At 44.0% G+C, this 71,639-nt stretch overlaps 2 protein-coding genes across 4 annotated transcripts; both read left to right on the top strand.

Annotated features, from left to right (window-relative positions):
- The first annotated feature begins 14,626 nt into the window (after positions 1 to 14,626).
- Positions 14,627 to 41,483, top strand: ZNF180 (zinc finger protein 180). Of its 3 annotated transcripts, XM_033430774.2 has the most exons (6): positions 14,627 to 14,891; positions 15,433 to 15,695; positions 17,808 to 17,897; positions 30,604 to 30,678; positions 35,355 to 35,481; positions 36,623 to 41,483. In XM_033430774.2, exons 3-6 carry the CDS (start codon positions 17,847 to 17,849, stop codon positions 38,365 to 38,367), a joined length of 1,998 nt encoding a protein of 665 aa, XP_033286665.2. In that variant the 5' UTR covers positions 14,627 to 14,891; positions 15,433 to 15,695; positions 17,808 to 17,846; the 3' UTR covers positions 38,368 to 41,483. The 3 variants fall into 3 exon arrangements, with proteins under 3 accessions (XP_033286665.2, XP_012388920.2, XP_033286666.2); XM_012533466.3 differs by lacking the exon at positions 15,433 to 15,695; XM_033430775.2 differs by lacking the exons at positions 15,433 to 15,695; positions 30,604 to 30,678.
- Positions 41,484 to 49,940: 8,457 nt separating this feature from the next.
- On the top strand, positions 49,941 to 68,365 carry ZNF285 (zinc finger protein 285). The gene is given in 8 exon segments (XM_049703185.1): positions 49,941 to 54,572; positions 62,231 to 62,289; positions 63,682 to 63,838; positions 65,783 to 66,132; positions 66,135 to 66,604; positions 66,606 to 66,747; positions 66,749 to 66,968; positions 66,971 to 68,365. Coding segments are annotated over 6 exon segments (1,557 nt in total). The 5' UTR covers positions 49,941 to 54,572; positions 62,231 to 62,289; positions 63,682 to 63,780; the 3' UTR covers positions 67,288 to 68,365.
- The last annotated feature ends 3,274 nt before the right edge of the window (positions 68,366 to 71,639 follow it).

Genomic DNA, 71,639 nt, shown 5'->3' with positions numbered 1-71,639 from the left:
ACTGTGGTCAGCTGAGGAATGGTCCCCTAAAGATGTCCACGTCTTAGTCTCTTGAACCTGTGAATATGTCACTTCACATGGCAAAAGGGACTTTGCAGATGTAATTAGGCTAACGATCTTGAGATGGAGAGATCATCCTGACTTATGTAGATGGACCCAGTGTAATCACAAGAGTCCTCACAAGAGGGAAGCAGGGGATCTGAGTCGGAGAAGGAGGCAGGATGGTGGAAGCAGAGGTCGGAGTGATGTGGGGAAGGAGCCGTGAGCCAATCCAAGGAGTGCAGATGGCCTCTACAATAGGGGAAAGGGAAGGAAATGGATTCCGCCCTAGCACGCAGAGGAAGGCAGCACCGCCAAGCCATCGTAAATGTCTGACTTCCTGAACGGTGAAATAATACATCGATGTTTCCTTAAGCCGCTATGCTCGTGGAGTTTGTTATAGCAGCCACAGGAAGCCAATATACCGAGAGAACTAGATGGAAGCTCCATGGCCTTTTATGACCTCACCAGGAGAGTCATGCAGCATCACTTCTGTCTTACACTATCGGTTGAAAGAGTCCCAAGTTGGCCCAGATTCCAGGGGAGGGGTTGTGGTCCCCACCTCTTCGTGGGAGGAGTGACAAAGAATTAGCAGCCATTTTAATATCTTAACAACCTCATGATAAACGTATATCCGGACTTCCCCGGTGGCGCCGTGGTTAAGAATCCGCCTGCCAATGCAGGGGACACTGGTTCGAGCCCTGGTCCGGGAAGATCCCACATGCCGTGGAGCAACTAAGCCCGTGTGCCCCGACTACTGAGCCTGCGCTCTAGAGCCCCCGAGCCACAACTACTGAAGCCTGCACGCCTAGAGCCCGTGCTCCACAACAAAGAGAAGCCGCCGCAATGAGAAACCCGCGCACTGCAATGAAGAGCAGCCCACTGCTCGCCGCAGCTAGAGAAAGACCTGACGCAGCCAAAAAAAAGAAAAAAAGAAAAAGTATATAGTAACCTCTATTTATCAGATGAGGAAATGGAGGCTCAGCGAGGTCTAGTAACTTGCCCAAGATCACTCAGCTGGAAAGCAGTGAGTCAGAATTCGAACCCAGAGCCCGTACTTGGAAACATTTCCAATTTGCTTCCTAAATCAATATGTTCAGAGCCCTTTGCTTCCGGAAGCCAGGCTGTTGACACCTCTCACTTCCTTTTTTGAAAATTTATTTTAGTGAAGTGTAGTCGATTTACAATGTTGTATTGATTTCTGCTGTAGAGCAAAGTGATTCAGTTATACACACACACACACATATATATTCTTTTTCATGTTCTTTTCCATTATGGTTTGTCACAGGGTATTGAATAGAGTTCCCTGTGCTGTACAGTAGGACCTTGTTGTTTATCCATTCTCTATACAATAGTTTGCATCTGATAACCCCGAACTCCCAGTCCATTCCTCTCCTCTCTCGCTTCCTTTATTCCTTCCCTCCTAAGTGGATCTGGCCAGGTGCTGATCACACACGATTCTGATGTCAGTTCAGACAGACGAACCTCAATTCCACGTGTATTTTAGGAAAACCAACACTTAAGAGAGCTAACGGCATATAATAAAGAGGAGATGCACCACTATTCCAGACAGCAGAATAACTGGAGCAGACAGAACAAGAAGTGAAAATAAACTTGATATCCTCTGGTAGATGAAAGAGTATTGGAAGCGAGAAGCCAGAGGAGCACATCATAAAGACGACGCAACCAGAGGCATTCGTTGTGAAAAGTCTAACAGCTGAAATGAAAAGCTCAATACGTAGGCATCATAGAATGCAGGCAGCTAAAGATGAATAAGTGAGCTGAGATGTCAGGTCAGAGAACCTTCCATGAGGACTTCTGTGGTCTGGAAGCAGCAGTGAAGAGAAAAAGGGCCACCCACCTGCCTCTAATCTCGTTGGCAGAGGGCTGTGGGAGAGAAGAAAATAACCACCCCTAGAGAAGGCTACCGGGAAGACATGTTCCCTGGGGGAGAGCAGGTTTCCCTTGCAGCAAAGAGAAGGCAGAAGAGGTTGCCTTCTGTGATCTGGTTGGTACAGAACCTGACTTTCTGGGAGCTCAGTGGAAAGGTTTCAGGAGTTGTGGTGAGAGGTGGGAAAGTCGGGGATGGAAAGTAGAACTTGCTGAGTCATAAGGGGATTAAAGTGTAGAAGATGAAGGGCGATCTAGGCTTCTGGAACCCCTTGTGGTGACTACCAGAAATCGGGATGAAGGTCAGAGTTAGTTCCGGTGGATGCAAAGTTGTGGAGAGAGGTGACTGCCAAGGCTGTGCGTGCTGGAGACAGGGAGGGGCGAGAGTCTGTAGCTTAAGGCCCGGCAGTTGGGTTCTCTCTTTTTTGTCATGCAAGTGCCTGATTTAAGCTTCGATTGCTGAGGCATCCACTTCAAAGTCGGCTATCTGGACTAAAAACGCTACCAGCCACATAACTATCGGGTTGGCTAGAATGTTTTGGCCAACCCAATAGATAGAGCGCCCAGACTACTACCACACCCCACCACTCCCACCCCACCTCCTGCCCCAGGCTCCTTTGTTTTAGAGATCTTGGTTGGTTTCCATAACTGACCATTCGGTCCACTTGTTTTTTCTCTTCCCATGCTTTAAGTTCCCACTCTTGTGCTCTGAATTCACCAATAAAGAGTGAACCCATGAAACCTTAGGCCTCCACCCTTGACCCCAATGAAAGCAGAACCCCAGGCCTGTGCTGGTTCCCTCTCTCCTCTCTCTCTCTTTCTCTACCCATGACCTCACTGTGTGACCCCACGTGTGCTGTGTAATTTCCAGGACCTGTGATAAAACTTTTCCCCCAAAGTTTCCTGAAGGATATTGATGAAGGGTGTCTTGCAATCATAATAAAAAGCACAAGGGCCAGTCCGGCCACACCATTGTTTGTCGATAGGCAAGACCAGCGCATAACAAAGTCTGAGGTGTTTAGGACACACCTGCCTGGCCATCCCCGAGTCCTCCAGTTTGCTGGGGTCACCTTGCCCTCTAAGTTTTAACTGTAACTACAATACATTCACCAGTTGACTCAGTTTCTGGGCATTTATTCCACAGATACTCTTGCACAGGTATGAGCTTGGGAACCACTCAAATGTCCCTACACAGGGGCCTGACTATATAAGTTATGATATAGTCTTACAGTGGAACACTATGCAGCATTAAAAAGTTAGAGAAACCATGCACAATGTAAAAAAAAAATGGTGTAGAGTAAGGGGAAAAGAGTAAGCTCCAGGACTGTGCTTATTAAATGTAGACCCTCGGGGCTTCCCTGGTGGTGCAGTGGTTGGGAGTCCGCCTGCCGATGCAGGGGACACGGGTTCGTGCCCCGGTCCGGGAAGATCCCACATGCCGCGGAGCGGCTGGGCCCGTGAGCCATGGCCGCTGAGCCTGCGCGTCCGGAGCCTGTGCTCCGCAGCGGGAGAGGCCACAACAGTGAGAGGCCCGCGTACTGCAAAAAAAAAAAAAAAAACAATGTAGACCCTCGACGTGGCTTCTGAGCCCTCTTGTCTCAGTCGAGTGTAGTCGTATGTCTCCCCATGGTTCCCTCCCTTGTTCCTACCCTGAGCCCACAAGATGGGGGTCTGGGCACCCTCCTGCCTTTCCTACTCACTTTTGGGGTGATCAAAACCATCCCTCCACCAGGCTCCTCTCCCCCAAACTGGACCCCACTATTATTTTGTGACAGAGCCCACCCGGTTCTGGGGCCCCCTGTGATCTTCAACTGGAAGCCCACCTTGGAGTCAGTTCCTCCAACCTTTCCAGTTGTCAAGAAGCTGCTCAAAACTCAGAATAAATCCAGCCCTGCTTGGACTCACTAGAGTGGACCCTGTCGTCTGCAACTGAGAACTCTGCCTGCCGCAGTAATAAAGGGGGTCGGCATTCAAGAGCACAGCCCCGGGGAACCCTCAGCACGGGCATCCACAGCTTGTGTCCCAGGGCTGGAACCGGTCTGCTGCCTGTGCCTCTGCTCCCCACGTGAAGAATTAATTGTCCTGCTTCTAAATATTTTTTTTCTTTTGGCTGCACCTCGTGGCTTGTGGGATCTCAGTTCCCCAACCAGGGAGTGAACCTGGGCCACGGCGGTGAAAGTCCAAAATCCTAACCACTAGACCACCAGGGAACCCCCTTGTCCTGCTTCTTTATGTCGCTAGCTCTCAATTCAAAGTCCCAGGAGGGCAGGTCAGGTTGCCTGACTCCTGGTCATGTGTCTGTTTCCTAACTCAAGGGAGGCTGGGAAAACAAACATCTGAACTTTGAGGCTTCAGTTGGGAAGGATGCGTTCAGCCTATTCCCAAGACCCACATGGTCGGCATTTTTCCAAACACAGGAAGGGGTACCAGACAGCTAAAAATTCCAACAGATATACACCATATCTCTTATTAGTGTGGTGTAGATCTTTCTAGAGCTCTCAAAAAATGCTTACATAATCCCGTGGTTGTTTTTTTTTTTGTTGTTATTTGTAGTTTTCTTTCCAATTAATAGTATGTTTGGGGGGATCGTTCCATATCAGTAGACTTACCTCATTATTTGTAATGACTTTCTAATATCTCATAGTAGAAATTTACTAGCATTTATTTAATCACTCTGTTGTCAGTCAACATTCAGCTTGTTTCTAATCCTTTGCAATTAAGAACAAAGCCTCAGTGAACCATCTGATACCTATACCTTTGTCCACATGTGTGACTCTTTCTGTAGAATAGACTCTCAGAAGTGGAATTTCTGGATGAAAAGGGTACACGTATTATACATTTTAATAAATACTGACATCCCAAAGATTTTATCAATTTAGTTTCTCTAACAGTGTTTGGAAGGGTCTCTTTTCCCAGTCCTGGATATAATTAATAGTTCACATTTTATTGCCCATCTTTGTGGGAACATTCATTCCTCAATTTTTTTTTTTTTTTTTTTTTTTTTTTTTTGCGGTACGCGGGCCTCTCACTGTTGTGGCCTCTCCCGTTGCGGAGCACAGGCTCCGGACGCGCAGGCTCAGCGGCCATGGCTCACGGCCCCAGCCACTCCACGGCATGTGGGATCTTCCCGGACCGGGGCACGAACCCGTGTCCCCTGCATAAGCAGGCGGACTCTCAACCACTGCGCCACCAGGGAAGCCCTGAAGGCCATATTAATCCATCATCCTAGTTAGTAACATCGTCACACCAACGTTGACTGATCAATGTAGGTCTAAATACTTCACCTACATTGAACATACTAAACATTGCATATACTGAACATGAATACATATACGTTTAATCTTTTCAGCAACCATACAGAATAGGCTTCATATTATCTCTCTTTACAGAAGAGCCAACGGACACACGGAGTGGTTAAGTAGCATGGCATGGCCAAGGTCATACAGCTGAGATGTGAACTTAGGCTGTTTGACTCCAGAAATGATTCTATTACTACCACACACTTCAGCTTCCCAGTGCGTGGAAAACAAGTGCTCATCAAATTATCAAGTGGAGATAAAGCCACAAACTTGGGAATGGGGCTGGGGACAGGGATGAGGGTGTGTCACGCCCAGGTCCTGATTGTCTCTCCTTGCCCAGGTCCCGGGTCATCCCTCTCTGAAGGGGCCATCGCTGGCATTAGCATCGGGATCCTGGCTGTCATTGCTCTGGCCACAGGGCTGGGCTGTTTCCTCTACATCAGAAATGCCAGAGGGTAAACCTGGGAATGGGATGGGGGTGTGGGACCTGACTGGCAGAAGGGTTGCTGACCTTGGTGCTGAGCGGAATCCGTGGCACGTGGGGAATTGACAGGGTTTGGCACATTGCCCAAAATGTACATGGGATATAGGCAGAGCCTGTGCAGATGGGCAAGGACTAGAGGCACAGAAGAACGAGGGTCTTGGGTTTTCAGGCCCTCAAGGAGAACAACAGAGGGACCCATCTATGAGGTCACGACACCCACCTCTGAAGAGGGTCACCTTGCAGAGCCCGGTCGCAGTAAATGACTCCATAGCTGATGCCCAGGGCAGCAGTGAGGTCTGGAGAAGAGGCTGGTGCAGAGAGCCCAGGCCTCTGCCCCCAGCTTACCCCCAAGTCACTCTGCCATCATGGGCAAGCCCTGTACTCTTAGAGTCTCCGGGTCCCCATCTGGAAAATGGATGAGATTGGTTCCAACAGCCATAACACAAATACGGCAACGTGCTGCCATCCTTTTCTTCCCCACTCTCAGAAAACTTTGTGAATTGAGTGCTATAAACTGAGAGAATCAATCACAACACTCCTCCCTGCTATACTCCAAACCAGTCTCAAAGTCCATGTCAACACAGTGCCTCTGTCACCCTCTACTAATGGATGGGAATTGACCAAAGGCAAAATGAAACATCTTTGTCATGTCTGGCCTACGATTCTGGTATGCTGGGCTCATGAAGTGGACGTCCCCTGGAGACTCTCCAATTCAGCTCAGTTTTACAGAGAAGAAAACCAAGACCAGGGAGGATATACGATAAACCCAGGCTAAAGAGGACCCTGGTACAACTGGGGCTAAGTCTTAGACTTCTGTCCTCATCTGTGTCATCAAACAGGCTTATCTAACCCAGAACTTGATTTCCAGGACATTCCTGGGTTAAGATCACTGGGGATGCTAAAGAGGACCCTGGTACAACTGGGGCTAAGTCTTAGACTTCTGTCCTCATCTGTGTCATCAAACAGGCTTATCTAACCCAGAACTTGATTTCCAGGACATTCCTGGGTTAAGATCACTGGGGATGTGAGGGGGAGTCCTGGGGAGAAAGGAAGGAAGGTTTCTGCCACATCCTTCCTGGGGATAGAAGTGACCTGGGCAAATTGCCCCTTCCCTCCTATCTCTTCCTAACTCCAGCCCTGGGCTGGCATTCACTTTCTCTAGACTGGTGCATGCCTATGTATGCCAATGTACCCGACACTCAAGGCCAGATCCAAGTCAAAAAGGTGGGTAATGCCCCAGAGGGACCCTTTCTGTTCCCCCGACTGTCGGGCCCTTTCCCAGCCCAGTAGGGCTGTTACAGTCCTACGTCTTGGGGTTGGGTGGGGTTCAGGCTTATGCCCTTGAGGATGCCCAGTGGCAGCTTGGGTCTCTCTGCATCTCTTCCTCTACTTTCTCTGGGGATCTCAAGACCTTCCATGGCTTTTTCGTCTCTTCTCCTTGTCTTCTTTCTCTTCAACATGACAATGCCTAACCTGGACCCCCTCTGGCAATCAGAAGGGATGTAACTGCCTCTGAGGCCTAAGCTATTTCCAAGAACTTCCAGGGGTGGCCTTTATCCCAAGCCCCACGACCTCGTCACTACTTTCTTTTCCCCCAGATGCTGCCACTAGACCCTCCAGAGCAGTTCTATGAGGTAGGTTGGCCCAGCTTGATTTTATTAAAGAAGCCGCAAGGGAATACAGTCTGAGAATGTTATGTTTGACAAGTCTGAGAAGTCATCTTGTCTAGATCCTTCACTGAACATTGCAGGGCCAGGAATGAGGCAAAAGTGGCTCAAAGCCTCACAGGGAGCTGGGTCAGATTCTAGGACTCTGGCTCCTATACTGTGCTGCTTCCACTTCCAGTGCTTGGAATTGGATTGCAAATGAAGTGGCACTGACCTAACAAGTGATGGGGTGCAAAGGAAGTTTTGGAGTAGAGATTGCAGAGGTAGCCAGGTGAGAAGGAAGAGTTCTGGGCCAGGGGTAGGGTCCTGGGTCCTAAACCTATTTCTGCTTCTGATCCTTTGTAAGAACCGGGTCAAATCTCTTTGTCTCTGGATCTCTGAAGGGTGAAAGTTGGAACTTTCCAGTTGCTGTGATTCTAAGGCAAACGGTACCTGTGGTCCCTAACTGATCTCTTTGTTCACTTCAAGAAGGAATCACCTTCCACAATCCATGGGGACTATTCTCGTGGCTCCAGGAAGCCATCGCCCAAGCTTGCGTTGCATCCCTTGGTCCCAACTCTAATAAAAGAAAACATAGAGTCAAAATATGAGGTACTTTTATGCCACACTGAGTCTTTGGACAGATGGAGAGCTGCCACTAATCTGCTTTTTCCTTCTTGCTAAAGAATCTGTAGGATAAACTATCAAGAGATTTCCTTTCAAAAATCTTTTCAATCCCATTCCACCCATTTCCATCCTATCACTTTCTGGTTCATTTCTTTCCATTCCCTTCCAATCCACTCCATTTTACTCCATCCCACATTTCCATTATATTTATTTTTACTCCATCCATTTCCTTTCTATCCATTTAACTTCATTTCCTTCTCAATTCCAGCTATTTCCTCTCCATTCCAGTTAGTTTTATTTTTCCATTCCATTCCACTCCACTCCTCCCCACTCCATGTCTTTCCATAAAATTCCTCTTATTTCCTTTTCATTTCTTTTATTCCTCTTATTTCTTCCCATTCCATTCCTTGTCATCACTTCCCACCCACCCCACTCAATGCCATTCCTTTGCATTCCATCCCACTCCACTCTGCTTTGTCTCATTGTGTTCTGTTCATCTCTTTCTTCTTTCATTCCTTTCCATTCTTTCCCACTCCTCCCTATTACGTTTTATTCATTTCTATTTTTTCCTTTTAATCCCACCCCATTCATTTCTTCCACATTCCATTACTGTCTATTTTATTCCTATCACTTTCCATTTCCATACCATCACTCTATTTCATTTCCATTCTTTTCCTTCCCGTCCCATTTCATTCCTGTTCTTTCCAGCCTCATATTTAATCCACTCCATTCATTCTATTTCCTAGTATTCCACTCCTTTCTAGTCAGTACCCTACTTATTTACATTTTGCATTTCCATTTGATTGGCATTTGTTTCATCCCACCACGTTCCATTTCTTCTCATTCTGTATATTTCTTTTCCATTCACTTCATTTTCTTTCCATTTCCTTCTTTCTCATCTCTTCATTTCCCCTTCCTCATCCCTTCCCTTTCCATTTAATTCTGTTTCATTGTTTTCTATTTCCTTTCATTGCACTCTCTTCCCTTCAATTTCTACTTTTTAGAAAAAATTATCTTACGAAGTATAGTTGATTTACAATGTTGTGTTAGTTTCTGGTGTACAGCAAAGTGATTCTGTTATACATATATATAATAGTTTGCATCTGCTAATCCCAAACTCCCAGTCCACCCCCACCCTTCTATTTCTTGTTCATTCCTCTTTAATCCATCTCACTCTGTTGTATCACATTCCATTCTGCTCCATTACCTGTCAGATGAACCATTCTCAAAAGATGTGAATGTCTATATATCTTAGGGTTTTTTTTAAATAAGAAAGACAAACCCCTTGAAAGTAGTTCGGATTAATTAAAGTGTGGATTAATTGAGAGAACAGTGGGGAATCTCAGATAACTCAATGTCAGAAATTGCTTGTGGGCCTCATGGGGACTGGAATCAGGAAGTTTCTCTCTCTTATGGTTGCTCATTTTTGCTGACCAGTGAATTTATTCCATTGTCTTTGGTCCAGATTTAATTCCTATGCAAGCTTCCTGGTCACTACTCCTCTATAACTTCAGATTATATATGACAACATCCTCTACTACTGCTTAAAGTTTTCTAGGTTCACATTTTTCAGAGGAGAAGCACACTTACTCCAGCCGTTGGATGGATTGTACTGACAGTTGTCAGCTCTCCGATTAGCTGTGAACTGGTACAAACATAGCCTTCTAGGTCCCTCTCTTCATCAGGGTCTGGGGAAAGGAGTTGCATTTGTTTCCTTTTATCGGTAGAACAAAAGCTCTTCCTGGAAATGTCACCCAGTGCACTTCCTCTTGTATCTCCTTGGGTCAGAATGCTGTCACATGGTATTTCTTCTTGCAAGGAAGGCTGAGAAAATGAGATGTTATCCTTCCCAGTCTCTTCAATAGAAGCAGGCAAGGGAGAAGATATGGGGAAGAGTGTCAGGTCAGCCCCCTCAGTGTCTGCTACATTCTGAAGGGATGAGAAGGGGCAAACAATGCAAAGCGTCTGGAGTAGAACATTCTGAGTCGAGGGGCATCAGGTGAAAAGGACCTGAAGTGAATGTCTTTGTTATCTGTTGCTGTATAACAGATTACCACAGACTTAGTGGCTTAAAATAACACACATTTATTATATCACAGTTTCCAGGGTCAGGAGTCTAGGCACTGCTTAGATGGGTCTTCTGCAAGGCTGAAATAAAGGTGTTGGCCAAGTCTCAGGTCTCATCTGAGGCTTGACTGGGGAAGGATCCACGTCCAAGCTCATATGGTTATTGGAAGCATTCAGTTCCTTGCAGGCTGTCATAAAGAGGGCCTCAGTTTCTTACTGGCTGTCAGCTGGAGGCTGCGCTTTGCCAAGTAGCCCTCTCCGTAGGCAGCTCACAACATTGCATCCTGCTTCTTCAAAGCCATGACAGATGTCATGCTCTTATAGAACAGAATCACATACATGGAAGCATGTCCATCCTGTCACCTTTGCCGTATTCCAATGGGTAGATGCAAGTCACAGGTCTTGCGTTCAAGGGGAAGATTACGTAAGGGCATGAATACCAGAAGGTGAGTATAATGGGGGTCACCTTAGAGTCTGTCCTCCACAGTGGGGGGAGCATGCGCCATTCCAGGAATGGAGAGGTGGCAGCACGACTGACATACAATGAGAAAGGAGGAAGACCTTCAGAATTTTCAAGGATGAGGGAGGAGAATGCCAGAAAGTTTGGGTTCCTACAGCAAGTAGCCCAGGAAAGCCCACCTAGAAATGGAACTTACCTTTTCTCTTTGTGTAATAGGTGCTTGTGAATCCAGAACACAACATGTACTGCCAAATCAACCCCTTCATCTAACAGAAGCAGAGATCTTTTCCCCAGAAATCCTAGAGAAGCCATGCTTAATCATACATTCAATGACATTTATTGCGTACATATTATATTCCAGCCATTCTCTTTGTAAACCTGGTGACATTCTATTTCAGTGTGTTTTTCGGGCTCTGGACCCTAGATCCCACCAAATCTTAAGCTTTTGACTCATGTTTCTTTAAAAGCAATAGAAACAAGGCAAAAGCAGCCTAGAATTAGAGGGCCAAGTTCTGATACCCAGAAGCAGGGGATGCCATAGTATTCGCTGCATCCCAAACATGGGCAAAGACTACTGATGGACACAGCAACCAAGGGAGAAGTGTGAGTCTGAGTCAGCCGGAGTAGAGCATGGGACGTATGCACGGGTCAGACGAGCAGTGTCTTTTCAAATCGTGGTAGAGGATAAGGAACAAGGAGCTATTAAGAGATGACAAGAAAAAACATAGAATGAAGCATGGGAATGAGGCACCTGGGGAGGCGTAGACGTGAGATGCTTAGAATCCTGAGGGACTCAAGGATGGAGATGTGAGAATGAGATTTGCTAAAGGTAAAGAGGAGTCAAGGATGACCCCCAGGTTTCTGGCCAGAGCAACTGGATGGCTGGCAGACCACTTTCTGAAGGAACAATGGGGGAGGAGCAAATTTGGGATAGAGAGGGGAAATCAAGAATTTGACTTGACATGTCAAGGATCGGTTGGAGAGTCAAGCAGGTAAACGTTCATAAAAGTCTAGATAGAGCAGGGCTTGTCACTGGGATTTGAAGTTATGGGGCTAGATGAGATCTTGTGTCGGGAGTCCCCGGGACCACCCTCAGGCTCAATGATTTGCTAAAAGGATTCAGAGGACCTAGAAGTTGTCATACTCGTTGTTATGACTTATTACAGCAAAAGGACAGAGTAAAATCAGCAAAGGGAAAAGGTGCAAATGAAGTGGAGTCTGGAGGAAACCATGCATAAGCTTCCAAGGGTCCTTTCTCTGTGGAGTCACATGGGGATTCCCACGACATGTGACAACACGTGTGAAGTGTTGCCAACCAGGAAGGCTCACCCTGAACGTAAATGTCCACGGTTTTTACAGGGGGTCAGTCACTGAAGCTCCCGACCCCCAGAAGGAAAGCAGGTGTGTTCACTATAGATGACATTGTATAACTATCTGGACAGACTGGTACAGGCACGCAAATACACTTCTACCAGATAGAACGTTATAAAAGCTCAGTTCCCGGAAGCTGACCAAGAACTAGTCCGTTGAAATAGGCCTTTTTGGGGGAATGTGCAGGGTTTGAGCAACTCAGGCCTGCTGAGTTAACCCTTGCCCCTACAGATCCCAAAGAGACTAGATAACACAGAGAAGAGTAGGGGCTGACGACCAGTAAGCACTGGTCCCTCCAACATTTATAGTTTGAGGTAGAGGATTGAGCAAAGGAAAAGGACTGTCCTTTTTTTTTTTTTCCTGCCGAGGACTTCTTCCCAGCTTTCCTCCCGAATATCCTAAGGACAGGTCACACTCTTCCTCTCCCTTATCCTTATCTTTAAAGCAAATGAACTTACAACCTCCTTGCTCTTCAATAGATGTTGAGTCCTCACCCAACTCCTTGCCAGTAGAACCTCAGTATGAAACTTGGGTCTCAGCCAATTGCCAAACAACTGAGAGAGAAATCTCTGTGTTAGTTGGGCATCTTTGTAGAAGGAGTTCCTGTTCCACGGTAGTGGCTGTTCCAAAGTCCCTATAATATTCAGGTTAGGTCAGGGATTTGGGTGCTCCTGGCAGTAAACATTACCATTTGTTCATTTTGAAAGAAAAAAAAAAGACCAAACAAAAGACAAAGTCAGTTTTAAGTTATAAATTACTAATGCTTTAATGTCTGAATATCTTGAAGTAAACACACACACACAAACAAGTGAACAGAAAAGAAGGAAGATGAGCTAACACTCAAAGCACCCCATCGTGATTTTGTCCTATTTGTATTGAATCTGTAGGTCATTCTGCAAAATTTGACACCTTTACAACTCAACCATTGTAATGTGGCATTTGTACATCTTTTATCTCTCTCAGTAGGGTTCTGAAGGTTTCTTCTAATGTCTCTATACACCTTACTAAATTTATTTGTAAGACTTTTTTTTTGCTTCTATTATGAATAAATGTGAACCTTTCTCTGTCTTGTTTGCAAACTTAGCATTGCTTGTGTAGAGGAAAGATATTGATGTGTAGGCAAGGGGCAAAATAATGTAAAAGTTACGAGCATGGACTCCAGAGTCAGACTTCCTGAACTCAAATACCAGCTCTGCCCTTACAATACAATCAAAGGTAATGTACTTAATATTACTGAGCTTCAGTTTCATCTTCTGTAAAAGGGAATATCTGGTTTAAAATACTGTTAAGGAAGAGATGAAAGTATTATCTGTAGATGACTGTCTCACTAAAGAAGCCAGGAGAATCAAATGGAATACTGTAAGAATTCGTAACATTTCAGTAGGTTAACCAGATACAAAATAAATATTGTTTTTAAAAAATCAACCACAATAACCAATTATAAGAAACTTTGGGGTAGAGATTACATTTCAAACAGCAATAATTTTTTGTTGTTAAAAGTCAGATTCACGTGAGGAAAACTACAGGAGTTCTTTGACAGCGTTAAAAGAAAAAGCTTAAAAATACCCTGTTTTCATATAGCAGGGCTCCAGTTTTTAGCCTCCTCCCTGATGGGGTGGAAATAACCATCACAATTTCCTCACAGGGTGATTGTGCTGGTTAACGCGATGATAAGATGTTAAAGTGTTTAACGGGGGGCCAGGAACCTTTATTCAAAACAAAATATTTGTTGAGCAGCTATTATGTGCCAGATATCTTAGGTGCTGGGGATACAGCAGTGATCAAAATAGATATAAATCCTTTCCCTTATGGAGCGCACGGTCTCGTGGTGAAGGCAGATAGACAACAGACCAAAAACAAAACAAAACCGACAACAACAAAACACCTAAAATATATTCTACATTAGTGAAAAGTTCTTTAGGGAAAAAAATAACGGTGCGGGGAGGAGGGAGTACGTGGGGAGTGCAGAGTGGGTTTGCAAGTTTACAGTGGTTGGTGGGGGAAATGCCTCAAGAGGTGACATTCGCCTAACGACCAGACGGTGGGGGAATCCTCAGAGGAAGAGCTTGCCAGGCAGCAAGGCTAAGGTCCTGAAGTGGGAGCCTGCTGGAGTTGTTGGAGAAAGTGTAAAGGCCAGCGTGACTGGAACTGAGCCAGGAAAACGCTCAGGAGATGAAGAGAAAAGAGGAGGGGTGGGGAACAGATCCTTAAGTCCTTATAGGTAGGGGGGAAAAAACCCTCAATTAAAAAAAAAAAAAGGATTCTTACTATTTTACTATTATTGACTACAAAAACATTTCAGACTCTTGAAGGGCTTGACAGGAGCTCCCTGGACTGTATAACGGGTTTGTAGCAACTATCTTTGCCCACAAGGACCAAAGGAGATGGTGGGCGCAAAGCGCTTGACAAAGGCAGCAGGCGCCCAGGAGGGGTCCCCGCCGTTTCCCTCCGGATCCCGTTTTCACTGTCACTCCTGGACGTCAAGCCGAGCCCAGGGCCGGCCTTTCCCAAGCCAGCCACTCCCCACGCATCGGTGTCTTGGCCTCGGCCTCCGATCTGGCTCCTTGTCTCGGCGCCCCGCAAAAACTCGGACACGCACGCTCTCAGACCCCAGCCGGACCCCAACCCTAACTCTCTCTTCCTGTGTTGCCGCGTCCGGGTGTCCACCTTCCCTGAGGAGCTGGAACCCCGCCCGCGCTGCCGAGCCTTCTGGGAATTGTAGTCCAGGCTCGCAGAGCCCAAACGTACTTCCGGGTTCGGCCAGAAGCGCAGCCATTGTCCCGCGCGCGGACGTTTTTTGTCACCGCGCACCTCGGCCCTTCGGAGGTTAAGCCCAGTGGCCCTGCGGATGCCGACTAGGGGAGGGGACAGAAGTAGCTTAACCCGAGTCTGTCGTGTGCAGCATCAGGGCAGAGAGTTGCTTAACCGAGCTCGTCTTGCCGTAGAGCCGTGCTGGGCACTGAGGCTGGGACAGGCCCTGCCTGGTCCTCGACCCGGTGGACGCCCAGGTTGGTGAGGGGCGGGGCAACGCCGGTGTCCCGTGCGCGCATGCGCAGGGTCTAGGCGGGCCGCTGGGATGGCGAGTGTGGGTGGGCGATCTGGGACCTGCGTGGGCGGTGCTTCAGCTTCGGGTCACAGAAGTTGGTGGTGATGCTAGGGCAGCTGCAGATCACGGGACTGTGCTCTGCGCACGTGTGCGGGTACCTGGTCGGGTGTTGCTCTTAGGATGCTCTGGGGAAGCCCAGGTTGGTGGAAGACAGGCTATATGCACGGGTGTGGGGGAAGATCCTGAGAACCCCTCCTCTCCCTCATCCAAGGCTGGAGGAGCTGAGAACGACTGGGTGATGATGTGCCCAGTTGCAGATTCTGGTTCTCGGAGGAGAGGGGCTCTGTCATTATTCCTATACTCTTGAGCAGGTGTTTGAGCAGGAAACACGAGATGGGAGGTGAGATTCTGGGTAGTTGACTCTAGGGCCCTGGAGGAGACACCACTCTTTTTGCAGACCTGGGGGCGCCCTGGGTAGTGGACAGACTAAGTGGGAGTTGCAGTTTCTTGTTTTAGGAGAGGCAGCGCTACTTCAGCGACCCCCCCTGCCCCCCCCGACCCCCGCCGTGAGACTGGCTGATGGAATGCAGACTCCTAGCTTGACGGAGAGACCAGAGCCTAGAGGCAGGTTCTAAGCAGAGGGCTTCCTACACATGTTGGAGATGTCTGAATGGAAAGCAGGAACTTGGACCAGTGATCCTGGGACCCACGTTGGATAGCGCAGAGTCCTAGGACATTCAAGTTTGCTGAAGACACTGGGTGGCAGGTACAGATTCGGAGCCCAGGAATGGCAAGCTGCAGCCGCTGCCATCAGATTGACAGCTGTTTGGGAAGGAAGTGGGATGCTGCCAGCATGATTATGAAGCAGGTGTCCCCAGGACCTTTGCTCGGGCTGCCTGGCTTGCAGGCGTGAGAATGCTCCAGGTGGTAGAGGAACAGAGTCTGGGCTGCAGATTTGGACCTGGAAGGGGCGGTGTGCTAGGCGGCACCGAGGGGTTGACATTTGGGTTGGAGGAAGCAAAAGGACCCGGTTCCCATGGGAGCTGCTCTGTCGTGAGTTTGAGAACCCCCAGGCTGGTGAGTGCCCATGTCCTAGGCCTGATTCTGGAGTTCTTTGCTCCAGTTACTGTTTGGGTGTTCTGAAGCAATGGCGGTAAGCAGGCAGTGAGGCTGGGGACCTGAGAACCCTCACAGGGGCTGGTGGGAACTTGAGGTAGCCCAGGGAGGTTGAGGAACAGATTGGGAAATGCAGCTTCTCGTCTCAGGAGCGGGAACTTGCACAGTGCCCCGGGCTGGCCGAGGGCCCAGGTCCTGGACGCAGATTCTGGGTGTGAGCCTGCACTGCGTGCGTGGGTATGCCAGCAGGAGGAGGGAACCTTGATGGGTGGCCCCTGTGCAGTGGCTGCTGGAGTAGAGGCCTGAGGGCCCCAGTTTGGAGCTTTGGGTTCTGAACTTGGGAGGGCCAAGGCCGCGCTCTGCACATGCACTGGTATTTGGGCAGAATGGGCGCATGGGCAGTCCTAGGACCCTGGTACTGCCTGAGGATGTCCAGGTGGGTGGAGGGAGTAGCTGCAGATTCTGGGCTGCAGAGGGGTAGGGCTGTGCCAGGTGCCTTCTGTGCACATGAGCAGGTACTTGGGTGAGAAAGGAGGAGCTGGAGGTGGGTATTAGAGGGCGCTGGGGTCTTTGTGCCCCTGGCATCCCACTCACAGCCTGATGATGCCCAGGTTGGTGGAGAGACAGGATCTCCCTGAGCTGCAGGTGCCCAGGAAGATGTTTGGGAGGAATCTGGGCAGGTGCGACTCAAGTAGGGGCCTGGGGAGGTTGGTGGGGGAAGCAGTTTGGGTGCAGGTTCAGGGTACAGCTGCATTGTGAACTCACCCTATACTGTTTGAGTGAGAATCCAGTGGGGCTGAGGGGTGGGTAAGAGGGAGAGGTGGGGCAGGGATGGCGTGCGGAGGTGGGGGATTTGCTGTTCTAGTCTCCGACCCAGAACCATCGAGTTGGTACAAAGACAACTGAGGTCCACATTCGGGGCCTAGGAGGGGCTGGTAGGTGCTGGTGTTTGTCGGGCAGCCCCCGGTCCCATGCCGGCTTTGTTTCTGACTCAGGCCTGAGGACACCCAAGTTGGTGGAGGAGCCAGGTCAGAATTACAAATTCGGGGCCCAGGAAGATTTGGGGTAGGGGAGAATCTGGACTGGCGCTCTTCTGGTAGGAGCCCGCCCACCCTAGAGTGGTTGAGGGACCAGGTCCTGGGTGCAGCTGAGCTCTGTGCTTACACTTGGCTGTTTGAGCAGGAAGTGAGAGGCAATCCACCCGACAGGTGCTGGAGGGTCAGGCTTGTCAGTGGTTCCTGGGAGGGGCGGGGCTACATCATGAGCTTCACGCAATTAGTCACGCACGGAGTTTGAGCCGTCAAGCCCAGAGCCCTGCTGTTTGCCTGAGGAGGAGGTGCTGATCTGGGGCTGCAGATTCAGGTTGGGGGTAGTGGGTGCACACCAGGGGGTCCTTGATGTGCTGGGTGTATGTAGGGGTCCCAGGGTCCAGTGGGATAGAGAGGGACTGATTCGTGCTGCAGGTTTTGGTGATGGATGGAAGGCCGCACTTGGGCATGTGGTGGGCTTCCAGGTAGGTGGTCCAGAGGCCCCAGACAGTGGAGGAGCTGCAGGCTAGAGCTGCAGAGCCTTGGCCTGGGAGAGGAACTGAGGGACTCTAGGTGCGAGCACAGCTGTTCAGGCAGGAATCTATCTGGGCAGGAGCCTCTAGAAGCACAGTTGCCATGGGTACTGCATCCCGGAAGCAGAGACTAATCCAGGGAGGGGGGAGCCACAGTGGACCTGCACGAAGATGCTGTACTCAGGGCTTCTCCCCTTGCAGCTCGGGACCTCAGGCCCCTGCCCGTGCCTGGAGGAGAGCATGGAAGAGCGGGATGAGAAGCCCCCGGGACCCCTGAAGGCCAGCGCGCAGGTGAGTGGAGCTTCCCTTCCCTTGGGAGACCCAGAGCTTGTCCCCACCCATGCCGCACAGCCTGATCCCCTGGGTTTGGGACACTGTCCAGCTCTCTTTGCAGTGTTTTGGGGACTTCTGGTCCCTCCCGATCAGCAGGCTTCTGACACACACTATACATTTTATGGGGCTCCCTGCATTTCCTCACCCTCTTAGCCCAAATAACTCTTTCTGGAAGGAATTTGGCATCCTGTATCCAAAGCCCTTAGCCAGCGACTCACAGCTTTGCTTGAGAATAAGCAATTGGAAAGAATGTTTGTGAACGTGCAATGCAAGAGGAGAGTTAAATGAGTTCTAGTAAAAGACCATGAAATGGAATTCACTGTAGCCATTGATAGGATAAAAAGATATTTATGATCTACATTAAGTAAATAGCATTTTGAAATGATTAAAAAAGGGATGTAGTTTGCGTGTGCATAGAAAATACATTATAGTATATCAGTTAACAAAGATTATCTGTAAGTTATGTTCCCAGTGACTTTATGTTTTTAGTTACTTATCTATACTTTTGTACTTCTGTACAACACATTTTAAGGTTAGGAAATTAATGATTTAAAGCATTTTCTTTGAGAACATTTCATTTCTTAAAGATGTTAAATTAGAATTTCACCTTTCCCTTCCTGGACAGTTCAATCCTGAAGCTATTAGGTGGGGCAGAGCCAGGTAGGCGTCTGCAGTTGAGGGAGGGCTGCCTGCTGTGGGGCGGCACAGCCTCATCAGGGTGATGAGGGCATCCATGTGTGAGGGTGTCAGTGACCCAGTGGGGTGAGGTGAGTGTCCACACGGAGGAGGAGGTTCTGGTTTGGGGTGACAGGGTCAGCGCAGGTGAGAAGAGCATCCAGAGAGGGGATGCCCCGCTGTGGGCAGCCCAAGTGCAGTGAGGGTGTCCACGCAAGAGGTGGTCCAGCTTAGGGTGTCCGAGCCAGAGCCGGGTGAGGCGGGCACCCGTGTTGGAGGTGGGGTGCATCCTGGTGTGGCGTATCACAGGCTGAGCAGGTTGAGGGCATCTGCATGTGAGAGTGACTCGACGTGGAGTATCAGCTCAGACGAGGGCATCCACACGGAGTCCAAGGCCAAGTGACTCGAGAGTGAGTCCCTGAGAAGAGGCCACCTGGCCTGCAGAGCCAGAGCCCAGGCAGGGTGACGAGGGCCCCTTGGCAGAGGCCGGCCCCGTGTGGGGCAGCAGAGCCCAGGTGGGCCGAGGAGAACTGTGCAGGAGAGGCAGTGGCGGTGGAAATGGGAGATTAGTTACTTACAGGGGGGTCAGTCAGATAAACAAATCAAATAAGGGTCATGGTGAAACCGCTAGGTGGCGTTTTGTGGGGGCTTCTTGGAGCTCCAGTTCTTTATGTCTCAGCGCAGAAAGAATTCAGCGAGAGGCAAATAAGAGATGAGGAGTGATTTATTAGAACAGGACGCTTGTGAGGCTTGCAGGTGGGCAGGCAAGAGGGTGCCGTGCCCCCCAAATTTAGTGGGCTACAGTTTTATAATCAAAGGAAGAGTGGGGAGGGGGAAAAGACCACCTTCTTCCTCGTTCTTGAGTAGATCTCATGCTTCCATCATCAGTTCTTCCTCCCTGTCGGGCAGGGGAGTTTTCTTGTCCCTACATGGTCAAGCCGGGTCTGTCACGGCGCAGTGGAAATGAGCAAAAAGGCGGTACATATGCTAAAAATAGTAAATCATCTCAGGTTTTAGTATAATGCCACCTTTCCCTCATATTTTTGTTTTTAGTGCACACAGAGGAGCATGTCCTAGGAATCATTAACTTACTGAGCTCACTGGGCAGGATGTGGGTCTATGCCACCATTGTTTTATTGTTTGGGGGCATGTCTCATGCTTCTGTTGCTAAGCGAGGCCGCTTGGTTTTGTGGTTAAGCAAACCTGTTTTCTTGAGTGATCATTAACTTACAGGGGTCTCCCATACTTCTTTCTTTAGCTACAATCCCCTAGTGGCATTAACTGTTTAATTACCTACTTTGTCCCTTTACTCTGTCCCTATCAGTCAGTGGGAGGCAGGGTTCTCGCCGTCAGCTGTGGAAAGAGAGGACTTTGGAATGAACTTGGTGGTGATCAGTGGAATTGGAGGTATTGGGGTGGCTCCTGGTATATGTAGATGTAGAAATACGTACAGACGTTGTGTGCCTGTGTGTGTGTGTGTGTGTGTGTGTGTGTACACACAGATATACACATATGTATTCCCTGTCTCTGTCCACTGTGAGGGCCTGAGAGCAGTGACGTTCTGATACCAGTGTGCACCCCTAGTGCCCAGATCTCAACTTCTAAATATGCCACAGGTTTTATGAGTTTACTGTTAATGGGTATTTAGTGTTCAGTTTGTTGCTGTTATAGGCAGCACTGCTATAAATGTTTTTGATTATGTAAATGATTCCTTGTACACGTACACAAGAGTTTCAGAGAGAGGTTAGGCAAATATAAATTTACATAAATTTGCATTCACATTTTTATCAAAAGTACAGGTAAAATGAGTTTTGCTGTGACCATTGGTATTGTACTTTAAGCCAGTAACTTCAAGTGTTTTCTGGGAATCCTAACGGTCCTTTCACCATCTCCTTCTGTTATACAACTGAATTAGCAATCTACTCATGATGATTTTTACTTTCATCAAATATTTATTGATGGACTAACCAAGGTAAGGCCCTGTGTGAGGTGCTGGGGAGAAAGATAGGCTCTCACAGACAGAAAGGCTACATAGATAGAAAAAGCAAAAACATCTTCCTTCTTGTATTAGTTATCTCCGGTTGCATCTCTCAAACTTAGCAGCTTAAAGCAACCAACATTTTTTATCTCACACAGTACCTGAGGGTCAGGAATCTGGGAGCAGCGTATCGGGGTGTTTCTGGCACTCGGGGTCCCTGGTGCGGCTGCAGTGAGTTGCTGGCTGGGGCTGCTGCCTCTGGAAGGCTTGCGTGGGTAGGGGATCCACTTGCAAGCTCACTCATGTGGCTGTTGGCGAGAGGCCTCAGTCCCACACCACGCAGACCTCTCCCCGGGGCTGCTCACAACACAGCAGCTGGTTTCTCGCAGAGCAAATGATCTGAGAGAGACGAGAGAGAGAGAGAGAGAGAGAGAGAGAGAGAGAGAGAGAGAGAGAGAGAGAGAGGGAGGAAGGGGGGGAGGGGAGCGGGAGCTTGCACACAGCCAAGATGGAAGCCACCGTGTCTTTTATCATTTGATCTCAGAGTGACACACCATCGCTTCCTCTGTAGTCTGTTGGTCGCACAGACCTACCCTGGTACCAGGTGGGCAAGGACTACATAAGGCTGTGAATACCAGGAGGCGCGGCGGTCACCGGGGGCCACCTTGGAGGCTGGCTTCCACACTTCTCAACTCTGAACGGCCTCTAGTTCATTTTAATCGCTATCAGAAGACGCACGGGTGCTTTGGGCCTGGAGACGGTCAGGAGAGCCCTGGCAGGGAGAGACAACCAGGGAGCCCAAGTCTTGGCTCTGAATGAGGGACACTCAAGGAGAGACTGTATTGGGACATCACCTGAGAGGTTTCAGTGACTTACATACCTGGAGGTAACTCGGCCTTGAGGCGACTCTGAACCCTGCCTGCCTTCAGGGTCCGGTCAAGGTGGTGGCGGAGCCTCGCCTGTTCCCTGTCAGTTTCAACATCAGAGCCGGGCAGGTTGTTGATGAGTTGGTGACCCCGTGCTGGAGGGTCTGTTCTGTCCATCTGAGGAAAGTTGAGAATTTTCATAGATAACGGTGTGGGATGGGAGAGAGAATTTTCTTGTGCATGAGAACTAGCGAGACCCTCCGCTCAGGAGGGTCTCTGAGAAAATCAGGCAGGGGAACCTTCAGCTTTGGTTTGAATAGGGGTTGCTTTTACTCCCTCTCAAATTAGTAATTAAGACACTCTGTGCCCTCCAAATGGACCCTGTACATCACTTCCCTTGAGCTGAAATGTGAACTCTGCCCTACATCTCCTGTGGGCCATAAAAGAAATTAACACACCAAGGAGGGAGATTCTCCTAGTGCGATGCCTATTAGAGTTAATATCCTGAACCTCCTCACAGATGTAGGAGTTTCCCAAATACAAAGCTTGGAGAATTGAGTTCAGTAATCATTCTGTGATTTGACTGGAAGCTTTTTTTCCCCCAAGAACCACCCCCCGCCCCCTGAGTTAGGTATGTTTGGTCAACTCTGTTTACAGGAGAGCCAGTAGCAAATAGTCCTAGGACTGATTTGAGCAAGGGTTCACTGTGAAGGGGACGGGCCACTCCATGAGGGCTGTGCTTGTCTCTCTTCCTCGGCCCTGGGTCACACGTGTTTCCACTCATGTCGCAGAGAGAACGGTTATTATCTCTTGCCTGTAACTCTTCTCCACGTGCAAGTCAACAGGCTAATTCCTATTCCAATTCTGTAAAGTACACAAAGAAAACGGAAACCGTTTCTTCATTACATGGAGAGGTGATTGTTGAACAAAAGGGAGACTTTTTAAGATGCTCCAGAAGGACGTTATACTAAGTGAAATAAGCCAGACCCAGAAAGGCAAATACTGCCTGACCTCACTTATGTGTGGAACCTACAAGAGTCCAACTCGTAGAAGCAGAGGGTACAGTGGTGGTTGCCAGGCAGTGGGGGAAATGGGAAGATGTTGGTTAGATGTTGCAAAGGGTCAGTTACGTGGGATGAGTAAGTCCTGGGGAATCTAATGTACAGCATGGTAACTAAAGTTAACAATATTGTATTGTGTCCTCGAAATTTGCTGAGAGCTGATCTTAAGTGTTCTGACCACATGAAAAAACTCGTAACTATGTACAATTTTTATTTGTCAGGTATACCTCAATAAAGTTGTAGAATAAAATAAATTGTAAATAGTGAAAAAGAATAAAAATAAAAATGCTCCAGAGCACACAGAAGTGGGAGTAAAGGCTTTTCATTCCAGTTATATATCCAAAACCGTGCGCTTATCTCTAGCCTTGTCACATTCAGACCACTCACGTTGTGCTCCTGGTCAGTACTGAGGAGAATACAAAGGTGAAAAATACACAGTTCTTTACAGTTTAGGATTCATGACCCAGGTATATAGACATGGAATTAATTGGAGGAGAATGATTTTACTGGTACAGTTAGGGTCCAATAAAAACAGCTAAGAAACTAAGGGAAGAAGAGACAAGACTTTGTGCTATCTGGGAACGCTTCATGGAAGAGGTGGCATTTGCTCTGGAGCTTGAATGATCAGATTTTGAGCGATGGGGCCATGGAAAGGGGAGGAGTTCACATCAGGCAATCAGTGTTTGGACCATCTCTGGTGAACTCCGTGGACTTCAATGAGTTTACGAAACTTTATTACCATTTATTTCTGTGTGGGTAAAATTGACATGTCACTCCCTTCTTCAAAAGAGTTTAGGGCTTCCCTGGCGGCGCAGTGGTTCAGAGTCTGCCTGCCGATGTGGGGGACATGGGTTCATGCCCCGGTCCGGGAGGATCCCACATGCTGCGGAGCGGCTGGGCCCGTGAGCCGCGGCCGCTGAGCCTGCTCGGCTCCGCAATGGGAGAGGCCACAGCAGTGAGAGGCCCGCGTACCGCAAAAAAAATAAATAAATAAAATAATTGTGTGAGATAGTCTGTGTTGAAGTACTCTGTGTGTTGTTAAACACACTAGCAAATGATAGGTATTATCTGAAGGAAACCGCAGGAGCTAAGATGTAAATACAGGAGACATTCCTAAAATGGTTGGTAATCCGAAGTGGATAGAAGGAGTGGGTGGGTGTAGGGGTGTGTGTGTGTGTGTGTGTGTGTGTGTGTGTGTGTATGTGTGTACATACTTTTGAGACAACACGGTTGTTTTGTTTCTTTGGCCGCACTGTGCAGCATGCAGGATTCTAGTTCCCTGACCAGGGATCGAACCCAGGCCTCCTGCATTGGGAGCGTTGGAGTCTTAACCAGTGGACTGCCAGCGAAGTCCCGACAACATGGTTTTTGAGCATTTAGTTTGAGAGAGTAAGTTGGGGGTAGGTTCTGGAGGCTGATGCTTTTTCTGAGAAGAAAGGGCGCCCAACAGAGGTTTCTTCTAACCAGAGGAGGGACTTGAACTCAGCAAAGACTTGGTGCCTTTGGGGACCAAAGGACAGTGTGAAGGCTCAGGTAGCACATTCCGTGTGGTTGTTTTACTGTCAACACACGTTTATGAAGTGGCTACCATGTGTCAGTACAGTCGGTCCTCCATATCCTAGGGTTCTGCAGATTCAACCAACCCAGGATCAAAAAAATTTTTTTTTAATTCCAAAAAGTTCCAAGAAACAAAACTTGAATTTGTTGCTTGCCTGGCAACTCTTTCCATCACGTTTGCATGGCATTTACATAGCACTGACATTGAATGGGGTATTATAAGTAATCTAGAGATGATTTAAAGTAGACGGGAGGATGTACGTTGGTTATATGCAAGTACTGCGCCATTTTTATATAAGGGACTTGAGCATCAGTGGATTTTGGTATCAGTGGGGGTCCTGGAACCACCCCACCCCCCCAGGACACCGAGTGATGACTGTGCTGATTGAAGCACAATGAAACCATGGTAAATAGGAGAGAGGAGAGCTCAGCTCTTATGGAACCCACTCTAGTGGAAGTTGGATTTTTTTAAAAAGGTATAAATATATGTGTGATGCAAAGAAATGAAAGCAAAGTGGCGGAATTGACTTATGGGCTGGTGGCAGGGAAGGACATTTGGTGCAGAGAAGACCGTGAGCAGAAGTGATCTCCCTTTTGTTTTCCTTGTGAAAACTTTTAAATCATAAGATGTTGAAAACAGTTTTGATTAAAGAGAAGGTGCCTCCATATTCCCCAAGTAAACTTGTTTCAGCAGTTGTGGCAGATCAGGAGCATTTTGGGGTTTTGTCTTTACTAGCACCTCCTGAGTTAGAAACATGAAGTCTTTCAGTTCTTGGCTTTGTTTCTTAACTGGTCTTAAATGTTAAAAACAAACAAAAAACGTGAAAGATTACATAATAATTTAAAATACAGTCCAGTGTTTCTAGGTTTTCCTTTCTTGAGAAACTTCTCATTTCCCAGGTAGTTTTAGATTATAGGATGAGTTAACTTCTGGCCCTTAAGTTGTTAGAATTCAACGTCTGCCACTTTTGTAGCAAGAAAAGACAGCTTTGGTGTTGTCACACATTAAGAATGCGATTTCTCTTAGTAGCCGAGTTTCCATGATATTTGAGTCCGTTAGCAGTTTGGGGTCAAAACTTGTGGCTCCTTGGGGCTATCTGTAGTTTTGTTGTTGTTATTTTAGCCTTGTGAGTTAGATTTGTATGTTTTTGTTCCTTGGCCTTTGGAGCTATTTTGTAATGCCCAGGCAGCCATGTTAAGGCAGTTTAACCATCCTGGCATTTGTACTCAACAGTAATGCAGGTAATTAGCAGTTAAGCTTTCACATTGGGCCACCTTTACATTGCAACAACTCCAGTTCATTAAATACTCAGCGTTACCCTTAGTACCTGCCCAGGAATTATAGAGAGGTGTTTTTAGGCTTGGAGAAATCCTTTTCTGACTTTAAGCTAGCTACTTTTCATGACCCTTCCCAATGCAATGGTGAAATTTTATCTAGGTTGATAAGGGAGGGAAATTGGCACACCTGTGAAAAGTACAGTAGTTTATCTCCTTTTAGTTTATGATTGAGACTGAATGATAACTGAGTTATAATCAAGAATCAACAGTAAAATCATCCCTCGATATCCGAGAGGGATTGGTTCCAGGAGTCTCCATGTATACCAACATCCTCAGATGTGGTTACACATTCATGGATTCAACCAACCAAGGGTTGGGTGGTACTGTTCGTACTTATTGAAAGAAATTCACATATAAGTGGACCCGGGCAGTTCAAACCCATGTTGTTCACGGGTCAACTGTACTTATTTCTCAGTGTTTGAAGATTTAAGAAGGAACAAAGTACACAGGCATACGCTGGAGATACTGCGGGTTCGGTTCCAGACCACCGCAGTAAAGTGAATATCGAAATAAAGCGAGTCATGTGAATTTTTTGGTTTCTCAGTGCGTGTAAAAGTTACGTTCACGCTATACTGTTGTCTCTTAAGTGTGCCAGAGCATTATGTCTAAAAAATGTACATAGCTTAATTTAAAAATACTTATTGCTAAAAAAATGCTAACCATCATCTGAGCCTTCAACAAGTCATATCTTGTTGCTGCTGGAGGGTCCTGCCTCACTGCTTGTGGCTGCTGATTGATCAAGGTGGTGGGCGCTGAAGGTTTGGGGAGCTGTGGCAATTTCTTAAAATAAGACAACGATGAAGTTTGCCTCATCCATTGACTCTTTCTTTCTCAAACAGTATTTCCGTGGCATGGAGTGCTGTTTAGTAGCATTTACCCACAGTAGAACTTCCTTCAAAATTGGAGTCAATTCTCTCAAACCCCGCTGCTGCTTTATCAACTACGTTTATGTCATATTCTAAATCCTTTGTTGTCATTTCAGCAATATTCTCAGCATCTTCACTGGGAATAGATTCCAACTCAGGAAACCACTTCCTCTCCTCATCCATAAGAAACAACTCCTCATTCATTAAAGTTTTTCCATGAGATTGCAGCAATGCAGTCACATCTTCCAGCTCCACTTCTAATTCTAGTTCTCTTGCTGTTTTCACTTCATCTGTGGTTACTTCTTCCACTGAAATCTTGAACCCCTCAAAGTCATCCATGAGGGCTAGAATCAGCTTCATCCAAACTCCTGTTAATTAGCAGGAACTCCTGTTAACATTAACTCCTGTTAATGTTGGTATTTTGACCTCTTCCCATGAATCACGAATGTTCTTAATGGCATCTGGAACGGTGAATCCTTCCCAGGATGTTTTCAATTGACTTTCTCCAGATCCACCAGAGGAATCACTATCTATGGCAGCTATAACCTTATGAAATGCATTTCTCAAATAATAAGACTTGACAGTTGAAATGATTCCTTGCTTCATGGGCTGCAGAATGGATGTTGTGCTAGCAGGCATCAAAACATTAATCTCATCGTACATCTCCATCAGAGCTCTCAGGTGAGCCGTAATTTTTTTTTTTTTTTTTTTTTTTTTTTTTTGCGGTACGCGGGCCTCTCACTGCCGTGGCCTCGCCCGTTGCGGAGCACAGGCTCCGGACGCGCAGGCTCAGCGGCCATGGCTCACGGGCCCAGCCGCTCCGCGGCATGTGGGATCTTCCCAGACCGGGGCACGAACCCATGTGCCCTGCATCGGCAGGCGGACTCTCAACCACTGCGCCACCAGGGAAGCCCAGCAGTAACATTTTGAAAAGAATCTTTTCTTCTGAGCAATAGGTCTCAACAGCGGGCTTAAACTATTTGGTAAACTATGTTGTAAACAGATGTGCTGTCATCCAAGCTTTGTTCTTCCATTTATAGAGCACAAGTAGAGTAGACTTAACATAATTCTTAAGGGCCCTACGATTTTCAGAATGGTAAATGAGCATTGGCTTTAACTTAGTCACCAGCTGCCTTAGCCCATAACCAGAGAGTCAGTCTGTCCTTTGAAGCTCTGAATCCAGGCATTGACTTTTCCTCTCTAGCTATGAAAGTCCTAGATGGCATCTTCTTCCAACCTAAGGCTGTTTTGTGTACATTGAAACATTGAAAATCCGTTGTTTAGTGTAGCCTCCTTCATGAATTTCTTAGCTAGATCTTCTGGGTAACTTGCTGCAGCTTCTCCATCAGCACTTGCTGCTTCACTTTGCACCTTTATGTTACGGAGGCGGCTTCTTTCCTTAAACCTCAGGAACCAACCTCTGCTGGCTTCAGACTTCTCTTCTGCAGCTTCCTCACCTCTCTCAGCCTTCACAGAATTCAAGAGAGTTAGGGCCTTGCTCTGGAGGAGGCTTTGGCTTAAGGGAACGTTGTGGTTGGTTTGATCTTCTGTCCAGTTCACTCACACTTTCTCCATATCAGCAATAAAACTGTTTCTCTTTCTTGTCATTCGCGTGTTCACTGGAGTAGCACTTTTCATTTCCTTCAAGAACTTTTCCTTTGCATTCACACCTTGGCTGACTGTTTGGCGCAAGAGGCCTAGCTTTCAGCGCGTCTCAGCTTTCGACCTGCCTTCCTCACTAAGCTTAATCCTTTCTGGCTTTTGATTTAAAGTGAGAGATGTATGTATGACTCTTCTTTTCACTTGACCACTTAGAGGCCATTGTAGGGTTATTAACTGGCCTAATTAAATATTGTTGTGTCTCAGGGAATGAGGAGTCCTGAGGAGAGGGAGAGAGACGGAGGGCTGGTCAGTGGAGGAGTCAGAATATACACAACATTTATGGGTTAAATTTGCCCTCTTATTTGGACACAGTTTGTGACACCTCAAAACAATTACAATAGTAACATCAAAGATCACTGATTACAGATCACCATGACAAGTATAATAATAATGCAGAAGTTTGAAATATTTTGAGAATTAGCAAACTGTGACACATAGACATGAAGTGGGCAAATGCTATTGGGAACATGGCGCCAATAGACTTGGTATCTGTGAAGCGCAGTAAAGTGCAATGAAATGAGGTATGCCGGGGGAATTCCCTGGCAGTCCAGTGGTTAGGACTGTACCTTCACTGCTGAGGGCGTGGGTTCAATCCCTGGTTGGGGAACTAAGATCCTGCAAGCCATGACGAGGCCAAAAAAAAAAAAAAAAAGTATGCCTGTCCTTGAACAGAATGTCATTTGACAGGATGAGTCATTGTACTCAGTAGTAAAAACTTCAGGAAGAAAAAAAAAAAAAAAAAAAACTTCGGGAAGCCACAAAGAAATTATCTTGTTTCAGAGTGATTTTTTCAAGAGGGAAACATTTGTTGCTGTTTGGTAAATATTGAATTAAGGAAAAGAAATGTCATTAAAAAATGGATACCATGTTGAAACACAGACTGTGAACCTGCACCTCAATTCTGCTTTTCCAAAATATAACTGCTTTTAATGCTTTTGAGACTGTCCTTCCGGACTTTTCTGGGCATGTTTATATTTTATAAAAATTTATTCATGGTCTATATACGGTTCTTAATTTTTTCACTCCACAATATATTATAGACATCTTTCTGTCCTTTATATGCATTAATCCATGCAAATCTATCTTTTCTTCTCTTGGCTGCTAAATAATACTCAGTTATCTGGATGAAGCATAATTTATTTAACCAGGCACTTACTGATGGACACTTAATCTCCACTCCCATTTTTGCTATGATAATGTAACTCTTTAATGAGATTTCTTGTACATACATCTAAGTGTTCTTTCTTTCCTTCTTTCTCTCTTTCTTTTCTTTCTCTCTTTCCTTCCTTCCTTCCCTCCTTCCTTCCTTCCTTCCTTCCTTCCTTCCTTCCGCATGTTTTGCAGGATCTTAGTTCCCCGACCCGGGATTGAACCTGTGCCAGGGCAGTGAAAGTGCTGGGTCCTAACCACTGGACTGCCAGGGAAGTCCCTAAGTGTGCTTTCTGTTATTTCCTAAGGAAATACTATCAAGAAGACTTACTGGATATTACATTTTTAAAATATTGCCATTAAAAAAACAAAAATAAAAGCAAAGAGTATATGTAAAAATGGATGAAATCTGGATAAAGTCGGTACCTGAGTTAAAAATGTTGAACTGATATCAGTTTCCTGGTTTTGACAATGCACTGTGGTTACGTGTGATAGTATCATTGGGAGAAACTGGGTGAAGGGTACACAGGAACTCTCTCTGTTCTGTTTTTGTAAATTCTTGTGAGTCTTAAACTATTTCAAAATAAAATGTTATTTTAAGAAATATATTGCCAATCCAGGGAGCTTGTATCAACTTAAACTTCCACTAGGAGTATATGAAGCTCTTGACCCGTGGGCCACCAGGGCAGGAGTCATTAGCAACAGGCCGAAGAAACAGTCCATGTGGTTGGGGTATTGGTTACATACAGGGGTTTGAGCAGATAAGTAAATATAAATAGGATAATGGGACGCAGAGAAGGAAGGTACAAATATAGAAAGTGGGAAGGCTAGAATTGTTGAACTGTAATTGGAATTATTGCTGTGAATTTAATGGTCTCTAAGGTATAGAGGTGTCATAGAAATAGAGATGTGATTTTATCTGATTGAAAGAGATGAGCATCTTTTTGTATATTCACTGGCCATTTTATTTCTTCATAGTTGAGTTGCCTGTGCATTTTCCTTTGTCTATTTTTCTTTCTTTCTGATTCGGAGGAAATCTTAACAACATAGATTCTTATTGGTGGTGCCTTTATCGGTGGCACTTTTTGCCAAACATTTTATGAAGTTAATTTGTTGATCTTTGTCTTTATCATTCTTTGGTCTTGCTGTATTACGTGTTATTTCCGTACAATTCCGTGATCCAGGAATTCAGGCAGGGATTTAAGCTGGACAGTTCTTTTCTTCTGCATCGTGTCTGGGGTCACTCAGCTCCGTTCAGCTGGTAGCTGGGCTGGTCTGGAAGATGCACAAAGACATCATGCTGTTTCTGATGCCTCTTGCTCCTCCAGATGTCCCCTCTCTCTCTCCACATGCTCAGCTTGAGCTTACCAGTGGGAAGGAGCAGAAGTTTGGTAGGTGGGATGTGTTAAAACAGATGGCCTGTCAAATCCTAGCCAACTCACAGTGGGAGTTTTGAGCCATGGCTTAGCTCCCTGATTATTTTCCTTTTTCTCATCTGCTTTGCCTTCTCAGGACTGTCTCCTTCCTCAGGAGATTATCGTCAAGGTCGAGAGAGACGATGCCGGGTCACTGGCCGTTGCATCCCAGGTGAGTTGGACAGGGCCTCTGTCTTCACCTCGAGAAATGTGCATGGCTGGTGGGTGGCAGAAGCCACATTGAAGTGAGCTGGGAAGTGAGTAGAAAATGGGGAAATAGAGATAAGAGTGGGCAGCTTTTTACGAAAAGTTGGTTTTCTATAAAAGATTGAAGAGAGTGATAACTGCAAGGAAATCTGAGGTTGAGGGTTGTTGTCTTTTATCCCCTAAAGGTTTGAAAGGATTTGGCTCGGTTTAAATGGTTGCAGGAAAGAGTAAGTGAAGGAAAAGAAGTTAACGGTCAGGAGAGAGAGGAGATAAAACTATAAAGCAGAACTCACAGATACAGAGAACGAACTAGTGGTTACCAGTGTAGGGGGGTGCAGTAGAGGGGTGGAGGAGTGAGAGGTACAAAGTATTGGGAGTAAGATAGGCTCAAGGATGTATTCTACAACGCGGGGAATAGAGCCAATATGTTGTAATAACTGTAAATGGAAAGTAACGTTTCAAAATTGTATAAAAATTAAAAATAATAATTTAAAAAAGAAGACAAAAGCGATAAAGCAGAGTCCTTGATTAGTGCCAGGGGAATTAATTCAGAGCATATGTGAATGCACTAACTCTATTAGAGGAAGAAGGGCTCATATAAGAAAAATGAGGTTGAGGGAATTATCTGAAGGCTTGTGTTTTTCTCTGTGAACAGTCAGGCGAAATTATCTTTTGAGCATGGGGGTGGGACTTGGAATGGAGAGATGTTTGACTAGAGTAGAGAAGACTTAAAATAGTAATTTGAATTATGAGAGACAGGCTGCTCCAGGAGGTATAATAGGGTTGCTGGTCAGTCCGAAAAGCTCATTCTGAGATAGTGACTGTTTTTAAAATTTATTTATTTATCTGTTTATTGGCCGTGCCACACAGCTTGTGGGATCTTAGTTCCCCAACCAGGGATTGAACCCGGGGCCTCGGCAGTGAGAGCGCAGAGGGATTCCCGATAGTGACTGTTAATAATACTCTATTCAGCTGCTTTTGTGGATTTTCTTTCCCTGTGGCATTCCGTAACCTACTTTCCATGGAGAGCAGATTTGACATTCAGATTTGTTTAGTTTTTGTAGCCAGGTATATTCAGTGGAAGCCCCATAGGTCAGGGTAATATTTGAAGGAGAATTTTTGAATATATCAAATAGAAAGATTAAGGTGAGTGATCCACAGGCTCTCACCTGAATAATGAAGATGGGAAAGAGAAAAGAGGATGCTAAACAGAAAGGAAAAGACACAGACTGGAGGATAGTGATAGTAGATATTTTAGTAAAGGCCCCAAACCAGCAGAGAATGAGAGGAGTAAAGGGAGTGATTAAGCAAGTAAAGTGGAGAATTCTGATGTCGTAATGAAAGAGTGAGCGCTTCTGGGTGTGCGACTTGAGAGGTGGAGTACTTCATGGTGATTTCAAGATCTGGGGTCTCACACTAAGAATGAGGGGCTGGGAGTTGGGCTGGCCATATGAGAACATAGTCTGTGATGTTAGGGAAACTTAAGGTTGCATCCCAGTCACTAACCTTAGTCCCACGTGTTAATTTCTCCGACCTTCTAGCTCTTCATCTGAAAAATGTTGCTGCTAATGGTATTTTCTCACAAGGGGCCTTGTGAGAATTAAGTGAGTGATAATTTATGCAACATGCTCAGCACACTGCCTGATACCACATAGTAAGTGCTTCATGAAAGTCAGTTATTTTTATATTATTACCAGAGAACTCTACATGTGGATGCTATAGACTGCGCAAGACGAGACAGTACACGTTCTTGAATTAGCGGATAAATCCTGGGTATTATAAATCTTCAGTGGTTGGGGGCATGGGTGGTGTTCAAGAAGTTGGTACAACAAAGCTCCAAGAAGTGAGGTAAATGGCATGAATTTCAGGGTAACTGGGAGCACACACACCCTCCTCCCTCTCTGATGCTGAGACCCCTGGGATGGGAGAGCACGACCACCCTGAGCCTGTGAGGACTTCAGAGGAGGGAGTCCTCAGGGGGGAAGTGTAGGTTTCTATTAACACAGGGATGTAGAGAGAATATTTGGTGAAGATGTAGGATTTCTTTTTTTTTTTTTTTTTTGCTGTGCTGGGTCTTTGTTGCTGCATGCGGGCTTTCTGTAGTTGCGGTGTGCGGGCTTCTCACTGAGGTGGCTTCTATTGTTGTGGAGCACGGGCCCTAGGTGTGTGGGCTTCAGTAGTTGCAGCGCGTGGGCCCTAGAGCGTGCGGGCTTCAGCAGTTGTGGTGCATGGGGTCAGTAGTTGTGGCTCGTGGGCTCTAGAGAGCAGGCTCAGTAGTTGTGGCGCACGGGCTTAGTTGCTCCACAGCATGTGGGATCTTCCGGGACCAGGGCTCGAACCCATGTCCCCTGCATTGGCAGACGGATTCTTAACCACTGCGCCACCAGGGAAATTCCGGATTTCATTATTATAGAAGAAGAGTTCCCAAGGGCACAGTTGAAGGGTTTGGGAAGAAATTTTGAGGACTTGGGTGTAGGGGACAGGTGAGAGGAAGAATAGAATAAGAGGGATAGAAGTTCAGAAACAGCCAGTATCCACACGCTGAAGGACCTTTTCAAATGGGTATCTGATGGGCCTTGTGAGATTCAGGTGAGAGGAAAGGATTTCCGTCAGAATTTGAACCAGGATTATTTTGATATATTACAGAGTCTACTGACATACTGTTGATTCACTTACTGAAATAATTTACCAAATATATAATTAATCTATACGATCCACCAACACTGTACTAAGCTCTGGAGTTACTGCCCTCATGGATTACAGCCTAGTGACAAAGATGACCATTATGCAAGTGATAACAAAGCGTCGTGAGTCTTATGATAGAAATTCCTGGAGCTTTGAGAACATATAGCCTGGGGTGCAGTGGGGGGTGCTAATCTAGTCTAGTATTATTTATTTAACATTTGAAGAAGTTTGATGTTAAAGGGACCTACATTAAACAGTGAAGGGGAGTGTTTATTAAAAGGAAGCATGTATTGGAGGTTGAAAAACAGTACGTATAGATCCATGTTCAACACGGGGCAGTTTGCAAGTGATATTTCTTTTCTTTTCTTTTTTTTTAAGTATTAGATCGATGTTTTTATTAAGATCTTAAAAAAAAATATGACCTGAAAGAATAACACATATATTTGTAGGTTCTTCTGGCTGAACTTTCTTTTTCTTTAAACTGCTGCTTAAAAATATTTACCTAATTGTTATTACCTATAAACAACATTGTGGTTCTGATTATTTTCTTTGACTCAGTTCATCCTTGTAAGATCTTCAATCCTGAAGAAATGGCACAAAACGAATAATGAGAAATAACAAATGATATTTCTGAATCCCATTTTGGGGTAACTGTGAAAACCTTTGAGATTTTAGTGAAATTTATGGGCCACAACTTAGAAAAAGGTACAGCAGCATTTTGCACGGAGTTTCTTGGGATTCAGGGGCTTCGTGTCCTATGCATGAACCACAGCTTAAGAACACCCCATCTATTTAAAAAGCCTTGGCAAGTGGCACTTCTGTGGTTTTTGCTGCCTTTGGGTAAGGACAGATCACCTCCAGTACTTTTTTGGAACAAAATTCCTGCCCAAAAATCTTAGAAGGAGGTTCTTTCCTGCTTAGAGGAGGCAGTCCAAGAGACCCCTTTTACATGGCAGTAATGACAGGCCCTATGGTGCAGCTCATAGTGTGGACAAAATAGAAATGTTTTCTGAAGACTTAAGAATTCAGGATAAAGGTTTCATTGGCTGTCACTTATTTTTTGAGGCTCCTCAAACCTAATCATCCTGATAATAATTCCCAGCCTTTGTTTTTTTTTAGTAAACTCTGGTAATGGCTTTTCATATATCATTACAATTAATTCACTCAACAGCACAATGAATTGGGTATCATTAAGCCTAATAAATAGAAGTGGAATAAACTCACCATTAATAGACAGATGATCAGATTAGATATTTTTTTTTTAAAAAATTCAGACATAGGCTCTTAATAGATAAGAAAACCCACGTCTCTTTTCCATATCCAGTGCTCTAAACCTGTACATACTGCCTTTCATTAAGGCCCACATTTCATTTTCCGTCTCAGGCATCAGTAAAGCCTGTGTGCCAAATCTGGCCCGTCACCTGTTTTTTGAAAATAAAGTTTTATTGTAATACAGCCACATCCATTTGTTCATGTATTTTCTGTGGCTGCTTTCTTGCTATAGCAGCAGAGCTGAGTAGTTGTAATAGATAGAGACTGTATGGCTTGCCAAGCCTAAAATATTTGCTCTCTGACCTTTGAGAGAAAAAGTTTGCTGACCCTTTTCTGTTAGTTTCTCGGGAATTTGGAGGGAATTCCTAAGTAGGAATTCTATATTCACCAATGCAAAAATCAGAATAAGCATTTTCTTTAAGGTCAACAAGAGAGAAAACAGTTTACGCCAGTTCTTAGCTGGTGTTCTTCTTTGGGGTTATATAAATAGGTCCAGCATCCAAAACCCAAAGGGGCTCACCTAGAAGGTATCTGTATCCCTTGACTAGAATCCTTTGAACGTTGATCATCTCAGGACAATTTCCAGGCCATCAGGTTTTCTTTCTTCCACCTGTCAAACTTTTCCTCTGTGAACATTGGAAGGAAGTGATACCCAACTGAGCAGGAATGTGTGTCCTGTTTTAGGAAGGAGTGAACTTCCATAGAGTGACTGTGGACTTCACTCAGGAGGAAGAACGCACTTTGAACCCTGCCCGGAGGACCCTGGACAGAGATGTGATTCTGGAGAACCGCAGGCATCTAGTCTCCTGGGGTAAGAGTACAGTCCCCTTTAATGAAGTCTATGTATTGAAATGATTTCTCATTTCCATTGATCAAGAGCTAGGGAATTCAGAGGCCAGAATGATTTTGGCCACACATAGATTGCATTTGTACTTTTTATTCCGCAGTGAAGATTTAGTTTTAATTTGTAGGGTAGCAAAGGTACAGATTCTTGGGTTTGAGCTTATGCAGTCTTCTTGGCTCCTAAAGGCCAAGGACTGGGACCAAATTCCGCAGTGATTTTCTTTTGTCCCCAGCCCAAATACCCAAAGTCCTGTATCTTTCCCTATTGGCTTTTCAAACCAGATGCAGTCTTCTAGTTGGAACAAGGGGATAAATATGAAAAGAGTTTCTCAACATGCATATTCAGGTGAGAAACAGACATTTGGGAGTCATTACAGGTATAGAAGATTTGTTTGAAAAATCCCCATAGGGCATGCTGCATATTTCTCCATCTCCCACTCCTGGTGGACTTATACATCACCACTTTTTCCAAGTGTGCTTCATATTGCCTGGCCTAATAGCCACCAAGGCTTCTGTTTATGAGCTAATCTTCATCCTCTCTCACTTGGAACTAAAGGAATTCATGGGGCCATATTAGCCCCTAAGGCATTTAGGGAACCTGGGGTAACAGTGCCCCCATTATTTTTTCCTGGTTCACGAAGTAGTTTGACCTTGTTTTACTAACACAGACTGTGCTAGCAAGTTTCATGCCTCCAGAAATTTCTAGAAATGTAGACACTAATTTCTATTTCAGTGAACATATATCTAGCACTAAAGAAGGTAGAAAGGACCCTCTTTTTTTGCTAAGGATTGCAAAATTGTTTTGCAATTCTGTAGATTCTGCATAGGGGATCTTATTTTGGAATATGGAGATATTTGACATCTAAAGTCTTTTTATTCAGCAACACTAAGATTGAAATAGTTTCATATTAATGCCTTGTTACACTATTGGACTATGGTAGTTCTCTGCTTACTGCTTCATCCCATCCTTTTGCTTTCTCAATTCATGTTATAGATCCATAGTTGAAAACAAATCCACATATAATTGCATACTTTCTTGTCAGCTTTTATTCCCCTATTCCAGCTCTAACATTTTTTTGGCTAGGGTGTTTTATTTTGCTTCCTTCCAGAGTCGGCAACTGCACTTGGAAGAAGAGAATCAACATCAAAGCAGAGCATTTTTGGTGATGAACCATCCCACAGAGTGAAGATAGAAAGGTTGACAAGAGATGATCCTTGGTTATCTTCATGTGAAGAAGTTCAGGATTGTAAGGAGCTTTTGGAGAAGCAACAGGAAAAACAAGAGAGACTTCTGAAGGAAGTGACATTCACTCACAGAACAGCTATTAGTCATGAGAGAGCCTGCAAAAGTGATGACCTTGAGGAGAAGCATGGTCCAAATAACAGTCTTCTTTCACCACAGATGATACCCATAAGAAACCATTTTCATAAACATGCTTCACATGTTAAAAAATTGCATTATAATTCTATGGTAAACACTCACCAGATGATTAATGATAGTGAGAAACTCTGTGAAAATAAAGAATGTGGAAACCTCCCCCAGAGCATTCATTTTTTTCAGTTTACAAAAGCGCAAACAGAAGATAAATCCTATGGATTTAGTGACAGTATTCAACACTTTAGCCATGATAAACCCCTAAATCTACATGAGAAAATACATGCACAAGGAAAATCCTTTGATTTTAAGGAACATGGGCAAGTTTTGAACCACAGCATATCCCATAATGAACAACAGAGAATCCCTGTTGAAGAGAGTCAGTATAAATGTAATAAAACCTCCCAGAGTTCATCCCTTGCTCAAAACATGAGAAATCATTCTGAAGAGAAACCCTTTGAATGTAATCAGTGTGGAAAATCCTTCAGCTGGAGCTCTCATCTTGTTGCACATCAGAGAACTCACACAGGGGAGAAACCTTATGAATGTAACGAGTGTGGGAAATCATTCAGCCGCAGCTCTCACCTCGTTTCCCATCAGAGAACTCATACTGGAGAGAAACCTTATAGATGCAATCAGTGTGGGAAATCCTTTAGCCAGAGCTATGTCCTTGTTGTGCATCAGAGAACTCATACTGGAGAGAAGCCTTATGAATGCAGTCAGTGTGGAAAGTCATTCAGGCAGAGCTACAAACTTATTGCACATCAAAGAACTCATACTGGAGAGAAGCCCTACGAATGTAATCAATGTGGGAAATCATTTATCCAGAGCTATAAGCTTATTGCCCATCAAAGAATTCATACTGGAGAAAAGCCCTATGAATGCAATCAATGTGGAAAGTCCTTTAGTCAAAGTTACAAACTTGTCGCGCATCAGAGGAGTCACACAGGAGAAAAACCCTTTGAATGTAATCAGTGTGGAAAATCCTTCAGCTGGAGTTCTCAACTGGTTGCACACCAAAGAACTCATACTGGAGAGAAACCCTACGAATGTAATGAGTGTGGGAAATCTTTCAACCGCAGTTCTCACCTTGTTATGCATCAGAGAACTCATACTGGAGAAAAACCCTATGAATGTAATCAGTGTGGGAAGTCCTTCAGCCAGAGTTATGTTCTTGTTGTACATCAGAGAACTCATACTGGAGAAAAGCCCTATGAGTGCAGTCAGTGTGGGAAATCCTTCAGGCAGAGTTCATGCCTTACTCAACATCAGAGAACTCATACTGGAGAGAAACCCTATGAATGTAACCAATGTGGAAAAACATTCAGCTTGAGTGCTCGGCTTATTGTACATCAAAGAACACATACTGGAGAGAAACCCTTTACATGTAATCAGTGTGGGAAAGCTTTTATTAATAGTTCTAAACTTATTAGGCATCGGGCAACTCATATTGAAGAGAAACCCTATGAATGTAACTAGTTTGGAAATCTTTCAGCCAGAGTATATCCCTCCCTCCTTCCCTCCTTCTCTCCCTCCCTCCCTGCTTCCCTTCCTCCCTCCCTTCAGCCCCTCATTTCCTCCTTCCCTCCTTCCATTCCTCCAGGATTACATGTATTGGAAAGAACTACTATGAAAACAATGTGTCTGGAAAAAGCTTTCAGTTAGCTCTCTGTTATTGTGTATCTGGAAATTTGTTCTGGGGAAGAAACAGAGAAAAACTATCACATATTTTACTTAACAGTTCCATGTTAAAAAATCAAACTTGGCCCTTATAACACATTCCCACAAAAGTAATAACTACTGGCGCTTTTCCTTGCAGAAAGCACTTCGACCTGACTTTGAGAGAATTACCATTAAATGGGCAATATGCTGTGGAGTGATTGCCAGTGAGGTGGACCTCTTTTCCAATAAAGAATAAATGAGAATGCTGATACCAGTGGGCTTGTTGTTGAGAAGGTTGGAAAATTGCTGTAGTTATTAGAACTTCGACTGGAAAATGGCATTTCAGTGTATCATTTTCCAACATGATTTCCCTAGCAGCTACTTAGTAATCAGTTTCATACAGCACTTTCTCTTATATGTGAAGATTTTGTAAAAATTAGGGAAATGGCTATGATATGAACTGAAAAATGCAGGGCAAGAGTATAGAACATTCATTTCTAGAACCATCATGATAAGATATTTGTGTTTGGATCAGGGTCTAAAGGGATTCTAGGTGTATCTGTTTTAATTTTAGGTTTATGCCTGTTTTTTTTGTGTGTATGCTTTTTTATAATACTAACAAATGATATGAGTAATAGTCAAAAAAGTACAAACATTTCCATCTCTTTGACCATTTAGGAAAGACCTGACAGTCAGATAGCAAAGATCTCTCAGGGTTCTGAGAGTTCCATTTGGATTAGTATGAACAGGTTACTCCTTAGGACTTAGATTCCCAGGAATGTTCCTCATTGAGAATAAAATATTTCTCTGTGAATGTGGAACTGGAAATTTAAGCCAGAGGGACTGAGAATGCATGGGCAGTATGGAGGGCATATGGGCTTTTTTTTTTTTTTTTTAACCCATATATCAAAAGCAGTATAAAGGAGCTTTATTTTTAAGGTGTTTTTTTTTTTTTTTCTCCCCTCATGTAGTATTGTCTTTTTTTCCTCTGGGATATGTTCCCTAATGTGAGAATCCTCTGAGTGGGAAGGTATTGCCCTGGCTAAGTGCTTGCCATCTAAATTAAGCACACAAGAATGCTTTTAGTGAGGTAATATTTGTAGCTTCTCATTGGTTTTTTAGATTTGGTTCACAAGTCTTTCTGGCCTTTGCCCCTTATCATGAATTCTAATTCTGTGGATTGTCATGGACCTGAAACCTCTGATCCCAGAGAGTTATTGAAAAATAGGCTGAGAGTTGAACTGAGAGACCAGAGAATAGAGGTAAATTCCCTGGAGAAAGAAAAAAAAAAAAAAAAACTAAAGTGATATCTAATAGGGGTTACCCTTAGTAAATTCTGTCCCCAGGATATGACCCTAAGTGGATTCATCTTTATGAGGGTTAAGCCAGAGAGTGCAGCACACCTCACAGTGACTGAAGTTCTGGGGGAACAGTTGTTGACGGCTGGAAAACTGGCTGCCCACCCCAGGAGAATCTTCAGTCAATCCATGAATGCACAGATAGAGGAAGAGAAGGGGTTCTCTGTGCACTGCCTTTGGGGGAGGACATAAAATTGTGAAAATGCTAATTTGGTAGTGGGACATGGTTAGGCTTCTTTTCCCCAAAATTATAGATAAAACCAATACCAGTGCTAGGTACAAGTGGATGATTTTCACTGGGCATGTTGAATCTTACTTTGAAGACAGGAGACAGGAGACAGGATTGTACAAATGAGTTTAAAGCCAACTGGGCTAAGAAGGAAGCCTGTGAAGATTTCAAGTTTGGGAAGGGGTTTATCTCAAAGTAATCTTTTTAGTGTTAAAAATATTTCATTGAAAATGAAATTGATAAAACTGCAAAGAATTTTGAAGTGAGTATATATGTGATTGTGTGTTTATTGGCCAGGTTGAATATGAGTCATCTGTGTGCACTAAGTCATAAGTATTACATCAGTTCCTAGGTGGTGAATTATGGTTGCCAAGTGTTTTGAAATAGGGTAGATCCACTAAATAAACAAAAATGTTAATTTCATTATTTGCTCAGTAATTTCCCTCTGTAGGAAAGGTATTCTTTTAAAAAATGGTCGACCAATAATAAAGAAAAGTTAAAGTGACAGTGTGCTAAAAATACATAATTAAACCTCTGAACCTAAAATTTAGGTTTAAAAGGGGGAATCAGTAACTTGATTTTAATGACATATGTATGACACATATATAACCACATATGTCCCCTGCATAAAAATTTTTGTGTAAAATTCACAAAGTAAAATTGTACTTTGCCATAGCAAAATGTATAGAGATTTGACAGGCCAAATTTCTTTCGCCATATTCCAGTAAAATTAGAAATAAGTGAAAGGTGACCAAAGCGTTTTAAAATACATGGATGTTAAGGAATACTCTCTCTCCTAGAACTAATTTTTTAAAACGTTTTTATAGTTTTATCGAGATATAATTGACATGTTTAACATGTACAGCATAATGACTTGACTTACAAATATTGTGAAATGGGGACTTCCCTGGCCGTCCAGTGGTTAGGACTCCACACTGTCACTGCCGGGGCCGTGGGTTCAATCCCTGGTCAGGGATTAAGATCCCACAAGCACAGCCAAAAATATATGTATATTGTGAAATGATTACCACAATGAGTTAACATCCATCATCTCATATAGATACTAAAAGAAGAAAAAGAAAAAAAGTGGTTTTTTTTTTTCCTGTGGAGAGAAATCTTAGGATTTGCTCTCTTAGCAGCTTTAAAATGTACCATTCAGCAGCGTTAACTGTAATCATCATGTTTCCTCCCACACTCCTGCTTAGTCTTCAGTACTTTTGTACTTTGTCCACCTTATTTTATGGTTTGATGTTTCAGCTTACTCCTAGGCCTGACAAAGATAAACGTGCTTTTAATGTTTTTGTTTGTTTGTTTTTATTGTTTTTATAAATTTATTTATTTATTTATTTTTGGCTGTGTTGGGTTTTCGTTGCTGCACGTGGACTTTCTCTAATTGTGGTGAGCCGGAGCTACTCTTTTTTTTTGCGGTACGCGGGCCTCTCACTGTTGTGGCCTCTCCCGTTGAGGAGCACAGGCTCTGGATGTGCATGGCTCACAGGCCCAGCCACTCCACAGCATGTGGGATCTTCCCGGACCGGGGCACGAACCCGTGTCCCCTGCATCGGCAGGCGGACTCTCAACCACTGCACCACCAGGGAAGCCCCTGGAGCTACTGTTCGTTGCAGTGTGCGGGCTTGTCATTGCGGTGGCTTCTCTTGTGGAGCGTGGGCTCTAGGCGCGTCGGCTTCAGTAGTTGTGGCATGTGGGTTCCAGTAGCTGTGGCTCACAGGCTCTAGAGCGCAGGCTCAGTAGTGTGGCACAGGGGCCTAGTTGCTTCACTGCATGTGGGATCTTCCCAGACCAGGGCTTGAACCTGTGTCTCCTGCATTGGCAGGTGGATTCTCCACCGCTGCGCCACCTGGGAAGCCCCTGTTTTTGTGTTTTTTTTGTCCAAAGAGATTTCAGCTTGGAGTGGGGAGGGAATCCAGACTTTTTGATGCTGTTTTCAGATATGCCTTTTATATTTCTAAATTCCTTTTGGATTTTGTACTTAATCAATACCCTTTATTTCGTATGTCTCATTTAACGTACTTGAGAAGACCAATTAATCTTACCTACCCTTTAGAACTTTATCATGAAAAATCAGTATTCTTCCTGTTTGCTGAAAGAGGTTGCACATGGACTCAGTTTCCCTTTAGAAGACTTGATGAGTCACATCAATAAATTGCATATTGCTCTTTACAAATTATAGCAGCCTGGGTTCTTAATTGGAAAGCACAGGAGCCAGTTCTAACCAGCTGATTCAAAAGATACTAGGTGGCTTCAAGAACTGGCAAGAAACACAATGTTCAGGGCTTCACAGAAACAATTGCTGAATCATGCTGCAGAGCCATGAGAGTTCCTTAGTGTTCCCAAAGCTCCTTGAGATATAGTAAAGAACTAACTATATCTTCTGATTCGAAGTCTGGGCAAGTGCCTGGTTCTGGTGGATCATAGGCTGTGCCTGCACCTGAGTTGTGTGGAAGGTTAAGATGCCAGGGCCACCAGTGCCTAGTGTTTCCTGGAGAGTCCATAGTTGTAGATGGGCTCTACCTTCCACTCATACTAATTCTTTGGGCAGTTTGTCATTCATAGAATTGTTACTTATTTGCTAAGCAACAGCAAAGGAAAAAACAAAAGATTTCCAGTATAGCAGGCCCTTGCCTAGCCCATATGTCAACATTTTCTTCACTCTCTACATTTTCACTTACTTTAATATATATATGCATTCTCCTACTTAACCTATCATACCTCTCTTATAACTAAAAACATGTGTACTCTCTTCCTCACCCAGGGCTTCACATCTTTGCTTCCACTTCCAAGTCTGGGATCTCTGAGTGGTGTCCATTCCATTTCTAGTGAAAAACTCCTCGTGTAAAAAGATGGTTCAGCTGCTGGGCATTTAAAAAGGATGGGGGGATTATAAACCAGGTCAAATTACCAAGCAAATATTCAGTAACTTTGGTTGTGAGTAGATATGCAAAAGCTTTCTAAAGCTGCTTTTGTAAAACCACAAACAAGTTGGTGACATGGGTAGTTTTTACTGCTTAGGATAATTTAATCCTCATTTGGATTTGTTTGGGGGTCTAACTAAATCAATGTCTGTTTTATGATGCTTTGCAGTAAAAATAGTATTGTTAAATTTTAAAATAGCACTTTTGGCATTTGCCAAGTGGATCTTCATGTTGGAACAGTAAAGTTGGACCTTCTATCTTATGGCCAATGTGGTACTGATTTGTAATCCACTGAGGATGGCATTTCAGTGGAAATAGGTTGATAAATAGGATTGATAAACCTTTCCGTAGTAGTTTTAGTACCTTTCTGGACTCTTTAACATCTTCTGTGTTCTATTGAGGTCATGACAGTCTTCATGATCACCTCCTCTCTTCTTCAGGGAGGACTCCTGGCATTTAACTGTTGGATCAAGTTCTTGAAACACATATTCCTTTGGAATATTGTTCCTCTTTTCTGCCCAGGCTCTACTAGTTACTCTCTGACAGTGTTTGCTTAGATCTGGACTGTTAATACCTATGCCTGTGGTTCACTGCACAACAGATCCAGCAGGTTGGTAATTCTTCTGACCGGAAGCTCTTCTTCTTGTCCTATATTTGGTTTGTCCACATGTTTCTCCACCTTTCCTCGCTTTCTGAAGGGACTAGGACCACACTACCCCTGCCAGATATTTTGTGGCGTGCTGGAACTTTCTATGGGTGTAAGTTCCTGATTTTTCTGTACTCTTGAAAAAACTTCATGGACATGCCATTAACTTTAATTGATAATTTATTTTTAAGAAGTAATACATAGCTGTGATCATAAGTGGAATGTGCTGAAATTTTAGTAGTGGGGATTAGGTTATAAAAGAACCAAACCTGTGGAAAAGCCAGAAGAGGGTTTTCTGATGAAATCTCAAAACTGTTTATCTGTAGTCTCTGGTATTACTATTCTCTACTAATTATATGGGGTTCCATCACTGAAACTCTCTGCTTTAGTATTTATGTTGCACTGGGTAGAGGGAGTTGGAGTCTCTTTTTGTAATCTGGTGCTTTAATTAGATATAGCTGATAGTATTGATCATCTAGACCTGTATACAATACAGCCAGTTCCAAGATGTGTCCCCAGAAAACTGGATGACCAGTCACCACAGGCTACACCTGTCCCCGGGTGGTGTAGCCTCTACCTTGTATGAGTATCCAACCATGGTTCCTATGTTCACATGGGAAGACGGGATGACTACTGTGTTTGGAGTATTGTTCTCTGTTACTTCTGGATAAAGTCCAGTTGCATTTTTTTGTGCAAGGAAAACTGAAGTTTCTAGCTTTAAATGAAACTATAAAATTGTTTGTGGGGGGGTTGTGTTTATGAAGCATTCAAATTGGTCAGAAGACACTGAATGAGAAAAATATGTTTAAAAGATGGAGACTAGTTTAAAACAAGAGTTAAATTGAAAAGAGCAGCATTAGTTCACACCCTTAAAAGCTGAGCAGCCTCTTGGGTTGCACATCATCCTAGGGATCTATCAGTGATGCAGCAGCAATTTGAAACTAGGGCTCTTTGGTGAGTAGCTTATGTTAAGGCAGAAAGATAGAAATGGGCTTGCACTATCTTGTGAATAATAGGTTAAAAAACACTTCAAGAGACATTTGGGTGGTGTTACATATGCCACAGGGGCCGCTAACCTGTGTGGAATTCCTGCCAGCCAAGCAGGAACACTTTGAGCATTGAGAAACCATTAGTCATAGACAGCTGGACCAAGGTAGGTCAATACAGAGCTATGGGTCCTTCGTGAGATGCAGTATCAAGCGTGCTGAAGAAAGGCATTCTTATTCTGTTCAGACTGCTCTAACAAAAATACTTTAAACTGGCTGTATCAGCGTCTGCGGACTCACTTCCTGCTCATTAGCTGCACATCTTCTTGTTCTGTCCTCATAAGGACTCTGAGGTCTCTGAGGCCTCTTTTATAAGGGCACTAATCCCATTTGTGAGGTACCCTCATGACCTAACCACCTCCCAAAGGCCCTCATCCCCTAATATCACATTGGGGGTTAGGATTTCAACATTTGAATTTGGTTAGGGGACACAAGAATTCAGTCCACAACAGGCACAAACTCAATTTCTAATAGCCTTCAAATAAAGGTGCATTATATTGGTCAGTTCCAGTTGCCCTGCAGGCAAGTGTTGGTCATCATTAATTTTATAACATATGAAAAACAGGCTTATATGGAGGTCCATACAGAAAAAGGCACCTTCACTAGGATGAAGATCTGGAAACTACACATTTTAATCTCACAATGAAAGGGGCATCTAAAATTCCAGCTTAGGCCCCTCACTGCCTGACACTGGAGGTTGATCTCTTCATTACTTGCTTCTGGTGGATAGGCCACGGGCTCTATAAGTACACATAAATATGCCATCAATAAAGGAGTCCAGCGGTGATGTAGAGGGGTGGGATAGGGAGGATGGGAGGGAGGCTCAAGAGGGAGGGGATATGGGGACGTGTACGCATATGGCTGATTCGCTTTGTTGTGCAACAGAAACTAACAGTCTTGTGAAGCAATTATACTCCAATAAAGATCTATTAAATAAATAAAAAATAAGGGAGCCCAGCCCCAGGTGTATTTGGTCATGTTTATCATTGAAGGGAGCAGATAAGGGGGAAAAAGTGATTGGGATTAATGATAACTCACCTTCCATGAGACGCTCGTTTGCTCTTTGATAAAACTTAGGAAGAAAACAAGAAAAAATATGTAAATGAATATGGCCCATTTCATGAAATGGGAGTGGAGATGGGGCAGGCAACGTGTAGATTATTTATCCAGGAGGCAAACCATAAAGGGGGGGGGAATACAAATACCAACTGTAAAGCAACACTAAATATATGGCCGAGAGATGTTTAGGAACCAAATATCTAGGTAGAATTCTGGTTGATAGTTCTTTTTCTTGTATGGTTTTCTTTTTTTTTTTTTCTTCTTGTATGGTTTTCTTAATCCCCTTGCTTTTAACAGTTGCTTCCATTTTTCAAGGTTGAAGAGCCTCACATCACTCAGCCAGATGTGCTAGAACCTGATTGAAATATGGGCTTACTTCCTCTTGTGGAAAACAGTACTCCATCTACCAAACATCTGGGACAAATTAGACTATAGTTGGTTTCCTACTGCCCCCCAATTTACACAAGTATAATTTAAACGATTTAGTATAATTTAAATAAGTAGATGATCTAGTGATCTAGAACCATCGAATTCCTAACCTAATCACCCGAATGCAATCAATCCACCACCTCCCTAGCTTCCATTTCCCCAGATGATAAGAACAAAATCTTAATTTATACAACATATATCTCAACTTAAAAAAACAAACACAACTTTTCCTTTACATAGGTGGTTCTTAAACTTTGCCATGCATCAGAATCAGAGGGAGTGCTTCTTATAACACAGATTTCTGGGTCGCAACCCGAGAGTTTCTGATTCAGTAGGTCTGGGGTGGAGTTTGGGGGTTTGCAATGATTCTGCTGGTCCAGGACCACAACCTGAGAACCACAGCGCTAGAAGGGTTTTAAGTATTTAAATGAATTAACTTATAATATATCTGGCTCACGAAAGTTCTAAGTTCTTGCCTTAAATTGTGCCAAACTTTTAACTTTAAATCAAATTAGGAGAGGAAGTTTGTGTTGGGCAGAGTCTGGCAGCCAGAACTGTACAAGATGCGTGAGAAGGTGTGAAGCCCCGCCCCTTCCCCCGTCCCCGCCCCCCCACACCCCACCCCGCGCTCCTCCCTGGTATTTGAGCCCACCCCGGCTTCTCTCCGCTCAGATCTTCCCAGGGGAGAGCAGCGTTCAGTCTGGGTTGCCTGAGCCGCCTGCACTTGGTCCTTACAGAGTCCTCCCTGTGTGGAACCCGATTCAGAAGACAGAGGACAGAACACTTGGTAAGTCTGTGTCTTTTGTTTGTTTATTACTGCATTTGTCTTGAGACCGTGGTCCACCCCCCCACCCGACCCACGCCCGTCCTGCCACATACACATACACAGCACACTACTCTCCATTTGTGGGGTCATAAAAAAAAAAAAAAGGAGGAGGCTCTGGGAGCTGCAGGCTTCTCAATCATGTCTTCATCTAAAGAGAGTGAAGTCCCATCTGGCTTCTCCCCTGAAGGGTCCCCCAGCCCTGACTCACCAAACTACATGCTACTCTCTTACCATCCCCAGATTTCTGCAGGAGTCAGCCCATCGCCCACAGGAAACACCTACTAACTCACAGAACTCACCAGCTTCCTCCCCCATGTCCCTTATCTTTTCACCCACAGCCCTCAGAGAATCCCCTGTGTCCCCCAGCTACTGTCACACACTTTGCCCACAGAAGGGACACTTCTAATGGCCGACTTTACCACATTGGCCATTGGCAGCCCTTGGCTGGGCAGTGTGACCCTCCTGCCTGATTCCACAGAGGATCCCTTAATCCAGAGAGCAGGTGGGAATGACAGAGGTAGGAGCACCTGATAACAAGTACCACCTCATCCTTCTCCCCGATACCGTGGCCTTGAAGCCTAGAACCAGCCACAGTGATTGTTTGGGCCAAATAGTAGAGATACATAGTACATACAACTCCAAATGTCATTTGTTGGAGGATGCAGGTTACCATGTTAGGCTGGCCAATGAAAAGTAAGGAGCAGAAGAAGTGGAGAATGAGAAAGGAGCCGAAGGGAGCTGAGTACCCAGTTTTCGACCTTGACAGTGGAGGTTTCTTGATCTTTCACAAAGATCCCGAGAATCACTGCTGTGAGTACAGACAAGGTAAGAGCAGTGCAGGCCAGCACCATCCCTACAGTGTCTTCAAATGCCAGGAAGGTCACGATTTTGGGGAGACAGCAGTCTCTCAGCGTTTGTGTACTAATGACTTGAGCACGCCACACAGTGTTTCATATCTGAAAAAACAAAAGCAAAGAGGATTTCACATTGAAAAATTCATGCTTATTCCCATGACATAATCATTATCACATTTTTTATCACTGAAAATACTGTCCACCTCTGACATGGTTTTTGGATACAAAGATCTTGTGTCACGCTGGAGAACCCATGAGCATAGTAGAGTAGTTGTTACAGAGACTATATCAAGGTTAATACTGTCCACTTCTCTATTGGAAGTAATGCTTTCACCCACAATCATCAGAAAGTTTTATTCCACATTTGGGGTGGCTTTTGCTGTTGTTTGGTTGGTGTGTTGGTTTAACAATATCATCAAGGTTCACTTTGATTTCGTCTCTCTGCTGTCCACAAGAAATGCTTCAAGGTATGGTTTCTTCTCAGAGTTATGTGATGTGGTCCACAGCTTTATCATTACCATTTGAACTGAGAGAGAAAGGCATCCTGTAACTTTTCCAGAGGAGCAAGGAAGAAATTTTCTAAGAATCCTCTACCGCCCACATCCTTCAATGTGAGGGGTGGATGTAGATATCATTCAGTCAATGAATCAACCTTCAACCTCCGATTTTCCTGCACTCCGATGTTTCTGCGTTGGGGCAGTGGGATTTAGGGAAGAGAACACAAGCTTTGAAGCCAAGAATTCCTGATTACAAATTCGTTTCAACATTTCATTGGCATCTTACTGGCTATGTTACTTGGGTAAGTCATAGCAGATGGAATTAAGGTTACTAATCTGCTGCTCGTAATGTAAGGAGATAACCCTGAGTACTGGTGGCCCAACATAATCACAAGTATCCGTAAATAGGGAAGAGGTAGGCAGAAGTGTCAGGCCAGAGTGATCCATTGTTGGTTTTAAAGATGGAGGGAGAGGGCCACATCCCCTAGGCATCAAAGTGAGGTTTCTGAGAATAGGGAGTTAGTATAGCTGATTGATACAGTTGCCATGTGGACAGATCCTCATTTGTATTCAAATTCCAAGTGGGCTAAATGGGAAAAGAAAGGGAAGAAAATATAACTTCAGGGGAAGCACCATATGGCAGATTATATTTTCCAACAAATCCTCTAAAATCCATACTTTTCTTACACTGTGACTTTAACATTCCTCCCACTGAGAGGTTGGGGGAGGGGCATTGATCTTCTTTGCCCTTGAATCTGAACAGGCTTTTGATGATGATGACAGCAACACTATATGTGACTTTCGATGCCAAATCATAAAAAGTGTTGCAGCTTTCCCCTTGTTCTCTTGGAGCACTCACACTTGGAACACAGCCGCTGTGCTGTGAAGCAGGCTTGGAAACCACGTGGAGAGGCCATGTGTAGGTATTGTAGTTGACAGCCCCAGCTGAGGTCCCAGCTTAACCTCTCCATCAACCACCAGTCATGTAATTCCATTCCCCAGCTGTCAAGTTACCACCCAGCCTGTGGGTCTTCCCAGCTGAGGCTCCAGACATCATGGAACAGAGGAAAGCCATCCTTGCCGTGCCCTTTCCATTCATGACCCAGAGAACCCATGAGCGTAATAAAGTAGTTGTTTTAAGGCACGAAGTCTGTGGTCATTTGTTAGACTATAGTAGTAAAGGGGACCTGCCACATAATCACTGTGATCTATCGGGTTCTTTTTCTAGGCACTCAAGTATATACAAGAAGGCAAGCACATGATCCAGCAGTCCCACTCCTGGGCATATATCCAGATAAAACTCTAGTTTGAAAAGATACATACACCCCTATATTCATAGCAGCGCTATTTACAATAGCCAAGACATGGAAACAACCTAAATGTCCATCTACAGATGAATGGATAAAGAAGATGTGGGGGGTGTGTGTGTGTATATATATATATATATATATATATATATATATATATATAAAATGGAATACTACTCAGCCATAAGAATGAAATAATGCCATTTGCAGCAACATGGATGGACCTAGAGATTATCATACTAAGTGAAGTAACCCAGAAAGAGAAAGACAAATAGCATATGATATCACTTATATGTGGAATCTAAAAAAAAAATGATACAAATGAACTTATTTACAAAACAGAAACAGAGTCACAGACATAGAAAACAAACTTATGGTTACCAAAGGGGAAAGGGGGTGAGGAAAGGATAAATTAGAGGTTTGGGATTAGCAGATACAAACTACTATATATAAAATAGATAAACAACAAGGTCCTACTGTATAGCACAGGGAACTATATTCAATATTCTATAGTAAATCATAATGGAAAAGTATGAAAAAAATATATATACACATATATATAATATATATTAATATGTGTATATATATATATATATGAATCACTTTGCTGTATACCAGAAACGAACACAACTTTGTAAATACTTAAAAAAAAAAAAGAAGGCACGAGAAGTCCTCTGTAAGGGATCTCAGCAAGGAGTTCAGATATTTGTTTTTAGCCACTCAGGACTTTTAAAAGGTGACCTTTTTTACTTAGGGCAAATGCAAAGACAGAGAAGAACAAATACTGTTTGATCTCACTTACATGTGGAGTCTAAAAAGGTTGAACTCATAGAAACAAAGAGTAGATTGGTGGTTGTCAGGGGCTGGGAGGTGGGAGAAATGGGAAGATATTGGCCAAAGAGCACAAACATTCAGTTATAAGATGAATAAGTTTGGGGGATCTAATGGTCAGCATGGTGACTAAAGTTAACAATACTTTACTGTATACTTGAAATAAGCTAAGAGAGCAAATCTTAATGTTCTCACCACAAAAAAGCAAGGTAACTATATGAGGTGATGGATGTGTTCACTAACCTTATATATCACAATGTAGACATATACCAAATCATGACATTGTACACCTTAACTTTACACGATGTTATTTGTCAGTTATATCTCAGTAAAGCTGGTTAAATAAATAAACAAAAGGCAGCCCCAACCAAAAAAAAAAAAAAAAATCAAGTCAAGAGCACTAAATAGGAAAAGATCAATGTTTACTGGAAAAAAGTACCAACCATAATGCTTATATAAATATAATAATCATGAATGGTTAGTGATAGAGAAGAATTGGGGGGTAACCACACCTCTTGCATTCAGTAGAAAAAGTAAAATACACATAGGAACTGACCCACATATTCAGTCATCTTCATACAATAACATAATGGATAAAATGGTAGAGCTTCAGGAGATGATACCTTATATTGAAATACATATGGCTTGTTTACAGTTTGTAGACCAGAGCTTCCTAAAAGCCAATTTCAAATTTTCCCTGGCTGTCTAAAATTATGCTATTTCCTGTGCCCTAGCCTAGATTTGTGATTAAGTGAGTTAAAAGTAGATGTTGGGCTGGGAATATATATTTATTATAATTTCTCTGGAAATTCAGCTAAGCAGATTGGATTGTGATCTACTGTCTATGACCAAAAAGCAATGAGGAAACAAAATATTAAATTGTAAAATACACATATATATGTATATATACATAGAATAACACAGAAATCATTCAGTTAAAATTTTTATATGTCAAGACACTAAAACAAAAAATAATTAAAACCATCACTAGCAAGATTAAAATCTCTTACTATTTAATCTTGGTTTATAAGGGAATTTAAACTCACAATTAAAGGATGTTCATGTAAGGTAGAGGAAAGCAGCGATCTAAACAGGGAATATTAAATTTTATAGTTTGCCAAAATCTTTAGCAGTTTCCATAACCTTAAATGCTTGTTATCACAACAGCAAAATATAACCAATACATGAATCATAGAACTCAAATTGGGAGGTGGAATGAAAAACAATTGAGGATTAAAAAATCAGTAGGAATGGAGATAAGATGAAAGCAGGATAAACCTACAGAGGAAACAAAACAGAAAAAAAGAAAGAGCTTAAAACCCAAACAGCTGGAATAATCCCTAGAAGAAAACAGAGCATTCAGAACGTACATTTGAGTATGAACCATAATTAGTATTTGACATGGTAACATTTCAAATCAGTTATGAAAACTGGGCAAAGCCTATATAAATAGGCAATTCACCCACCACCGATATATTAACATCTATTCAACATCTCCATAATGAGACACTGTGTTTGGTTTATCAAATTGGGAAAATTTCAAGAAAATTATTATCCCTAGTTTTGATACACTAAGACTGGAAGCATAACTTCATTGGAGGACAAGGCTGTAACATCTAAAACTAAACAATCCTAGGCAACCACTTTAAATGATTCCATTATTTAGTAACGTGGAAAGCTACCCATGATATATAAAGTGAGAGAAAAAAGTCCCAAAATATGCCAATTTTGTGGGGAGAAAAATATTTTTAATACATATTTACTCTCATAGAGGATCGAGAAGTAAATGGGCCAAGATATTAATGATGATTGTTTCTGGGTGCTAGGATTACAGACGACTTTAATTTTGTCCTTTTTTCTTACATTTTTCCTTTTTTTTTTCTTACTTTTCTCCTGTATTTTCTTAACATTGACCATGCACTATTTTGGAATTATATATATATATATGTAAATATGTAATATAATACAATATGTATACATATATAATACATATGATTTTTATATGTAAGTTATATACTTAATATATATAAATATATAATAATTATATATAGTTTACACCAAAGCATCAGTAATGCTTTGTATTCCCTGTAAGGGATTGTGGATTTGTTTGAGAATATTGTCGGATTTCCTGCAATGTGAACATGTTAGTAGTGAGTGGTAACTTTTTAAAAATAAGTTTATTTACTTATGACTGCATTGGGTCTTCATTGCTGCGTGCGGGCTTTCTCTAGTTGTGGTGAGCGGGGGCTACTCTTCCTTGTGGTGCATGGGCTTCTCATTGGTGTGGCTTCTCTTCTTGCAGAGCACGGGCTGTAGGTGTGGGGGCTTCAGTAGTTGTGGCACGCGGGCTCAGTAGTTGCGGCTCGCTGGCCCTAGAGCGCAGGCGCAGTAGTTGTGGCGCACGCGCTTAGTTGTTCCGCAGCATGTAGGATCTTTCGGGAGCAGGGCTTGAACCTGTGTCCCCTTCATTGGCAGGCGTATTCTTAACCACTGCACCACCAGGGAAGTCCCTAACTTTTTTTGTTTTAAGGAAAAAAAAGTGTAGCGGCGCTCCAAAGCTGAGCGCTGCAACCTTGAGCGCCCCCTGCCCTCCGCCACGCGTCTGGCAAAGCTCCAGGCGGACACTTATTTCCATCACCATCTGGACTCAAAGACAGCGCGCCGCAGAGGGTTCTGGGAAGTGTAGTCCGGGTCCTCCCTAGTCGCCCACTTCCGCTTCCGGTCGGCGCACCACTGCTTTGGTTTCTTATGCGATGGTGAGTAGGGAAAGGGACGTGAGTGTTCTTGGAGGTCTTTGTTCCGGCCGCAGGCACAGGGGCCAGATCTCAAGGATCTGAGGGGGAAAGGGCGGCGAATGGCGGAGGGTCGGAACCAGGGAATTTCAACGAGCTCGGCTTGGCGAAGGAAGGGTTTGAGGAAGCGGGTCGCCGAGCATCCCGGGGTGTGGGGGGATGGGGGGCGGGGCCCGGGCCGGCAGCCCTTGCTACCCCTCATGCTCGGAAGGAGCAGTTTGAGGCCGGCAGCTCTGACTCTGAGACGGGCATCTCCCGTTTGGGAGACTCCAATCCAGGCAGTCGCGGATTGATGGTATCTTGACTTCTTTCACGGTAGCTACCCACCCACTTCTGTACTAATTTCAGAGATTTCTGTCTGTGAAGGCATTTCTGTAAAGAGCTGCTGAAGTTGAATCTTCATGTTCTGTATGTGTTCCTTGGAGAATTTTAAAGCACTGTGCAAGTTGTGAAAGATTCTTTTGCTGATGTATTGTTGCTGCATCTGGTTTTTGTCGCGTCTGAGGTACGCACAGGTTGAATTCCGCTCTAAATGTCACAAACTGATATAGAGACCAAACTAGTGGTTACCAGTGGGGAGAGGGGCAAGATTGGGGTAGGGGATTAAGAGGTACAAACTGTTGTGTATAAAATAAGCTACAAGGATTTATTACACAACAAAGGGAATATAGCCAACATTTTATAATAACTATAAATGGAGTATAACCTTCAAAAATTGTGAATCACTATATTGTACACCTGTAACATATAATATTGTACATCAACTATACTTCAATAAAAAAATCCTTCCCCCTCCCCCCAAAATTTAAATGTCACATAGCATGTGGGAGTCACAGCTCTGAATTCAATTCGAGACTGTGTCCTGATTCTTTTTGTCTCCTGGGAGCTACAGTGAGTGCAGGCTTGTAGACAAGGCACAAAGCAGGACTGGCATGGGACCTTCTCTCTGAGTCCTGTAAGGAGGGTGGTCCCTTTCCAGGGCACCTGAAGGAAGTAATAGGAGTAGATTACAGGAAGGGTAGGTTAAAGGGAGGAGTAGATTACATCCAGCTGGTGCTCAGAGATGTTTCCCTGTGGTGTGTTGGGAATTATGATAACATCATGTTATCTCATGGCTCATTTATTTTCTTGCTCTCTTCCAACTGTTCCTTTGCCAGAGAGAACTGCATCAAAGAGGAAGGAATAATCCCAGGTCTCTTGCCATTGGAGCTCCAGGTGAGTAGGACTTTGGTCTCTTGTTGTTGTTGTTTTATGTCGATGTTTGCTGTCTTCCCAGATGGAGACCTGTTTTTCCGACCTCATTGTTTATCCCATGGTTTTAACACATGTCCCGTTCAGGCCCCTCAGGCTTACCCCCTTCATTCAGAAATGGGTTTCTTCTAAGGTTGGGGAATTTCCTGGTGTCTTATTCGTATGTTCTCTCCTTGGCTTCTAGTAGTGGTTCATTTGATCAGTAGATCGCTCAGGCTTACACTGTTTCAAGGATGTGCTACGTGTAGGAAAGAGGTAATAACAGTAACTAATGGTATGCATTCATTAAGCGCTTATTATATAACAGTTATTATGTTGAGGGCTTTCACTGCTGTATCCCTGGTCCCTGGAACAGTGTGTGGCATATAGTAGCCTGTCAATAAATATTTGAATGAGTAAATTAATTTTTCTATTTATTATTTATTTATTTATTTGGTTGCACCGTGGTCTTAGTTGTGGCATGTGGGATCTAGTTCCCTGACCAGGGATCGAACCCAGGCCCCCCCTGCATTGGGAGTGCGGAGTCTTAGCCACTGGATCACCAGGGAAGTCCCTGAGTAAATTAATATATATTTAATTTGCTCAGCAACTGCAGAAGTTAGATAATATTAGTCCCATGTTACAGATAAGAATACTGAGGCTTAGAAAGGTTAAGAAACCTAACAAGTGTCACTTGGCCAGGAGATGTTATCACCAGAAGTCAGGGCCTTTGTCCTTGCACTTCCCCCTGTACTCTTCTCATGCTGGATCTTTACACAACTGATTTATTTTCATGCGGGTCTTAGAGACCTTCCATGACCACCTGATTTAATGTTGCCCCTCCCAAACCTGCCTCCAGTGTTCTGTCTGAGAGAACTTACATTCTGGGGGTAAACAAGAATCTGTCACATGTGTTTCCTTTTCTTCATTGCCCTTTTTGTAATCGCTGATCACCTTTGTAGATTTGTTTACCCACCAGAAGGCATAAGAACAAGTACCTTGCCCGTCTTATTTACTGCTGCATCCCCAGTGTTTGTTGTAGCATCCAAGATGTAGTTAGGCACTGAACGTATATTTGTTAAATGAAGGGATGCTTGTATTCTGAGGTTAGTGCCTGGGGATGAATGAATAACAGCAATGATAATAGTTTATAGAGGATTTTCTATGTGCCAAGAACTGGGCTATGAGCTTTATTCAGATAGGTAGGCATGTATATGTGTATGAGAAAGAATTAATTCTTTCCACTCTGCAAGTAAGGAATATTATCTTCATTTAACAGAAGAAAGAACAGACTCAGAGGTTTGTCACTCTTCTAGTGTTAGTACAGCTACCAAGTGGCTGAGCCAGAATTTGAACCCAAACCATTGCACAGCTCCCAATATTGAGAGACAAGAGCTGTAACTTCCAAAACCTGGCTCCTCCTTTTGCTGTCTAGGTTAAAACATCATAATTTCCCCATTTTCCTCAAGTTTCAACCCAGACTCACATTTGAGTTCTCCTCCTTTTCATCCCCGTACATAATCTTATTCATCATAATTGTATTCATCTGTTATTTCTACCTTTGCAGTATCTATTATTCCCGTTACCTCTTCATCCCACTGCCTTTGTCACCAATTATTTCTGTCATCCTCTTTCTCCCTGCAGTGTGAGCACCACATGGTCAGGGACGGTATCTCTCTTTATATCCCACGCAGCTGTCACATGGTAGAATTTCAGTCAATGTGTGCTGTCTTCCCAGCTGGAATGTCAGCTTGAGTGCAGAATCCTTTCCTGCCCTGATCACCATTGTGTCCCGACACACCCCGCATGGTCCTTAGCATGTAATTTACTAAGTGAACGAGCTGGGGAACAAAATCCATTCTGCTCTATAATTGGTATCAGCAGACCCAGGATCCAGGTAGCAGCAGGCTGAGTTCAGGCAAGTCCCAGTCTCCATTTAAATATTTATTGAGGGGTGGGGGAGGGATGGATTGGGAGTTTGGGGTTAGTAGATGCAAACTATTATCTATAGAATGGATGGACAACAAGGTCCTACTGTATAGCACAGGGAACTATATGCAATGTCCTGGGATAAACCATAATAGAAAAGAGTATAAAAAAGAATGTATATATGTGTATAACTGAGTCACTTTGCTGTACAGCAGAAATTAACACAACATTGTAAATCAACTATACTTCAATAATAAAAAATACTTTTTAAAATAAATATTTATTGAGCACCTACATTGTGCCAGGAGCAGACTGAAATCCCAGCCCTCAGAGAGCTCACGTTCTAGTGGGCGCAGAAAGACAGTAAACAAGAAAAACAGGTGGAAGTTTAGATGAGAAGTTTCATGGAGAAAAACGAAGCAGGAAAAGGGCTTTGGGAGTGCTGGCGGAGGGACTGGGAGCTTTAAGTGGGATAACCAGGGATGCTGTCACCGAGAAGGTGATGCCTGAATAGGGACCCAAAGGAGGTAGGGGGCCTGTGGACATCTGGGGAAAGGGAATGGCAGTGAAGGCCCTGAGGTGGGCGTATGACTGGTCTATTTGAAAACCAGTACGAAGGCCAGAGAGGCTGATGAGAATGAGAAAGAGGAAGGATAAGTAGGAAATGGGGTCTTAGGAGACCTCATAGTGTAAGGTCGTTTGGCTATTGAAAGGACGAAGGTTTTGAGTCAAGTGAAGGTTTTGGCCACAGAAGTGACATGACTTTATATTTTTAAAACTTCATTGTTTTATTTTAAGAAATTACCACCTCCACCCCAACCTTCAGCAACCACCATCCTGATCTGTCAGCAGCGTCAGCATGAAGGCAGGACCCTCCACCAGACAAAATATTATTACTCTCTGAAAGCTCAAACGATGGTTAGCATTTTTTTTAAATTTAGTTATTTAATTTATTTTATTTTTGGCTGTGTTGGGTCTTTGTTGCTGTACGTGGGCTTTTCTCTAGTTGCGGCGAGCGGGGGCTACTCTTCGTTGCAATGCGTGGGTTTCTCATTGCGGTGGCTTCTCTTGTTGCAGAGCACGGGCTCTAAGCACGTGGGCTTCAGTAGTTGTGGCTCGCGGGCTCTAGAGCGCAGGCTCTGTAGTTGTGGCGCACGGGCTTAGTTGCTCCGCGGCATGTGGGATCTTCCCGGACCAGGGCTCGAACCCGTGTTCACTGCATTGGCAGGCGGATTCTTAACCACTGCGCCACCATGGAAGCCTGGTTAGCATTTTTTAACAATCAAGTATTTTTTAATTAAAAAAAAAAAGAGAGAGACCACTGTGGCTGCTTTGTAGGAAATAGACTTGCAGGCAGGACTGGAATAGAATCAGAGAGACCAGTTAGGAGGCTACTGGAGTATTTCAGGCAGAGAAGATGGCGGTTTGGATGGTGACAGCAAGAAGAACTGGTCTGAGTCTGGCTATAAGTTGAAGGTTCTTGCTGCTGATTGGATGTGGAGTATGAAAAAGAGAGAAATCAAGGATTGCTCCAGAATATATCGCCTGCTTATTTGAAAGGGATTTGAAAGGGGAGGGGGACCTCTAGAGGCCAATCTGGAATTCGGTTTGGGGGCGTGTTTGAGACACCTTTTGGACACCCGAGTGGAGCCGTCAGGTTGGCATTGAGTCATCAGCATATGGATGCGCTTTGAAGTCATGAAGTCGAACGTGTTCACCAAGAGAGTGATGAGTCGAGATAGAGAAGAACTTCCTGGACTGAATCTTGAGGCAGCCCTAACTCTTGGAGGTCAGGGACATGAGGAGGAGCCACAAGGAAATTCTGTACAAACTAGAAGCCCCTGGAAACCTTGGAAATCAGCAAAGAGTATCTTAGCACGTGCTGCTTAAAGGGTGGTCCCTGGGGCAGCTGTATCAGCATCACCTGGAAACTTGTTAGAAATACAGATCCCTGGGCTCCACTGCAGAGCTCTTGCATCAGAATCTTCGGAGGTGGCATCCAGCAGTCTGTTTTAGCAATCTCTTGTGGTGATTTTTAAAAACTCTAGAGTTTGCAAAGCACAGTCCTGGAGGATCCTAAAGAGTTGAGTTTGAAGGGCATTGTTGTGGAGGACTTGCTACAGACCTGGCCTCTGCTTTCCTTTGCCCTTTATCCTCCATACAGGAGGTCAGCAGGTGAACCAGTCTTCCACATTTGCTTCGGAGACAGCGATCCTAGTGCAGGGCAGGGCACACATGGTGTGAGACAGGTGCTTGGCAGAGCAGGCTGTGTGAAGGTCCAGGACAGGTGGTTAGAGGAAAGGTGGACACCTGAGCTCCTGAAGCGCCACAGGCCAGGGAGCATCTTAGAGTGGACATCCCAAGCAGGTGTATCTGTCTGAATTTGCCCTGTGGCTTGGATCTAAGGGAAAAACAGGTAAGGGAAGGCGGAAGCTCCCGGTCAGTGTCTTTGCATTACTTACTCACTAGCTCCAGGCTGATTTCAAGAGTTCTGTTCTTCTGGGTGCATCACAGCCTGTTGATGGGATCTGCTAAGTGCATCCAAGGGGCCACACCTGTCCAAGATAGTGAAGATAAATAAAGGAAGAAGACTGGAGTCCATCAGTGATTTAGAGATGTTAACAAGGCAGGCTGTGTGAAAGGTGTTAAGCCAGCATTGTTTGTTGTTGTTGTTTTCCGGTGCGGGCCTCTCACTGTTGTGGCCTCTCCCGTTGCGGAGCACAGGCTCAGCGGCCACGGCCCATGGGCCCAGCTGCTCCGCGGCACGTGGGATCCTCCCGGACCGGGGCACGAACCTGTGTCCCCTGCATCTGCAGGCAGACTCTCAACCACTGCGCCACCAGGGAAGCCCTAAGCCAGCATTGTAAACATAGTGTGGCTGGGTCCCAGAGTGGTTCATCCTATCTGGTGCTGGCAGGAGAAGGCTTCATTAGAAAAGGAGTTCTTGAACTCGAGTCCATGGTGTAATGCAGCAGGTCCATGAACTTGAGTGGGAAAAAATGTATACTGGTCAAACTGAAAATCAGCATTTCCTTCCATTATGAATGTAGGCAGCAAACCGCAATAGTATTAGCAGAACCTGTGACTCTGTTATACATGTAAATCATAGATATTCTTTTTTTAATTATTTATTTGTTTTTGGCTGCGTTGGGTCTTTGTGGCTACACATGGGCTTTCTCTTTCTCTAGTTGTGGCAAGTGTGGGCTGCTCTTTGTTGCGGTGCACGGGCTTCTCATTGCGGTGGCTTCTCTTGTTGTGGAGCACAGGCTCTGGGCACGTGGGCTTCAGTAGTTGAGCCACGTGGGCTCAGTAGTTGTGGCTCGCGGACTTTAGAGCGCAGGCTTGGTTGTGGTGCATGGGCTTAGTTGCTCCGCAGCATGTGGGATCTTCCTGGACCAGGGATCAAACCCATGTCCCCTGCATTGACAGGAAGATTCTTAACCACTGTGCCACCAGGGAAGTCCCATAAATCATAGATATTCTTATAATACAGTTGGTGTAGATGTTTCAAAATGTTGCTTCTGCTCATTACTATTTTGAAATTACAGTAGTTGATTCATTCTTGATAATTAATAATGAAGCACACACTTGATGTTTTAATATTTTTGAAGGTTGTCTTTAAGTGTAATTAGCTTTTAAAATCATCCTGTGTTTTATTTTATGCATTTAAAACATTATTCTGAACAGAAGTCCATAAATATCACCCAATTGTCAAAGGAGGTCATGGAACAGGAGAGGTTACAAATTCTGATTTAGAAGACATTTGCTCACCCATATCCTGATTTTTATTTTTATTTTTAAAAATTTATTTTATTGAAGAATAGTGGATTTACAGTGTTGTGTTAATTCCTGCTATACAGCAAAGCAATTCAGTTACACATTCATATACACTCTTTTTCATATTCTTTTCTTTTTTTAATATTTATTTATTTATTTATTTGGTTGTGCCGGGTCTTAGTTGCGGCAGGCGGGCTCCTTAGTTGCGGCACGTGGGCTCCTTAGTTGCGACACTCAGGCTCCTTAATTGTGGCATGGGAACTCTTAGTTGCAACATGCATGTGGGATCTAGTTCCCTGGCCAGGGATTGAACCCAGGCCCCCTACATTGGGTGCACAGAGTCTTAACCACTGTGCCACTAGGGAAGTCCCTCACATTCTTTTTCATTATGGTTTATCACAGGATATAGGTCCTGCGATATACAGTATGACCTTGTTGTTTATCCATTCTATATGTAACAGTTTGCATCTGCTAATCCCAAACTCCCACTCCATTCCTCCCCGCCCCCTCCACCAGCAACCACAAGTCTGTTCTCTGTGTCTGTGAGTCTGTTTCTGTTTTGTAGGTAAGTTCATTTGTGTCGTATTTTAGATCCCACATGTAAGTGTATCATATGGTGTTTGTCTTTCTCGGTCTGACTTATTTCACTTCGTATGATAATCTGTAGGTCCATCGATGTTGCTGCAACTGGCATTATTTCGTTCTGTTTTTATGGCTGAGTAGCATTCCATTGTCATCTCCTGGTTTTTAGAATCCTTGCGGACAGGGATGTGGAGTTTTTATTTTTGCAACCCCCAGACTGGTGCGTTAGTGAAGCTTTTGCACTCCAGGTTTTACTTCACAGGGCACAGATGCTGTATGTCTGTGGGATCTGCACCCTTCTGTAAGGCCCTGTGTCTCACTGCAAGATTTCTGCTGCTGGGCCCTCCCTGCGGACACTCCTCTGACTGTACAGCCATCTGCGACATTCATGGCTCTCTGGACTGTGAGTTCCCCCAGAGCAGGGACTGTGCACGTAGCCGTTCAGTACATATCCTCTGAATGAACGGCATCCAGAGGGTGTGAACTTTGGGGCCAGAAGAAAGAACTCAGATAAAGTCAAGTTCCTTCTCGAGCCCACAGGTCTCTGGAACGTGGAATCCAAGAAGCAGGCTCTGGAGAGTGGAGGTGGAGGTAGGTACTTGGGAGCCCAGGTATCCATCCAAAGCTCCTCATCAGAGCTTGGACAGTCCCAAGAATGAAGAACCACTGGATCTTCTGCTTCTCCAGTTCAGGAAGATCAGAGAATAAATAAAACTGCTGGGCTTCCCTGGTGGCGCAGTGGTTGAGAGTCTGCCTGCTAGTGCAGGGGACATGGGTTTGAGCCCTGGTCTGGGAGGATCCCACACGCCGCCGAGCAACTGGGCCCATGAGCCACAACCACTGAGCCTGCGTGTCTGGAACCTGTGCTCCGCAACAAGAGAGGCCATGATAGTGAGAGGCCCGCGCACCGCGATGAAGAGTGGCCCCCGCTCGCCTCAACTAGAGAAAGCCCTCGCACGGAAACGAAGACCCAACACAGCAAAAAAAAAAAAAAAAAGATTAATTCATAAACTCCTACCCCCAACAGCTTTAAATAAATAAAATAAATAAATAAATAAATAAATCTGGTTTAAAAATAAAAATAAATAAAATAAAATTGCTGATGCTCCAGAAACCTAGGAGGGGTGACCGTGGAGACTTTTTCCTCCTCAAGGCGGTAGGAAAGAGTTGAGAGCTTATGAAGGGTGGGGGAGAATCTAAGTCGGGTGTGGAGAGAGGAAATGAGGTGGATGAAGAGCTGCGTCCAGTGAAAAGAAACCAGTCTGTAAGGGGGCAGACATTCCTGAGGTCCAGGTGGGTAGTCAGAGCGCCCAGGCAGGCCCCACCTTTCCTAATGCTTCTCTCTTCTCCTGCAGCTCTGCGTTCTCAAGCCGCAGCCCTTTCCCAAGATGGGGGAGACAAAACCAAGCTTCAGGTGGGTCGAGTTCTCTTTTCTCTCCAGAAATAACAATGTAAGGCATCAGAGAGTAAACATACGTCCCTCCCTTGGTAAAAGGAAAAAGAGGGGGAAAAAACATTTTAGGTGAGCACATTACATTACTCAGTGCATTTATGCCCAAAATAGCTGTGCGAGAGAGGTGGTATGATTCTGCTTTAGAGATGAAGAAATGAGTGGTGAATCCTGGACTTGAGCCCAGGTCTGTAGGACTCTGTAATGTGCCTGTTTGCTCTACATGCGGCCTGTCAATAATGGTTTCATCTCAGGGCCCTGAGCCCACATTATGTAGAGGGGTGACTCCAAATAATGAATCTTCCTTTTCTGCCCAGGTTTTTCTCCTCAGTGGCACATTTCTTCTTATTCATTTCCAGATGCTGTATTCTCCACGTAATACACGCTACCAAAACTTATACCATGAACAAAGTTAAAAGACAGCATATTGGGTGAAAAAAGCTTCATGCACAACAAAATTTTAATATCCTTATTTTAAAAACAGGAGCTGGGAATAAAGACCTGAGCCTTCGTGTTCAGGAAGGGAGAAAAGAGGAAAAACAAATGACCAATAATCATATGAAAAGATGATCAGCCTCTAGTAATCAAAGTGATGCAGACTGAAACAAGATGTGATTCTTTTCCTAGCAGGTGACCAAAGATTTGAAAGATCGGTGTTCACTGTTAGCTAACATATGGAGAAATGGGTACATCCACACAACTGCAGGGGCATTTCAGCCCTTGTAGAAGTTCTGCAAACCTCTGCTCCAGTATTTCCCACTCCAAGAATTCTAAGTCAGAGCAAGTGTTCAAAGAATGATCATCACAGCATTGTTTATAACAGTGAAAAAAAAAAAAGATGGTGGCGTGGACTCCATGTCCATCCACTGGATTGGTGTTGGATCAATGGATTATTGTGGTTTCATTCATCCTCTTGTCTCGACCCTGTGCTGCTATCAAGTGAGATAAAGTGGGTGAAAATATTAGGACATGGAAATATGTGCGTGCGTGCTCTCTCTCTCTCTCTCTCTCTCATTATATGTACACGTGTATATTGTAACTTATCTTTAAATTGGGGGAAAAGAAGTCAAAGTGAATGCAGAATTTTAAGTACTTTTTTCCATACATGATATTATTTTATAAAGCTTTCTCTAATGAAAAGAGATTATAGAAAAAAATTTGCAGGAATGCCCTGGCGGTCCAGTGGTTAGGACTTGGTGCTTTCACTGCCGTGGCCCCGGGTTCAATCCCTGGTCAGGGAACTAAGAGGGTTTGGAGCAAGAAGACCACAACTTAATGACTGGCACAAAAGCTTCCAACATGGCTCTTCTTCCAGGGGTCATTTGTGCAGATGATGAATGTGGCATGTGCTTGAAGTTTTAGGAAACTGTGACCTTCAAGGACGTGACTGTGGTCTTCACCGCGGAAGAGCTGGCGCTATTGGACTCCACCCAGATAAACCTGTACCAAGACGTGATGCTGGAGAACTTCAGGAACCTGGTCTCTGTGGGTGAGGACAGCGACCTCCCTGTAAGTAAGCATCAAACCACTGGTCCTGTTTTCTCAAGTGGTCAGCTTCAAACCAGATAGAATATTCCAGTTGGAGCACAAAGGGAAACTTTGGCCACCAGAGAGAAATCTCCTAAGAGATGCACGTGCAGGTGGGAACCTGCAGTTCATGAGTTTTAGCAGATAACTGTGAGCCGGTGGTCCCCTGTAAGGTGTTGGTGAGGGAGCCCTTGTCAACGCTGCGCCCCCTGCCCTGTGGGCATCTGATGCAGTTGGCCAGCCTACCCTGACCTCCTCACGCGTTTAGGCTCTCATTCTCTCCTCGTATTTCTCAGAGTGAGATTGAGAAAATTCACACATTACCAAGGCCTTGGTCCCTTGGTTGCCTCTAGAGCGAAACCAATGTTTTGGACAAACTAGTGTTAAAGGAACCAAATTAGGATCTGGTTGGTGGTCAGTGCAATATAAGTGTCTCCTGATTTGCTTCTGTGCTGATCAATATCTAACCTAATTTCAATTTCTCAGAGCCCCATATACAGATATGTATTACCTCAGTTTAGTTTATGAGATAGTTGCTATCATTGGCCCCCTTTTACAAAGGAAACAACTGAGGCACAGAGTGGGTAAGTAACTTGTGCAGGGCCACCCAGCTTGTCAGAGGAACTAGGATTTGAACCTTCCCAGTCTGGCTGTAGACCCTGTGCTTGTAATAACCAGGTGACACTAAGTACCACTGTGTCCATAGATTATAAACAGGGCTCCTTGGGCTAACTCTGCAGGATGCAACCCCATTGGTGAGTCCTGAAATCAAGTGACCATGTCGTAACTAGCAGTTTTTGAAAAGCAAAATAGATTAATGAAGTAGAACACAAAAGGATTTATCAGAGTACATTGCACCTGGTAAGGTAAATCTCAGCTGATAAAACTATTTTAGTTTATGGTATGTGTCTACGTGTAGGTACTGGGTCACAGTGTAAATGCTTTTCTTACTATGGGTACAGTCAAAACCGGTGGGAAACTGCTGCTTTAAACCTGTTTCCCTTTTCTCTGACACCACCTCATGAACCAGAGTCACTGTCAATAAAATGGCTCAGAAAATTACCTTGAACCAGAAGCAGTGTCCAGACGGTTTTAACCGTGGTTTTTGTGACATTTTGAAGCCTATTTTTGGGTGCCAAGGGTGTGACCATCCTCTTCTGCCTCAAACCCCTGTTTCTTATGTCCCTTTAGTACAGTCTTGCTTCCCTGGGTGCCAGGCCGTTGACAGTTTCATGCTGCCAATTCTCATAGCCATGGCTGTTTGAGATTCTGCAGTAACCTCAAAGGGGAGAAGTTAAGGAATTGGATGGCAGGATCTTGGTGGACTTTGTCTCTTCATGAAGCCAGGGAACCTCAGGAAAGATAAAAAGGATGTCTCGTATTTCACAATGTTATCCCCGTTTCAATCCCCACTGCAGCTGTAGGCCCACCCTGTACAGTTGTGAAGGTTGTACACAAACGTACATGATAGTTCTATCCCATATAACAGTGATGTAAGGGAAGGGACATGGTTAGGAGATAGGACTTGTTACTTGTTTCTGCAACATTTTACAGGATCCTGGAAGGTCCCTGTGATCGTTTGTGCCTCTCACCATGTCCAGAACTCCATTATTATGCATATTACATGAATCATATGGGAGCCTTCCCCATGCCTTCTGTAGCAAAATGATTAAAGGCTTTTTATCAACTACTCTTATAGCCGAGAGGTGAATTTCTTCCTTTATAAACTATTTCCAAGATTTCTTTTCATTTCCCTGCAATACCTAGTTTTTAATTAGCAGCTCACCGATTAGAATTACTGGGTTTCTAATTGTTTCCTATATGACTAGGAGCCAGTGGCAACTTCTCATCCCATCCTACTTCATTTCCTCAAAGCCTTTGTATAGATGATCTCCTTGTTCACTTAGCCAAATTCTCTTTCTCCTCATAGGAGACAGGATTAAAAACAACATTTCGAACCTTCAGGAAAAAGGGTTGAGTTACCTCTCACCAGAAGTGCTCTACTTTGGGCAGATTTGGAAACGAAGGATCAGTGAATTGAGTGTGAGTCAGGGTTATGTCATGCATCTTCAAGGAGATTGTCCCCAATATTTAGAAGGAGATGTTTCCCTCTGTGAAGAGTGGGCAGAAGTGTCTGAAAATGAAAGGTATGTAATAAATGCCATTAATTTAGAAAACCAAGACATCACAGCTTGGAAAGGCCTGGCACAGGTCCTTACCCCAGAATCTTGGAAGAAAGCCAACGTAATGATTGAGCCTGAGAATTCTCAGGGAAGGTACACAAGAGAATTCATATGGAAGAGAAATTGGATGGATGTGCTCAGTGTGATGGCATCTTCTTTCAGACCTCACGTGATTGTAATGATTTCCAAGAATGTAAAGGAGAGGAACCTTACAGATACACCGGCTGTGGGAAACATTTGGTTATGAAGTCAGCAGTCAAACACAGTCACGTGGTCTATGCAGTGCGGCAACCTTTCAGGTGTAATAACTATAGAATGGGTTTCATAGATGATGCAAATGCTCATGTTCATCACAGCGCTCACACAGGAGAAAAATCTTGTAAATATGACCAGTGTGGAAAGGACTTTAGTCAGAGCTCAGGACTTACTGTTCACTGTAACACCCACTCAGGGGAGAAAACTTGTGAGGGTCAGGAGTGGGCTAAGGGCTGCAAACAGAGCTCAGATCTTCCCAGGAATCAGAAAGGCCCCTTGGGAGACAAACCCTATAAAGGCATTGAATGTGGCAAAGCGCAGTTCTTCTCTTCACAACCATCACCGAGTCCACACGGGGGAGATGCCCTACACGTGTGACATGTGTGGGAAGGGGTTCGGATTCAGGTCGCTTCTGTGTATCCACCAGGGAGTCCACACAGGGAAAAGGCCCTATAATGTGCACAGAGTGTGGGAAGGGCTTCGATCAGAGCTCCAGACTTCTTGTCCATCAGAGGGTCCACATGGAGAGAAACTACAAATGCAGCAAGTGCAGCAAATGCTTCGGCTCCAGCTCCGTCCTCCAAGTCCACTGGAGGCTGCACATGGGGGAGAAGCCTTATAGGTGTGGCAAGTGTGGAAAGGGCTTCAGCCAAAGCACACACCTGCACATTCACCAGAGGTCCACACGGGGGAGAAACCCTACAAATGCGACGTGTGCAGGAAGGCTTTCTCCTACAGCTCGTTTCTGCACACTCACTGGAGAGTTCACACGGGAGAAAAGCCTTACATGTGCCAAGTGTGCGGTAAGGACTTCAGTTACAGCTCCTATTTTCACTTACATCAGAGAGATCACACCCGAGAGAAACCGCATGCATGTGACGAGTGTGGGAAGGTCTTCATTCGGAACTCCGATCTTCACGTTCATCTCAGAGTCCGCACGGGAGAGAGGCCCTGTAAGTGTAAAGAATGCGGGAAGGGCTTCGGTCGTAACTCTTAATCCTCTTGCCCGTCAGACAGCACATAGAGATGAGATGGACCACGCATGTCATGAGCCTGGCAAGGCTCAGGAAATATGTAGCTCAGACCTTCGTACTCAGCCAAGACTGCACAAGAGAACAGAAACATCATAAATGTAGTCAGTCTGTGTTCAATCAGGAAAACAGAAGCCACTTATGTGTTCCAGATGACAGAGGCTTACTCAGCCATTGGGAGGGCCGGGGAGAGAAAAGGACAGGGACACGACGACCCGTGAGGTCAGCTGGCAACACTGAAGCACGTGGTTCTTAAGGGCACTCCAGGAAACCACTGTGGATCTCAACACCTTCCTTGAAGCTCTCATCAGCTGCTGTCTGCTGTCGTGGCAAAGAAAGTGATTCTTTTTTTTTTTTTTTTTTTAGGTTTTGAAGCTTTATTTATTTATTTATTTATTGAATTTAGAAAATGATTCTTGACAAATGGGTTGTGTCTGGCAATAGTCACAGGTCAAATTTCCATTAATGGGTATGCCCAGGAAGGAAATTCTAATTGGGATGAGGAGAGTAAGAACTTCAGTCCAGCCATAATCTTTAGGTGATTTTGTTTTTTGTTTTTGGAGTCTCCTCTAGAAAGACAGTCTCCTTTAAGAACATTCAAAATAGTGCTCAGACATGAGAGCTATGTTATTAGTATGGTAAGAATTAGGCCATACTCAGGTTTTCAAATCCATTAGAATTTCCACACAGGAGAAGCTCTGTAGAAGTGATATTTTTAGGGTGTGGCAGAGATAGTGATACGTATTCATATTCGTACTGGTTCTATTTCCTGGGCACATAGGAAGACTCCATTTCCCAGCAGGCCTTGCAGTTAAATGTGGGCCCATGTGATTGAGTTTCAACCAATGGAGTGTGTGCAAAAGTGATATGCGCTACTTCCAGGACTGGCCCTTACAAGCATCTGTCCATGTCCTCCAGGCTTCTCTTTCCTGTCATGGTGGTTTTGGAGGCTGTTTCTTCCAGATGGGAAGGTGGATATCTGTGTTGGACTTTTTTGTTTTTGTTTCTTTTGAGTGAGAAATAAACATTTATTGTGTTACACTACTGGGATTTGGGCAGTTTATTTGTTACAACATTGCCTAGGCTGTACTGCCTAGTACAGAGGGATTTAATAGCAACATGTTTCACAGTCACTGGCGTCCATATAAGGAAGAGCAGTAGAATTCGAGTTCAAAACTTTTAAAATATATTTATTTATTTATTTAGGCTGTGCCGGGTCTTAGTTGCGGCATGCAGGATCTTCATTGTGGCATGAGGGATCTTTAGTTCCGGCACGCGGACTTCTTAGTTGCGGCATGTGAACTCTTAGTTGCTACATGCATGCGGGATCTAGTTCCCTGACCAGGGCTCGAACCCGGGCTCCTGCATTGGAAGCGTGGAGTCTTACCCACTGGACCAACAGGGAGGTCCCTAAAACTTTTAAATCTTTGAGGCACTCTGTGGCAGTGCAGGCATTTAAGTGGTGTAGGTAGGACTTCTTTTTTTGCGGTACGCGGGCCTCTCACTGTTGTGGCCTCTCCCATTGCGGAGCAACAGGCTCCGGACGCGCAGGCTCAGCGGCCATGGCTCACGGGCCCAGCCGCTCCGCAGCATGTGGGATCTTCCTGGACCGGGGCACGAACCCGTGTCCCCTGCATCGGCAGGCGGACTCTCAACCACTGCACCACCAGGGAAGCCCGGTAGGACTTCTTTAGTGAGAATCTTCATTCATTGGTCTGTACATAAAAGAGACCTGTTCCAGGTGCTGTGCATGTGATAAAACTTTACCGAAAGTGCAATCTATGGACATAAGAAATCCCATGCAGCAGAGAACTTCCGTAATGTGTAGTGAAAAAGTTTGTCAGCTCACATCTTAAATGCAATTAAAAAAAATGGTGCACTGCAAATAGTCTTAATAAAATTAAGTAAAACTAACATTTTACTCAAGTGGGTAACAACTATAGAAGGCCAAGCCAAAGTGTTCATTGTCAGAAGCAGACACCACTGTTTCTCAGCAGTGTTGTTTAATGATGGGTTTTTAGAAGGTGCTCATTTTGTCAAGTTCCTACCAAAATAGTGATTTAGTTTCGGATTATTGTTGGATTTGGGAGGAGGAGATACTTTACAATATCTTTATTCATCTTCAATAACAATGTATTTTTTTTGTATCTTAGTTTATTTTTAGGTTTCTTCATTTGGATCATATTTTATTCCTAGTTTTTCTTACATTACATTTTCATACTAGTTATTGTCTGTATCTGAAACAGCCATTCAAATGCAAATAAAACCATCCCTGAAGTATTACTTTCTTACCGATTCAGGTGGGCAATAGTGAAAGATTAACAAAGCTCATTGTCAGTAAGGGAGTAGAAAAAAGTTAGCATCCTCACATAAGTTAGTGGGGAAAAAAAAACAGGTGTAACATTTCTGGAGAGGATTTTGTATATACGTATCAAAGTGTATAAGGAGCATTGTCTTTGATCCACTAATCCTACTGCTCAGAATTTATCTTTCAGACATAATTGCACAAGTTGGAAAAGATGGTTTCAGAAGGGAACATCTTCTAAGAATTTTGCAATAATAAAAATTGCAAAGAACCTAAAGATCCATGAATAAGAGATTGAGGAAGGATTTCCCTGGCAGTCCAGTGGTTAAGACTCTGTGCTTCCACTGCAGGGGCTGCTGGTTCGATCCCTAGTCAGGAAACTAAGATTCCCACATGCTGCTCAGTGTGGCCAAAAAAGAAAAAGAAAAAAAAAGAGTCATGTTTAAAAAAAAAAAAAGAAAGATTGAGCAAATTATGGTATCCCCGTGTAATGGAATAATATACACCACTAAAAATGATCTAGACCTACAAATTTTTCACATATTGTTTGGAGGGAAAAAAATGAAGTTATAAAAGATCAAGTACAATCTGTGACTAATAGAAAAGATTTTTAGAATGCAGAGAAGCACCGGGAACCATCCCCCTCCACCACTCTACACTTCGCTTTTCAGTGTTGTAAGGCTTTCCCTAAATTATTTTCCTCATCTGAAAAATCTTTGCTTTTATCTTACCCTGTTTAATATATGTGAAAATTCAAAACAGATTACCAAATATTCTTTTTCCTCTCACAAAGATAGAATCTGTTATATAGGAGATCATGTGATGTGATTTGTGATAGTGGTTTCCTTGTTTTAAGCCATGTGTGTTTTTTTACATATTTGCTGTTATTTCTTTTTGTTTTTCTCTTTGTTGGAGAGAAACTGGCCCAGGATTTGCATTGGCTTTGGTTGAACTGAATGTTTCTGTTCAAATACTTTCAGTCCCTTCTATGAAGTATTCTTGCCAAAACAAAAACAAAAACAAAAAAACCTGTATCTAATCTAGTCTTTAAATCAAAATTCTACTTTACAGGAAATTTAGAAGATTAGAGGAGAAAGTATGAGAAGCCGTTAGACAAATCCAGAATTCAGACACCTAATTTGACATCTTGATTTCTCCAACAGTTCAAGGACATTAAAAAATGGCAGTGCTTGTGTATGTATGTAGGATATAGTTCTAGAATAAATGAGCCTCAGCTGAGATAACAATCAAATACAATGAATTGATCTACTTGGATAGTAACTAGAATAAACCAGCTGTAAAATATTATTATTTTTAAGCAATACGGTATTTGGAAGGAAATGATAATGTCAAAGACTGTTTTAAAATCCTTTAGTAACAAAATTTTAAAATGATAAGTGAAGCCAGTGTGGCATGTTGATAAGTGTTAAATTTAAGGTATATGTATTTAGTATTGATATTTCATATTACTATTCTCCATACTTTCATATTATTTTTAGAAGTTTCATTTATAAAAATTATTTCCTGTCCAGAAGGAAAGCGGTAAGTACATACTTCCTGTAGTTTCACTTGTTATATGACTCCATCTCCTACATCAACCTACCTACCCCACAGCCTCAAATAATCATGACCTCACTTTGTTTAAACAGATCTATAGAAAAGAAATCTTCTTAGCAAATATATGATGTCAAAGAGAACAACACAGGAGTAGTCAAAGGGAAGCCTGAGTTTGAACTCAAAAAATTTCGAGGAAAGAGACCTTTTCCCTAAAATAATATTTTCTCCAGTCCCTTGCCAGTGCACCTCCTCTCATTTGTCAGAAACAGCACTGCAGTTTCTGTTTTACGGCCTGAACAGTGCGTGAAACTCCTTGTGGATTCTTGGCATCTTGCAGTAAATAGTTTATACCAGACAGCAAACTCAGAAGTAGATGAAGACAGGCACAAATAAAGAGACAATGGAGTCAAACCAAGTCTGAAATTCCATGTTCCTTAAGGTCGATATCCAGTGCAC

The sequence above is a fragment of the Orcinus orca genome, chromosome 20 (assembly GCF_937001465.1).
Source record: "Orcinus orca chromosome 20, mOrcOrc1.1, whole genome shotgun sequence".
In the NCBI taxonomy this organism is placed as follows: Eukaryota; Metazoa; Chordata; class Mammalia; order Artiodactyla; family Delphinidae; genus Orcinus; species Orcinus orca.
This window is presented reverse-complemented; position numbering and strand designations above follow the sequence as displayed.

What these genes read in the sequence shown, in the direction of transcription:
- ZNF180 (XM_012533466.3), top strand. Translation starts at nt 17,847, where the DNA reads ATGGAAGAGCGGGATGAGAAGCCCCCGGGACCCCTGAAGGCCAGCGCG. An exon ending in CCCTGAAGGCCAGCGCGCAG is followed by an intron (nt 17,898 to 30,603) that starts GTGAGTGGAGCT and finishes TTGCCTTCTCAG; the next exon opens with GACTGTCTCCTTCCTCAGGA. An exon ending in CACTGGCCGTTGCATCCCAG is followed by an intron (nt 30,679 to 35,354) that starts GTGAGTTGGACA and finishes GTCCTGTTTTAG; the next exon opens with GAAGGAGTGAACTTCCATAG.